The sequence below is a fragment of the Patagioenas fasciata genome, chromosome 4 (assembly GCF_037038585.1).
Source record: "Patagioenas fasciata isolate bPatFas1 chromosome 4, bPatFas1.hap1, whole genome shotgun sequence".
Classification (NCBI taxonomy): domain Eukaryota; kingdom Metazoa; phylum Chordata; class Aves; order Columbiformes; family Columbidae; genus Patagioenas; species Patagioenas fasciata.
Window position 1 is genome coordinate 27736295 of NC_092523.1, and position 72089 is coordinate 27808383.

Sequence of the window (72089 nt, forward strand, 5' to 3'; positions counted from 1 at the left end):
CGACGATCAAAAAAGCTGATCTCTTTATGTAATTGTTTCCTTAAATTGCTGTTTTCAATTTGCATAATGTATCATTTAAGTAAAGGTAAAGAAGCATTTCATCTTGATAATTTCTGCCACAGCTGAGATTGCAAAATTACTTCTTGTTAGAAGGAAATTTTTTAAAAGTGCAATCACTGCAATTTTCCAGATGGCAACTAACGTATTTTTCAGTGTGCTGCAATAGTATGTTATAGATATGCTTTCTGTTCAGTTCAAAGTAGGAAACATTTGCTTTAGCTGAGGTAACTTTTTTGGTCACGCTTTTTCATGTTCTATCACACTACTTGACATTTTGTGATTTTTTATTTTTAGTTCCATGGCTCTAAATTTTGTCTTGTATATAAAAAATTTACAAAAATTTGACTTACCAAGATACTCTTTATCTCCATTACTAATTTCTTTGCTATAAAAGCTGATTAATTCTTTTCTCCAGTCTCATCTAAGAATGCAATTCTCTAGCCACAATACCATCCTACATTTATCAGTCCTAACCTACTCCTAACTTAAATTCTCTTCTAGTCTTAGTAACAGGTATTTGTACCTGCAGTAACCTATATCTTAGATCCATTTATAATGTCAGATTTTAAAAAAGACCAAATTCCTCCTAAAACACATTAGAGGTTCATGCCTGCTAGTTCTGTGAAATTAGTCTTTAATTATGGAGTTGCTGGAAATATCAATGTCATTACATTGAATAGTTTAATGCAGGTCAAAAGTCTGGCAATTGATCTATAAATATGTAGATCAGGAATCACTCTTATTTACCTGAACTCTCCCATGCTCTTTTTGCACTTCAGGGTAAGCAGGGTATGGAGTCTTATTGTCTCTGCAGTACAGGGCCACAGATCTGTGCAAACGGTCAGATGAGTAAAACAAGATTTGTCCTTGATTCAGTGATCTTCTTGTTCTTACATTTTGAATGCTATCCTGCTCTATCACCTTCATCATCACCAGCATGAAAACTGTAATTCTGGAAGATGGTGCAACCCATAACTAGAAAATCTCTGTTAGATCAAGTAATTAAAGTTTATTGAAACAGGGCATGCACATACCTACCCTGTGGCTATTTTATTAATCTGCGTCTTTCTATCAGAACTGGACAAAATTCCAAGTTTTTTCATAGAAAATTTGAAAATCTTGTGTTTGTTGACATGTGAACATAGGCATTTTAGAGAATTATTTTTCAATCATTGTCTTTGTTTTTCAAGCTCAACTTTTTAACACAGACAAAACTTACATGTTATAATTTAATATAAAAATCTGTGACAATTTCATTTTTTTACAACATCTTTCTTGGTCAAAGGAAGCTCCATGAAACATTTGAGCTCCAAACAACTTCTACTATATTTAATGACAGGAACTCAAATGATCTGCATGAAGATCTACAAGAAGGCAGTGAAATCAGCCATCTGCATACATGGCCCAGAAGGATTGTCTGTGCACTGTCAAACCTGAAAGACTACAAGGAATGTAAAGTTTACCTAGAATATGCGCACTTCAGCCATGTGGTTGATGATTCATGGAGTTATCACTGTATCTTAGTCTGGGTGGAACAAGTTGTGGTGTCTCAGGTGATTTATCTGTATGCCATTGCTTGGATGTGATCACAGGCTGTGAAGTTCACATGTGATGTCACCAGCAAGATTATTTACTTGCAGTGTCTAAATGGCTTTATCTCAAATCTAGGGAGTGTGTTAGGTTTATTTCCTAGACAATTAAAAGCATTTGCAAAGGACCAAATTACAATAATACATGTCATTTTATTTTGAAATACAGGCATTAATGGCCTTCTACGCCACTAACAGTAGTTACGCTTGACATTCAGTTAGAATTACCATCATGCTGTGGGGTATTCCTGTGCAACTGCTTTTTAGAAACCTACGTTCAACTGTCATGGTCTAAACCCCGCTTGCAACTAAGTACCATAAGGCCACATGTTCATTCCTTCATCCGTGTACCATGCTGGAATGGGGAGGAGAATTGGAAAAAAAAAAAAAGCAAAACTAGTGAGTGAAAATAAAGACAGTTCAATAGGACAGCAAAGGAAGAGAAAATAACAACAATAGTAATAATAGAACATGCAAGTGACGCACAGCACAATTGCTCACCACCCATTAACTTTTTATGCTAGTTTATATACTGAGCGTGACATCATGTGTGATGGAATATCCCTTTGGCCAGTTTGGGTCAGCTATCCTGGCTGTGCATATCCACCCTTCTCACTGAAAAGTACTTGACTTGCTATAAATGTTGCTTAACAACAACAAAAACATCTTCTCATATTAAATCAAAATCACAGCACTATACCAGCTATTCGGAAGAAAATCAAGTCTATCCCAGGCAAAACAAGGACATAACAAATGCAGTTTGCTGCATCCCTCCATACATTCACAACTCGATTCAAAGAAGCTCTTTAGCAGGTAAAATTACAGTCCTTGAGTTTCAGGAACACAAGGACTCTACCCCACTGCAATGTGGTGTACCTATACTAGTAGGTTAAACCTGCTCAGGATCTTTGCCTGCTACTGAAGCCAGCTGGTACACAACTGAGTAATGCCATCTACTCCTCTTGCCTTTCAGTGAGGATAGTTTTGTATTGAGGAAGGAACTCCAAAATTGTGTCCAGAAACCACCTGGCTAGCTGATGCAAGCCAAAACCACTCCAGAGACTAGTTTAGGTGTTTAACTTCTAGTACAGAGGTAATCAGGAAGGAACAAAAGCAAGAAAAAAATAAAACTATGTCTGTGTTTTACTGTCCGAATGCTGGACTGCAGAGTATAACCACTGCACTGGGGGATGCCAACAAAACTCTTAAATGAATAAGTGAGTGGGGTTATTTCTCTTCCACACCAAGCATCTGAAAGAGGTTTATCTAGCTGCCTGAACAATTTATGAATAAAGTAATTTGTGATACAATGAACATGAACAAGTTGTTCTTGCATTCATTCAAAACTCAGAAAAATCTTCATAAATGTTATTTACTTCACATACCATTTCAGTCCTGATCAACTAGAGCATCCTTATTCAGGAGAGCACTTGAGTATGCTCTCAAGTCCCATTGAATTAAATTATTAGGTTAGTTGAGAGAATTAGTTATCAAGAGAGATCAGGGCAGAACATCAGACAAAGTAAAGAAGGAACTGAAAAGCAGAGGAGAAAATTTTTTTTTTCAGTTAGACTTTCTCCTATATACTGTTTTTCTCCTCTGTTTTTCTCCTTTCTCCTCAGTATATAGGAGAAATTCTAACTGAAAAAAAAAAACCCACACAACAAAACCAAAACAAACAAACAAACAAACAAAACAAACCACACCACAAACAAAACAAACAAACAAAAAACCAAACAAACACGATTTGAGATTAAATATGGTGGCCTTGGGCCACTGTACTTTGGCCACTGTAGGGATCTGTACCTCACTGTGCAGGTTTGACTGAAAATGGATTGATTTCCTCCGTGCAGTTAGAAACTTTTCTTTTTCATAGCTAGCATGCTCATTATTTGGACTTAGTTTGAGAACAAGCAGATAACAGCCCAGAGCTAATGTTTTTAATTGCTCTGGTCTGAGGACCAAGGACACTCTGAGCACTCTGCCCACAGGTGTGAGGCATCGAGGAAGGGGGGCAGAGCTTGACTGATATCGGGATTGATCAATAAGAGTATTCCGTCCAATTAGTGTCATGCTAATTGTTTAAGGAGAGCTGGGAGTTGTGTTCTTCTGCCTTCTCTTCCATTTTTCTCTGGCTTCTTAGGCACTTTCTCTTGCATGTGTTGTTTCTTTTCTTTGTTTGTTTGTTTGTTTTGTTTTGTTTTGTTTTGTCACAGCCAGGGGAGTCAAGAGTTTTAGTTCAACCTTTTGCCATTTTGCAGAGGCCTCTGAGCCTTTCTGCCTTTCTCTTCCCTTCTGGGATCGCTGTGTGGCCAAGTGCTGTTTCCTAGGACTGGTGGCTCAGCATGTTCATGAGGAATTGCCTTGAGTATCTTTTATTTCTGTTTAATACATATATTTACTAGTAGTGGTTTAATGTTTTGTTATTTTATTAAACTGTATTTATCTCAATCCAAGTTTCTCTCTTCCCTTTTGATTCTCTCGCCTATTGGCGGGGGCGGGGGGAGTGTTGGGGAGGTGGGTGAGTGAGCAGCTATCGTGGTTGCATTGCTAGCTCGGGTTAAACCGCGACACTCACTTTTCAGCAGCTTCAGCACAACCACAGTAGAAAATACTTTATGTACTTCTCCCATTTCTTCATGACCCTTGCAAAATGCTTTATCCTATAAAAGATTCACTAGAAAATTCTTTAAACAAATATTTTAATAACACAACACAAAGCTATTTGTAATCTGAATTAGCTACTCATGAGTTCACCTATATTTAAATACATTAATGTAAAATACATAAACCGAATATTGGCAAAAAAAGGGAAATAACGGTTGCAGAGAAATGTAACAGCAATGCATTTGCAAGGATATAACCAATACTCATGAGAAAAATCCATGACAATGAATTAAGCACACGATTAAGTAATGATTTTGTTGATTTGCTCAATTTAGCACACCCTGCTCTTAGGATAATGGAAGTAATAGATGCTCACACTATAGAAGATAGTTTACTCAATGAATTTGACTTTCATGTGAACAAGGTAATGATAAATCAAGCTGCATGAAACAACTCCATTTCACCCAAGAAAAAGCTCAGGATCATTCTCTCAGCTCTTGCCTAAGCACCTGTAAGCTATCACTGACACATGCCATCTCTTCCCATCTGACTGAACAACCAGACCACAATAAGCTCTAGGACAGAGACTGGATACCTAACCAAGGATTTAATCTGGAGTTCAGCATAAGTCTTTACATAAGAAAATTTAAACATTTCAGCAAAACTTGTATTCTAGAATATACTTGCAAGAGGAAAACAAAAATAAAAAAAAAAGACATAAAATCAGTGACCCCAAGACCTTAAAGTATCTTGGAAAACAGTTTTTATTATTCAAATCATGCCAAGATTATCTGAGAATTGACTTACCTCTCCCTCCCATTCACTGCCCACCCTTACTTCCCTGTCAGTCTCTCCCCCTCCTTGCTCCTACAAAAAAATGCTGGAAGAAAGGCCTTTGCAATGGTATCAGTGTGAAACAGCATCTGCTTGGGTTTAAGTATGAACTTTACTATAGGTTTGGATGCTGGATTTCACGGAGGAGAAGCAGCATCTAAAAAGCTGGGATGACTGGTCCTTAGCCCCAGGTTTGCAATCCAGAGCTGCACAGGATAGGCTCTTGTTCCTCCTCCCATGGGACCCCTGGGTCCTTATCCTGTGTTTATCAGCTAACAGGTCTCAGAATGGGATTTAAGAGACTAGGTTGTTAGAGAGATACTGTCATGAGGTGGCTTAAAGGAAAATACTGAGTAGATGGCATATCTTAATCTTTCCTTCATCCCTGCTTTCAGTTTCACTTCGGATTATGGTGGGACATCTCTATAATTTGTTACCTCCAGGCTAAAAACCCTTGACAAGCTGCTGCTAAATGCCATTTTCTTCAGTGAACTGTGCAGGTCTCATGTCTCCAGCGCAGCTTTTGTATTTTTGCCTCTGACAACAGCAATTTTCTTCCCTACTGATAGCATTTATATCCGATGCTTTTGCATTCCAAGCAAGAGCTCCAGTGACCTCAAGGAGCACTCAATGGCTAAGTAATCAAAAGGCACATACAGAACATGAATGAAGTTTTCATATCTAGGTTTTGAGGCATCTAGTTATTAGGCTTTGCCCATAGATGCCTCAGACAGAGAATTGAACAATCCATTAGAGACCAGCTCTTTCCAAACGTTTCTCGCCATACAGACATATATTTTGCACAGATCTCAGAATCTGACAAACCAGCTTTTCTCCCCATGAACACCTGCAATAGCAAGCCAATGGCCATCTATGCTCATGTGATTTTATTCGTCCCAGAGAAGCCTAATTGCTCATATTTTAGAATGCAGTTCATTGACAACAACCTGTGAAAATACACATTATACAATAACTGATTGAAAAAGTTCTGACATATACAGTGATCTACAAGCAGTCACAAGTTTTATATTAATAACAACTAAACATATTCAGAAGCATCAATATTGATATTTTAGCTAATCTAGGTGGATATTAAAAAGATAAAAGCCCAAGGTGCTTATAGGGTTCCAGGCTCTTAGAATCACAGAAAAAGAGACTTCCACTTAGAGAAATTGAGCAGACATGGACAATTTCCTTACTTATGTAGCTACATTCACAAACAGTTATAATCTTTTCTCAAATTTGGAGAGAAAGTTTATCACAGGTATTCTCCAAACATGATATTCATTGCAATCTTATATGCTGAAGTTAAAACATACTGAAAAGAGGTTCTAGGGTAATGCCACCCACGGCAACTCACAGACAGTAGAGCTGCTTGAATATGTTCACTCCACATAAAATGTTACCTGGTGCTTAGTCTCCACAGTCATATAGGTTCCTCAAACTAAGGATCCAGAAACACTAAAAAAATTGTCTCCTGAAACAGCAACTGAATCACACACCTTTGCCCACTCCAGATCCTGGACAGACTCCTAATAAAAACACCTTCTAGCATGCTTCAAGGGATCCTGTGGGGCTTCTCCTTTTCTATAATGACCCATTGGTTATGGTTACTTCATGTTATGGTTATTTTATGTCATCCACAAACTTGCACATATATACAACTTGTAAAATGTGCAAGAGTCTTTGAATGCCTTTTATGGGCAAGTGCTCTGTTAGCCCAGTAAAAAAGAAAAAAAAAAAAAAAGGACATTAGTACTTTTGTCTGTAATCAGTTTTAAAAAAAAATCAGTAGATACAACACTGGAAGCCCAGAGTTTGTGTTGTTTTGGCATGCTCTCCTCACGTTGTGAAAAACATTTCAGAGCAGCTCTTTATTCAGCTTCTTTTCATCTGAAAAAGAGAATACTTCAATACATTTTTAATGAATTTTCTGTAATTTAAAATGAAATTTTCCTAGTTCAGAAAGTAAGAATCTCCACAGAGCAGAAAAAGTAATGTAGGCAACATAGCCAAAACTGCAATAAATACCACTAAGTATGCTCAGACACATTTCCCACCCTAAAATGCCTTTGGCATCTTGACCTAACAGCTCCACTCTAGTTCTCCTGTGAGATTCCTTTCACACCATCCCTTGGGGCAGCAACATAGTTCCTGTCCAAAGGCTTTCATCAGGATTAAAGACAGCTCAGCAATACAGATAAGTCTTCTCCCCTTAAAGACTACCCTTCAGTATCACTTTCCAACAAAGCTGAAAAACAATTCTTTGATATTTTATATAATTTCTCTAAATCTTGCTGATTTAATCATGTCATCTCCTGCCTCTATCTTCCCCCACCTAATATAACATCAAGTTGTGACCATTTCTTTCCTGCCCCCACACTGGGACTACCCTTCACCCTGTTCTCTTGAATTTTTACTCCAGCCTCTCCCAGGGTGAAGTCAATACAACTGTCTGTCTCTCTGTGCCTGCACTGCCTGTCATCCTGACACACTTGCTAGCATAAGTTGTGAAAAGCCACGTGGATTACATCCAGCCCATTCCCAGGTGTTGCTTCACTTCTATCTGCAGCTGTCATCTGGTTGGTTTCTTAGACAATTTTACTCTTACAATCTCAGACCGTGTAAAAGGCTGAGCTGGTTTTACCTTTAATACATTCCAGGTCAGAGCCTATCAGTAGATGAACAGCGATATTCAACCTTTGAGATTAGGACTTTTTATTAAAATAATGGCATACTTACCTGTCTCTTCTCCAGGAATGTTCCAACAAAGCATCCCAGAACTCATCTCTGAGACCAAGCCCTGCAGAAACAAAGGAGGAAAAGGGCAGAAGAGAGTGGCAGGCAAAGAGCCAGGACTTGATTTCCTCAACCATATCCTCCTCAGTTGTGATTTTCCTCTTATGAGAAGTACTAAGCGCTACATATAAAAGCAGAACATTTCAATGGGAATTGAGAGCACATATTCCCAGCTCAATCTCAGATTTTTCTTGGCACCACAGTGGGACTACTCACGCAGTAAATCCAGGCTTAATTCCCTTCTCCAACTCGGATCAGAGGTGTACCTGCAACAGAATTCTCATCCTCCTAAATATCAGGAACAGACCCTAGTACTCTCAAGAAACACTAATCACTCTCAAGTCCTGCACATGAAGACTCTCAAGGTATGAAAAATGAATTTAAGAGTCCTTTCCAACAGCCTAGAGTGAAGGTCCTATTTGCTTTCAACCTGCAGACTGGATTCCTCTTGCATCACCAGTAGCCAGAGTTGTGACTTGCACAAAACTTGATCTTAGCATCCACTGAAGTCAACGGCAACTTTCCTTGGATGGTAAACAGGCCTATTCTGCAGCCTAACAGCAGAATTCCCTGCCTAATAATAATAGAACACAGGATGTGGCGTAGCACCATGACATACATCATTAAGTGGCAGCAGCAGCACTGATTTTATTTATATATATATACACACCAAATATGACTAATTTTGTGCATCAGTCTTTAGAAGTACACCCACAGAAGCCAGGAGAAATGGATGTAGAGTCTCCCATATCCAAGAACTAGCTGTGTTTGTCAAACACAGAAGATTTCTTGGTGCCAACATCTGCGCCTGAAGCAAGCAGCAATTACAGCACTTTGCAGCACTATAAGCCATTCTGACAGCTCTCATCTCAGCCTGCAAAAAGATTTGATGGTCGTGGCCACACTTAGCAAAAGAAATTAGGGTGCCCAGCTCCCTGCCTTGCATGGGCCATTGCGCGTACTGAAATGATTTCTACATACATCTCTCTCTACACTTATTTAGTGCTAGGTATTTTTCAATCGTTACTGAAACAGTGTCTGCAAGCCTATGTCTGCCATTAAATACATGGAAGCTTTATGAGGCTCAAGCACATAATATTAGAAAATCACTTTAAGTCATGTAATGAAGAAGAGGCCCTAACAACCTTCCAAGAGGTAAGGCAAGGAACAAGCACAGTTATATTACCTGTTGGAAATTAAAAATAAATAAATAAATTAATTAATTAATTAATTAATTAATTAAAAAAAATAGAGAATAAAGCGGGCACTGCCAGTATCCAGTGTGTGTGTGATTTGTTTCTGGTGTTGTGCGAGTGGTAAGTTAATTTATTTAGCTTTTAGCTTTTTAACAGAGTGAGACATGTCTTGACAATAATACATCAGTAAACTGGTGTGCCATCTTAATAAATTACACAACAGATTATCGTTCATCATACTGCTGATGAAACCCACCCCTTTATCTTTTCATATATAAAGCATCAGGTTCATTGAATCATTTAACTAACATCAGTGTTCCAGCAATAACTGCAGGAGGATCCATATCAAAGTTTACCATATGCCTTCCTGCTTCAGGCCACAATTAGAAAGACAACTGTTTAAGAACTCTCACAATTGTATTTTATTTGACATCAGCAATATACACTGGAGTATAATAGGAACATTTTTTTTGCACAATCTTTCTTGCAAGATGGATTTATTTTCCAAATACATAGATGTTCATAATACAGTAAGGTAACAGTTAAGCTGTACAATAGCAAAACAAGTTGACAGCTATCAAACCACCTTTTAAGTTTGTTAGTATAGTCAGGTGACCAGCATTGAATATATGCATTCAAATAATTTAGTTAACCTCTGATTTTTCTTATCTTCCCAGCCACATTGTTCCATGCAACAAAAATGTGCATGAAGAATAGTGTAAACAAATTCAACTCCAAGGCTTCCCTTGCTTTGATTTCCTTTCAGTTTTTCCCCATGTATGAGCCAATACAGAGGGATAAACATCAGAATTTGGCATGGCACAGAAACTCTTGCAACATGCATATAAGACAGCCACATATTGCAGAAGTAGTAAATTCTTGATGAAGTTAGGGGATTCAGGACTTTCCTAAGAGGGTATTAAAGCAGCATTTCTACTACTCTGCTCTAGTGTGTATTTTCTGCATGCTGCAGTTTTTACAGAAAACAAAGATAAAAATACTCCCAAAAGGCTCAAATTTTTCACTGGTAGCATTTCTTAAAATGCTTAAACTTAAACCCTAATGCATTGGTTGCAATGGGCAGGGCTTCACAGGAAAATAAAATCTCACCGTTAAAATAACAGTAAATACCATTTTCTGGCTTTTTACCTTTCTCAATTTAAAAATTACACACAGCTATATCAGCTGGTGCACATCACATAGAAATCCTCAGTTTTCTTTTGGTTCCTCAGGTGGTACAGCCATTACACTTTGAATTAGCACAGAAGTTAGTATCTCCCAGCCTGCCTCTCTGAGCAGCGTGAGCTAGAGAGCAAGAGAGCGTTCCACATCATTTGTCAGATGGACCAATTGTAACAGCTCACAGGAGTGCTGCAGCAAGTTGGAGTATCAGGACTGGTAGGATTGGCAGAGCGCGAGAATGGTAGGTAAGGGTGAGGAAAAACAGGAACTCAAGACAACTATTAGGTGGCTTATTTCCTTATTACCAGCAAGTAAATGCTGTGTCTGCAGCCAGGCTTTTAACAAACTGTCGCTGTTCTGTATATTTGATAGTGATGAAACACTCTTCACATACACCCAAGTGGAATGGCAGTGCTAGCACTCATCCAGAAAATCTAGAAACCAGAAAATCTCTTGTCTGCCCTACAACTGACTTTTATTTCAAACATCCAAAGTCCTTTATGTCACTGCACTAATGCTGGATCTTGAAACCCACGCAACAATCTACAAAGACCACTGCATCAGTACTCCAACCCTACCCACTCTGCACCTTGTTGCTTGACTGTCAGGTTTTATCTGCCACGATGCTGGGCGTGTTCTCTCTCCCTGCCCAGGCTCTCCTGTCCACTCTGGTGATGCTCAGCACAGAGAGAACCTTCTGCTAGAGGAAGGCGAACAAATTTCCCACCATCCCAGCACCTGCCATGCCCCATCTCAGCCATGAGGCAAGGGAGAAAAGCCACGGACAGGTCCAGAACCAACCAAACTGGTGCAAAAGTAGCAGGATAAGCTAAAGCATGTTTTTAGATTGTACACTTAGGGGTTTTTAAATAGCTAATGAGCTGCTCTTAAGCCAAATTCAACTCTCACATCTTACCTCAGCAAAATGCCTAATGGTCTCCAGATTCAGCTGTTCTTACTCAGAACTGGGATGCCTTCTCCTGCTGAACAGATTCCTCGACCAGAACTAAATTTAGACTTATGAAATCATGTTCCTAGCTCAGCAAGGCCAGCCCTTACGGAGTGCCCTCCTGACTGGACTGATGAACCGAACCCAAAGGTTCCCAGGTTTTGTTTGAAAAGGCATCGCCTTCTACACTTCCTCCATGGCATCACTGAAATAAAATCTGGAAATGTATATGGAAGCTGTTAACTCACATAACTTCATAAAAAATGATTGAGAGCATGAAGATCAAAAAAGGTCTTTTGTTTTATTCACATATTTTCTCTTGCTTGATTTTACTATATTTATGCACATGATATCCAGATAGGAAGTGAAAAGTAGCCTTTCTAAATCTCACTACAAAATTCTCCCACCTTCTGCTAATGTATGGTCTTCACATTCTCCAAATCAAAAAAATGACAATCCATGTATTTATGAAATGGCTACACAATATCACCTGGCTAAGCATCTTTCCAACATGACATATATTAACTAGCTTAACAGAAAACCCATGTGTATTCACTGTGTCTTAGCTTCCTAAGTGAAATGGCTACAAATAATTTTCGGTACAGAGAAAATATTTTTACAAACTACACCTCACTTAAAAAGTTGTAACTAAATACTCTCCAAATGAGAGATTTTATTTGAAAATAAAAGCTATCTTTTTAATAATCACAGAGGTTCTCTAGAAGTTATCCTGGAAGTGTTTGCTAAGTTTGCAAAAGAGCTTGTGATTTCCATGTGTGAAGGTGAGGAAACCTCTATTTTTAAAAAATAAACAAACAAAACTCGAGAAAAATTCAGCTGTTCTTCTTCATGAAATCCCAATGAAATGGAGACATAAGCATCAAAGATAAAACCCCTTTTCCAATATTTAAGCTATGGGAGAAGTGGCAGAGGCATAATAAATTCTTACAGAAAATCAGTGATGCAGATCTTCTTCTGCGAAGGCCCAGAAACTGCTGGCATGAGACTGCAGGTGCTTACCAGGCAGCAGCACTAAGCATGCTGTGTACAGTTACCATGCCTGTAATTGTCACTCCCATCACTCTCCATATCAGAACATGTAGTAGATGTGGAAGAAGGCAAGACTGCAATACACCTTGGTCCAACTTCAGGGTGTTCAGTGCTGTTACAGTGAATAGCAACAGTGCTGAGCTGAAGGAAGAGTTTTCTTCAGCTTCAGTCTGCCCTATTTTGTACTCCAAGAAAGTGTTTTCCATCCCACCCACAGTGCTCCAAGGACCCTGATTCCCCAGAGTACAGCTTGGACGCACAGCAATGTGGATGTATCCCAGCTGGCAGCAGCTGCTGGCTCACGTCTTTCCAGTCTTCTACTCATAGCATCAGAAACCTCAGGACAGATTAACTGTGCTGATCCTTGTGCTGGATTAGCAGTTGGTGTTGAATTCCGCACTGCGCTCAGCTGACGCATAAGCTGCCTACTTGGAAGGGAGTTTAGGGAGCATTTTCATAAGTGGTTTAATCCAATATAGCAGGGGTGTCAAACTCATTTTCATGGGGGGCCACATCAGCCTTGTGGTTGCCTTCAAAGGTCCAAATGCAATTTTAGGACTGCATAAATGTAACTACTCCTAAATTTATACAGTCCTAAAATTGCATTTGGTCTTTTGAAGGCAACAGCAAGGTTGATGTGGCCCCTGTTGAAAATGAGTTTGACACCCCTGCAATGTAAAATCTGCATAATCTCATTTTTCTTCCTCCCCTTTATTTCTGACCATAGATTCCTACCTTCTCCCACATCAGCAATGTAACAGCTCTCATGCAGCCCTACGATGGGTTACAAATGCATCTTTGCCTTTCACAGGATCCACGCTGTGCAAGCGTCGAGGTTGCAGATGTACATTTTCAGACATTTCAACTTTAAACGCAGCCACGACCCACAAACTATTGTACTGACCAGATTATCAGAAATACTCAGCACTAAAAAGCTCCCACAAACTTAGGTACAGGTATTAAGTCTCCTGATTTAGTAAGAAGGCATGATACTTCCAAAAATTGTCTGCTACTGTAAGGAAAGATTTTTTTCTTTTTTTTTTTTTCCTTTCCTTTTATAACTGGATTAAATCAGAGGCAGCAATCTCTGTACTCAGTCTCTTAAACATAAAGTAAGTCAAATGTTAAAAGTCTGAAAGTGCTTCATTACTGAAAATGAAATATATGGAGGCCCAGAAAGATTTTAAAAAATATGTTGCTGTTTACATTTTTGGTTGAGAAATGCTCTAAAACAGGCAATCAGCAATACTTAATAAAACTCAATCTTTTTCCCTTACCATTCTGTCTCTTAATTCTTCTTGGCTGTTATGAAAATACCCCTTTTTAATGAAAACAACTTCTATGAAACACAAATGTTTCTGAGAGGACATTAGCAACTTACTTCTTTTATTACTTTCTCATTATACTTATAATGAAGAAATAATTATTTCTAGGCGGTTTCCTGCCAGATGCTGTTCTAGTACCTCTAATAGGACATATCTTAAAATAACCGCTTGGTAGCAAGAAACTAAATTTTTCATCCTTACTCATGTTTTCTCTTCTCTTCCTTTTCTTTCTCTTCAAGTAACTTTGGGTTCTTCTACAAATTCTAGCTTGCTCATATTTTTCCCTCCATTATTTGTCTCTGATTTAATTTGCAAAATCACCTTTGTGGAGGAAAAACTACTACAGATGACACCTGAGGTTCAAAAAAGCCTGAGAGAGCCTCTATTTTAATATCAGCGGAGGCAGAATAAGAATCCCCAGGCTGTGGTTTCACACCAGTTTAATACAGCTCAAAACATCTATCCCAGCCTCCTCACCACCTCCTTTGTACCAACACTAAGCCAGGGAGCCAGATCAGAGAACTGATCCCTCTGGCTATTAATCAGGCAAAAGACAACATGACAAGCTTGGGTTTTAGCTAGACAAGTTATTTCAGCCAGCTCATAGCGACCACAAAAATACTTCTCCCCACACAAAGCAAGACATCAAAGACGAAGGTGGGAGTACTACATTCAGTAATAATACAGTTTTATGGTGGAGTAGTCATGGTCTTAAAACAAACAAACAAAACCCCATAGATTCTGCTCATGGTCTGGCTGGTGCAGACTGCTTCAGAGGATTGCAGGACATAAGCCAGCTCCAATCCAGAAGCCTCTTACAGCAAACATGCCCTGAGTCCTGCCCTGCCCAATGTGCTTCATGAGCCCTTCAAATATGGGTTAAATACTCAAGACCAGGATTTTGCACAAGTGGATTCATTTCCACCATGAATGTGCTGCTGGTATGGATTCAGAAAGGCATGCATCTATGAAATCAAATTATATTTTCAAGTAGTTCTGCAAAGACTTCTTGTTACCTGAAACTCCTCAAAACTCCACCACTGGTCTGGTGCCAGAGAATGTTGCCACAAATTAACAAAACAAAAAAGAAATGCATGTACATACAGAATCATCTATTTATAAAAAGTATGTTTTTATTCATTTGACGACCTGGTACATTCCAGCAGAAGAGATTTTTCAAGCTTGCAAATGCAAAGCAGACTGTGAAGTTACTGTTAGTAAAAAGGCTAACTATCTCATACTTTGAAAGCACTTTGAAGAAATACTTGTACATGTTCTTGACTTCTGAGTCCTCCATCCTTGTGCATCTTTACTTACCATGGAGATGAGCCATCAGCACAAGACGATGAGGCAAGACAAAGCAGTACGCAACTAAATTTTGTAATGCATCGAGCTCAAGTCCAGCTGAGTGCTTCATAGTGTCACCTGCTTCTTCTACCAACCTACAGTTGAGGTTTTCCAAGGATGAAAACATATTCACAAATAACAATTACTTCTTCAAATGCTGCTTTATGCCATCAAAACATCCATAGAGTGTTACGTCAGTTAACAGCAACGTGGCTACAACTTCCACAAAAACACAGAGCAAACGTTGAAGGAGATTAACAGCAGCAAGATCACCAGCAGGAAATAACTTAAATCTCTACGATAGCTAAGGGTTAATTCAGTAGTACTGTATTTTTCCTCAGGAACATTTTCTTGAAAACAGAGATATGAATTTAAAAAAAAAAAATAACCACCATCCACCTCACACAGTGCCTTCCATCCAGAAAGAGCCTCCTGAGCCTGCCTCCCTTACAATTGAGGGAACTGATATTATTTGAATGGATACATATGTGTATCCAGGCTGGGATCACATTAGTATTTTTCAATGCTAAAACTATGCTATTATTTAAAAAGAGCATTCGATAAATTATGGGAGTTTGGATGGTTTTCTAAAAAGGGAATCTCCAAGGCTTTTTATTTTTGCTGCTGTTATTTTTGTTTTAAAGAAGTCATCATGTTCTCAGTTTTTCTTGACCAAGAAAATGAAAATACAATTATGACCAAAAATGTACTGAACTGCAGTGGATAGTAGCTGGTTTCCTTCGAAGTCCTTCTAGTCAAATAATATAAAAAGCATAAGAAAGTCTAAGAGATATTTGTAGAAGTTATGGACTAGAGGGCAATGCTAGTATATTCTGAAATACTTGCTGCATTTTCTAACTAATGTGAAACCAAAGTATGTTTATAAATTCTACCAATTCTAAAACAATTGCATTTTTCATTTCCTGCAGCTAGGAACATGGTGTATAACATTCCAGAATGCTCTGTACTTCACATAAATGTCACTTGCTTGGGATGTAGCAAAAACTTACTTTCAGAGTCTGATTTACTCAGAACATGCTGAAACTGCTCACCACACTCATTCTCCAAAAAAAGCTACATCTTGACTCTGAGGAGAGATCTACAAATGAAAACTGTACAAATTAATGCATAACAGACTCTTTCAAAATGGTGCATTTTTCCTTGCAGTAAACTTCCTGTTTACAGTGCATTGAAGTCAATAAAAAATACATATTGATTTCAGTGGATACCAGTACAGGTCATTACAACAATATAAATAGAAGTAACTTACCTTGGAATCATGCAGTAAAAGAAATAGAAGGTCTTGAAAAAAATAAAAGGGAAGAAAAGATGGTATTGTCACTTAACTGGTTTCTTTTTTCCTGGTTTTCTCCCAGATTTTTGGGGTGTGGCGGGGGGCCATGGAGGTGGTTAATACTGACTTCCATAAGGCTATTTGCACTTTGGATTTTCACTAAGAAATTTGATTTATAGAGTTTTGCTCCTCCAACGTCATGCTGTATTGCTTTATGCTTGTCAGACCATGAAGAGAAGCAACTCCTATTCTCCCCACTTCCCACCAACCTGCCACAAACTTACTGCCCTGTAGTTTTGCAGTTCTGTAATACTTCTACAACTTTGATCATCCTTGGCTTTATCCATGTCATCAGTAAACCATACAATTCACCTAGGTTTCTCAACACTACAGTTGCCCTTTTCCTAATCTGTTATTCAGCATTTGGATTAAACAAAACCAATGGCAATTTTTTGTCAGCTGTCAATATTGCAGTCCAGAACAGTGCTCGCCACACAACGCCTGTCTATTTAGTGCAGCCAAGCTCTACTGGCAAGTCCCAAGAAGTCAAGAAAAAACTCACCAAATTTTTTTTCCTCCTAAATCATTTAGGTCAAGCAAAAGTTCTGAGGCCCAGTACACAAAGTCCATGACCTACTTTGCTTTCTAAATAGATCTCTTGGAAGCTTTGTCTTGAGGGGAGAACGTGCTACAGCAGAAACTGTGCTCCAGCTTCTCACACTGTGAAAGATTCTCCTACAAAATCTCCTGTAGCATCTATGGGAAAATGTCCCAGGCAGCCAACGTGTCTCTTATACATCCTGTGTGGTCACTTCTCCCATTCTGGCCTTCCCTCCTTTTCCGATAGAGCAAGGGAGATGGGAATGTTAGGCTTCAGATACAATGGATAAATACACGCTGTATACTCTGATGTTCTCAGATGGCACAGACACTGTATTACAGCATAAGGTGCACTGTGGCCAAATGACTTACAGGAGGTACGCGAGAAAGTGTAAGGAGAGAGGATTCTGTGCATATTGAAAAGCTGAATTCATTCACTTTTCTGCAGAAATACTAATTAAATCCTAATAAATACAGTTCTTTGATTTCCCCATTTTTTCGTAAGGTCCATCCTGAATGACGAAAACGTGATGCCAAAAGCCGCACTTGAACACTCTAATCAAAAACTTTTAGCTCCTGTTAACAGAAAAGTTCTAATCACATTCCTTATTAAATTATCTACCTATTTCATTCAAGTACCATATGGTCTACTTGCCTGATCACAGGGTAGAGTGGACAACAAAACAGTTTATAAAGTCTACGTTTATTTCCCTTAAAAGACACATGGAAGAAGAAACATGCCACCAACATCCAGTTGATGGAGACAAGTCCATTTTACAGGAGGAGAAACAGACTCCAGTTCTGCTGGTGAGCTCTAAGAGCTCACCATGGAGGGCTGGGGTCTAGGTTTGCCACTTTGCTTGGCTTCACTTTTTTCACAATTGCAGTGAAACCTGTTGACAGTGAGCTGGTAGAAATCTGACCTTGTTCAGAATGGACTACAAAATTCAATTCTGTTCCTGTGAAGGCAATCTTCCTGAACTGAGTTTTTAACTGTTTTTCTCAAATGACTACATTAGTGGTTGGGGCTGCATCACTGCAATCTGTGGGAGTTCTGCTGTTCATAACAACGTCTCCGAGGAAACAGCAGTCAGTGGAGATCTATCTCTGTTTCTGGTAAGGTTTTTTGGCTTTCTATCCAGTTTCCTTTACTGTTGAGAAAGATGAAATATCTAAAGTGTTTGTTCAGTTCTAAATCACTATGGTACCATCAAAAGAAGATTGCTTGACAAAGCCAATGAAAAAAAAATAGCTCCTGCAGAGTTCATCTCACTCAAACCAATCCCTAATAAGTCATTTGGTCACTGAAATGACACCTGCAACTTCCTCCCTTAGGACTTCAGGTAGCAGTGTTGAACATTTGGGGCACTATATTTAGCATATTCCTGCTTTTGTTTGTGCTTCTGAATTATACAGCATTCAGAACCTGCCAGTGTATACTGCAGTGTATATACTGCAGGCTCTTTACTGTTTCTGATCACTCTACAAGGAGATTAAATATAATGAAGAACCATTGTTAACAATAAATTCCTATTCACATTGTTGATTTGGAAAGCTAGTTATGGTAATTTCTTCATATGCTGTAACACAAAAATGTAGCATAGTACAATAAACTAGCCCTAGACTCATAATGAGGGGGTTTTTTATGTTTAATTTTGAATGTAGGCATGCAAGTGTTGGAAGTGATTTCATAAATATACTGACAGATTAAAAATAGATTTTTTTTCTGTGGTATCACTACAAATTTCTTCCAAAATGTAAGCATAGAAATAAATCTTTGGAATCTACTAACTTTTGCAATCCTTTTTTCCTCCTTAGAAGTCTTTAAAGTGAAACAGGAATTACAAATGAATCCAAGTAGCACATTTAGATTAATCTCGGTGAAATAGCCTGAACCAGTGTTGATCCTACTGAACAATGCACTGAAAATGCTGATTATACAATCAGTATACAGGGATGGGTGGAAGGAAGAGACAGCTGTTTCTAGTGAATTGTTCAAAGCTCTGCCTGAGAGAAAATATCCTTGGTTTTCATCACAGAGGAAAGCAGAGTAATTTCAATAACTTCTGGCACAAACACAAGGTTCTTAACACAGAAGGCCATTGTTCTTCATACTAGAAGTATTTTATCATTTCTGCAATTATGATCAATAATTGCCAAAGGACTAGCATTGTTTCTCTTGGTTTAACAAAATAAACAAACAATGTCTTGTATATTATCTTCTATTCTGATAAACTGCAATAATGTGACCAAATTAGGGAAGAAACAGCTACAGTAACCAGAGATACATCCCAAGATGTAAACTACTGCAGTGAGACATCTTGCATTGGTGCTCCATTTCCAGTTCTGTCCTATGGCACGTGTAACGGTTTTCTAAGGAGTGGTGTGATCTCAGACTTCTTCTAGATGTAGAATACAGAAAGGAAAGGACCACATGTGGCCTTGTGAGGGCACTGCTTAAGTTAAAAAAATACTATGGTAACTGTTTATATCAGCAGATCATAGTCAAGTCATGTAAGACATTCCCACATTCTAGCATTGACAGTCCAATGTTGCATGTGAGATCACAGTTTGCTTGTGGTCTCCATCAGTCACTTAATCACTATCCGGGCACAGAACCACTCAACACTTACCTGATCTCTCCCCCAGCATAAAACTTTGACAAGAGGATACTGATCTGGTATTCCAATCAACTGAAGCTAAGGATTAGTCCACACCCTTCAAAGGCACAGCCAGATCACAGCTGAGAATTTGGCCTTTGATTTTTACTTGTCACCTGCACAGAAATGCTAACCATTTGCCTAGCCAGATGGATCTGCACAAACATTTTTAGATTTATTACCAGCATATCTTCCACCCATTTTGGTGAAAAAAAAAAAAAAAACCAAAACAAAACATTTCTGATCAAGATTTCTGTCAGGTTTAAACTATTAATAAAGTTGCCTCCTTGCATATTGCAATTTGAGCCGCTAAGAAAAGCACCTATCTGTGACATAGTTCAAGAGAAACAAATGGATCATAAAAAAACATTTTTTCCCCCCGGGCTCCACCTAGAAACTTTCTTTTCTTGTTTATGTCACAACATTCTTCCACAAAAGGGTGTCTCTCATTCAGTCAAATATGTGCCATAGCCATGCTCATCAAAGCGCAGGAAAATTTGTTTTGCTTAATTTTGAAGCCACTTTTAAAACTATGTCGAAAATTTAACTTGACTCAAATATTATATAAAGGTGGGGGAGGAATATGTGTTCAAAGGAAATCAGAGGAGTGTGACTGAAAAATATGGAGAAAAAAAGGGGGGAGGAAAGGGGAAAGGAGATCCCAAAGCATCCAAATAAAGAACAAAGAATTCAAGTAAGCTGAACAACTTGGGCCTGGTCCTCATCTATCACAATGGATGCAATTTAGGAAAAAATCCACTCAAGCTGGTCAGCAAGGTCAAAGAAGAATCACACACTTAAGATCACCTTACCAAATAAAAAACTCCAATTTTGAGAATTACATCAGATTTCAGATTTTACAAGGTTCACTCATTCTTATTTTGGAGTGAGAATTTCCCAGGTTGCAACACAAAATAAAGCTTAGTAAAAATATACGGAGCTCTACAACTCCTTTGCATAACTTTTCTGGAGTTGCACTTTCCCAGGCTGGACTCTCTTTTCTTTTTCCACTGTTCATTTTCTTCCCCCCATTCTGCCAATTTTAACACAGCAAGTCAAGTCCTTTCCTAGCAAGCACTGTCAAAATATCCAGGACATTGACCTTACACTCCGAGTATGCAATGCTGTGCCCAGACAGCAGTGCCGAGTGCCTCAGGATTTGTCATAACCAACATGCATATTCCTAGCAGTCAAGATGTGTTCCACTGCACAGCTGTGCACCTCTGCCTTTGATTTGTTTCGGGTGCATGTTCCTCCCAAAGGTAAGTTCTGTGTGGCCAGAGTACTCTGAAGAGAGTGATGGTTCACTGCTAGCTGAAGGGAGGAAGACAAACCTGTTACCCACGACTCTGGTAGGAGTTGACTAATTATCCCCAATAACTCCAGCCTTTTCAACGGGAAAGTAGCACACAGCTTTTATAAATAAGAATTATTGACTTTTTTAAATAGTTTCAAAAGAAGAAACTCTGCATCAAATATGAGTATAATTTAGGAACTACTACATAGCAGCAAAACTACATTAGACTTTCCGATTTTTCCATGGTATCCTTGGATAGATACACCACCCAGTAGACCATGTTAAATGCTCCGAAGGTAACAGGAAATAAAATGCGTGCATATTTGTCTATCTTACTCGTGCCAGAGTGGGAGGCAGGGGGAGCAGGTGGTGTGACAGCAGATGGCTTTGCAGATGCTCCTAATGTATTAGGTGTGGTGGTCTGAATCTGCTCCAGTCTAGATCCAAGCAAGTGCTGAATGGAAGGGGATCCAGCTGTGGCATGCTGGGATACAAATCCAGTCAGAATTGGGGTAGAAGGAGGAGCTGGAGGGGTAGCTCTTGCAGAAGATAAAGTCTCTGATGCATTGATGCGTGTGAAAGGGTTGGGACTTGACGCAGAAAGGGAGTGGTGTGTAATGTCAGAAGACCCCTGAGCTACAGAGGGAGGGTGGATGGAGCTGTGCCTTGTGTCAATTCGGCCCCCACCATCAGCTTCGGACTGTACTGTGGCATTTGTTCTTTTCCTCACGTTTGAATTGGCATCTGTACTCTGCAAAGTTAAAATAAAATACTTGTAATTCCGAAAATAAAGACTTAAACAAAAGCAACGGAAAACTTATAACCAAGCGCTATCAAAATAATACTCACAAATATAACCAGTAGCTTGATCCTGAAGCACAAAGATATCACATGGTCATGAAAATAGATTTAATAGCATATAAAGTGATAAGTAAGAGTTCCTTTTACCTGTGGCTGGAATACCAGGTTGAACACATTGGATGCATCACACTCCACTTGATGTCACACCTATATAAACTTAATACCATGAAGCTAAGGATTCTTTGGTTACAGTTGTTTTTTTTTACCAGGCTCATGCTCAAAACAAAATTCTCTGATGTTTACCTATGTCTCTGATGATATCAAAACATTCTAGATACGATTCATCAGCCGTGATGGTTTACTTCTGCTTTATATCTCCAGAAAAGTAACTACCATATATTAGGAACTCTAATCTGTCTTCCAGAGCAGATGTTATTAAAATGCAAGTATTTACAAAACCAGGTTACCACATTACCACTCTTTCAGGAAAAAAGGCAGTGCTTTTTCACATCCACCAGAGGCAGTAAATTCTCCAGCTGCAAATGAACCAGTGAATAAATCAGCCTTTCATCAACTACTTCTTTCCATTAATTAACTAAGACAAGTGGTGAATTCTCCATCACTTGATGTCCTCAGGCAGGTCAGGATGTCTTTCTGAAAGATACACTTCAGCCAAATAGTACTTACTAGGCTGGATTAGAAACTGAGACACAGATAAGGAAGGTAATCCTTAAGGATGGGTAATCCAGCAAAGTTTAATATTTTACTGATTTCTGGGAGTGAGACTTGGGCTCTGCCTTTCTTGTCTACATTTAGGAAGAAGCCTAACATCTCCTGAATTTCCTTCTAGAAGAATTCCTAAAGAACAGACTTTTGAACTTTCAGCCCTGCACCTAAAATATAAAGTGTATTATATTTTAAATACTGTATGTGAATATATTTTTTGCAAAGATTCACTGCTTTCCAAAAGACAAAGATTTAGTAACAGATGGGGTTATATATGCTCAACAGTAGCAATAGAGGTCTAAACACAGGCAGGACCAAACAATCACTTGTTATATATCAAAAATCACATTTCATACCTGTCTGATGATATCATTCCCAAACACTGCCCTGCACCACACCTACTATGCTTTGGCTCCCCTTCCCTTCACCCCTACCAGAGAACCCTGCTAAAGGTCACAGCACAAGGAAGTGGAAGACAAAGTGGGCAGCAATTTCTGTTCTCTCCTTTATCCAACAGCAATTCTCTCCATCTAAGTGCCAGAAAAGTAATAGAAAAGAACTCAGGTGTTATTCAAGGTACTAGTACCTTGAGTAGTGAGAAGAGTGACAACCATGTCTGTTTGCTGCATCAGTTGTGCTTAGCTCTTTGGCTCAATAAAACAGAAACGGGAACTGAAAAAAAAATCTGAAAAAAACAATTTAAAACAACAAGAAAAAAAAAAAATCACATCTCCAATACTCCCATCATGGCCAGAATGCTGGTCCCAAATCCTGTGAATTGCAATACAAATCAGTCACTGGCAATACTCCTGGCCCGAATTTATCTGAAGCTATCACAGCCATATGCCAGTTCATGGCTGATGTATTTGCCAGCTCATGGTTGATATATCAAAGAGTCCCTCTTAGGTTTCACAGTTTTCCTTCCTACATAGAAGCATGTCAATCCCCTTTATTTATTTTTTCTGCACCTGCAATCCAAAGAAGCAGAGGACTGGAATAAACACCAGAGGAAGCTGGCATTTCCTGAAAGCAACACTAATTGTACTTTTGAAAGAGAAGCCTCAGTCACTCTTTGGGAAGCACAGAAGTACACACAGGTGTGCAACTTGGATACCTTCACACTAGGGTTGTCAATGACCCAGGAATTCTAAAGTGGCTTTTAAGTCTTCTAAATGGAAATAATAAAGTACAATCAAGACATTTACCAGAGACTTGGTAATACCTGACAGCATATTGCATGTTACTTGAAGGCTTGTGAAGCTAAGCAGATGGAAGCCGTCTGTGTTCACTGTCCAAAACAAGAGTTCCATGCTATGGTGAAGCTGGCACTAGTCATTGAGAGGAGGCAAGTTTTACCTTCTATGTGCAGATTCTTGGACAACCTGGCTTTGCTCCACTGAGATTCTCCCATCATAAAGCTCTCAAGTAGTGCCTGGGGAACAAAAGCTCATGGACTGGGTCAGGTTGCAAACTAGATCTGCACTGGAACTAAGACATGTCTGTCTTCCTGCTCTCTGACTACATCAGACTAGTAGCTTAGAGGTGGTGGTGCTAGAGAACTGAAGTACCACATCTTCAATCATGCCAAGCACAGCCATAAAAAGAATGGTCCCATGAGTAGTACAGAGAATTAAGTGCAATACACAGCTTTTAATGCTCCTGCTCACTTGTACTGTCACCTGTTTTCAATGGTCACCTCAGTGTCCTTCCCTTCTGTGCATCATGAATCACAGACACTGATAAGACAAACGGGTAACAGTCAGGCTCCTTCTCGCATTCCAGTCATCTACATTTCTTTTGTGGGAACTTGTTTCCATTGATATGTTTGCATAATGCCTCCTCTTTCCCCCACTTCAGCTGTCATCTAAGTGACCAAATAAGACCTATTGCTATTTGATCCACTATTCATGTTCCATTACAGTATTTATTCTAGAATAAAATTATTTATGCTATTTCACATGGTCAATATGTTTAAAAGTCTACACGGCATTCTCTTTCTTGCCACTGATACACAAAGACTTCCAATACTTCAGGAACCTCAAGTTGAGAGAGAAACACAATTTACTAGTATTACAATGCACACATAAAGCCCAAATAGATAACATTTTAGGATATCACAACATTGCACTGCATAACAAGTACCAAAAATATGGATACCTTTTTTGTTAATCCTCCAGAAACCACCTTCCAAGCATTCAGAGCATGGAAATTAGACATGGTATTTCTAACGTGCTCTACAGACAACATATCACTGAAAACTGGTTGTTCCTGCATAATGACGTTGTAATGGTCTGGATTTGTGTTCTCGAATTGAACCTTATCCTTGAAATGTACTGAAACAAGTAGGTTCCACAGAGAGAGATGTTACTTCACACACAGAAAGGGAGAGGCTTTGGCCACAGTTAGAGCCACCTGTTGACCATTAATACTCACCCTAACAGCACTGGGAACAACTTAGCTATTAGAGACAGAAAATCTCCTGAGTCAGTGCTTAGCTCCAATACCAGAAGCCTTATCTAAGGGGAACACACTCCCACTCCTGTCCCAAGCATGTTTCGCCAAATCAGTGTGCAGCAGTGAAACAAGAGGTGAGCAGCGTGTGCCTACCTGCTCCCATGTTTAACAAGCCAGGTGAGCACCCAGTTCTAGGCCTCTCAAAGCTGACCGGAATGCATATTCACTGCCAGGGCAGCCTCGCCAGCATGTTGCCCACCACCTCCACTCATATATCCTTTTCTTGCATTTGCCTTAGTCAAGACTGTATCAAGACACTAGGTCATTCTCCTCCTTCAAAGCACTTGTGTGTCTCTCCTGTTTGGTTTCTTCAGTTGAAAAGTTTCTAGCATTAATTCTTGTTATTGTTTGTATATATGTGACTCCTATATACTCCTCTATCTAAGATTATAACTTATCTCTTCCTATGTTAGTCCATATCTCGTCTGTACTGATACTATCTCAAAACTCTACATCATTGAAGATTAGTGCCAAGGTCACTAATAAAAATATTAAACAAGGCTGATACCACAGCCAAGCCTTAATGAACTGAATTCTGTTGACATCAGCAAAAGACAGGTTAACCACTACATTACAAAACATAATAAAATGCGGCATTCAGTTTGTACTAAGCAAAACATTCCACAGACATTTCAGCTAGGTTGCATACCCCTAGTAAAAGGAGATCGTGACAATGCCAGTCTGACTAACGAAATTAGATACATATGTAAAGCACATGCTGCCTTCCAAAATTATTTTACTTAGTCTTTTTAAAAACAACAGCAAGAAACACAAACCTGCTGCCTATCAGCAGCTTTTAGTCTGAAAGCATGACAACAAGAAATAAAACATGAAAAACCAAATGGAAGGCAAACTAAAATGCAACCCAAGAAACGAAGGGATTATCCAAGTAAAGATTCCTTTCCAAGGACAAGTCAGGAAATCATTCAACTATCCTGCGCCAACAGAGAGCTGCTGTGCTAGTCCAGATGGGGCTCCACAGGAAATACTGAGTCCACATTTTTTACATTCTCACTCTAGATTGAGAAAGGAACTTTCTGGACGCATTTCAGTGAGATTTTTAGGAGATATTTAAAATGTTGTTGGAATACAAAATGGGAGCCTAGAAGCTACCATACAATGTATGGTTACAGCATGCAATGCTAGTCTTAATAAGTTTGATACAGATTTACTTTCTATAAACACAACAACTTTCTGCTTATGTAAATGACAGCTCACCCTTCCTTTGAAATAGCCTATCATTTTTATTTGGTCCAACCAACTTCACACTTCACAACCACCACCAAACCAGAAGCTTTTTGCTTTGCTGTATCCTCCATATTGATCCTGTCAGGAGAAATCAACCTCTGATCTCCAACTGGCATAAACACTATGGATGAGAGTTTCACACATCCTGCATAATCTGAGAGCATGATTCCTCTCCATGCACAGCCAAAGTTCTCAAGATCTCTGATAATAATCTAAGAATATATATTTTGTTATAATTGTAGAACGTATTCATTGGATAAGGCTCTGTGGTTGGCTGGGATACGTTAATGCCAAGAATCTATAGCACCAATTTCCTGTTTGATCTTTAACAGCCAATACTGGCAACAGTGAAAGGTAAGTTTCAGCCCCCATGGGACTTCAAACATGTATCACCAAGACTTTGATTTAGGGGCACTGAAAGGTACAATATGCCATATGTAGACAGGTGACTGCACTGACACAGCCAAGGAATTGACCAAACACAGGGAAATGCAGACTCCAGTCTTTTTCAGAACAGATTGATAATCACTCCTCCTTTAGATCCAAATGATTATTTCATTAGTCTATACAACTTTTTTTAAAAAAAAAGGCAAGCTTGATACAAGAAATTTAGAAACTTCCAATCCCATGCATAAGGATACTTTACTGGGGAGGTGGGGGCCACAGGATAGGAGGTTCAAATTCTGCCAAATTCTGTCATACAACATGCAGTATGCAGAAAGCTTTTAAAATATTTACTGTATTAAAAAGTATAGAGATCTTGCTTTACTTTTAAGCATCACATGCTATTTTGCATGGCTCTAATATTTAAAAAATTGAAGTGGAGAAAGATACATTCAGTACAAATTCTTCCCACGTTAAAAGTCCTGAGGTAAGAAGCCCTTTTGCTTGTCCCAGAGTATGAAGATAGGAAAACTACATCAATCTCCTTGCAGGCGTGTGTAAAATGTTGTAATTAATGCTGTATCCTTCCCTTGACAAGTGGACTCACATGCAATTGACCATGAATAACACAATGAATGATGTTGTTAGCATACTTCAAGATAAATCTATGCAATATATTGCTAAATACTGTGGCAGATGTGTGGGGCAAGTTTGATGGTCACCTTCTGTGACAGAATGAATAGAACCAACAGCCCCCTACAAGTCCATCTCCAAAAAATCAATTTGTACATAATTTGCTTTTCATTTAAACTCAACTTTGATGGATATTGCTGTTTACTACCACACTAAAATGATGCACAAATATGAGTCAATCTAAACTTTTCAACATTTAACAAGGTTTGCACACCATAAACAGCTGCTCATATAATGTGGAAATTCTGAAACTTTCTCTAAGTCTACATGAGCCTCAACTTGAACCAAAAAAAGAGAAAGTACTGGATTGTTTTGTATGTATTACCAGGTTTTGACAAGCAAGCCAATTTTGCACTTCACTGAAGTCAAGATTGCAAATTTAGCATGAACTGAAGTAGCGTGCAGCAGCTGAGCTGAGATTCATGGGAACAGGATTATCAGCACAGCAATATACAATACGGAACTGACAAACTTGGTCATCTTGTTACAGAACAAAGAGAGTTGGCAACAGCCACAGTGCTTATTCCTTATGATAAGGCCAACCTAGAATATGTAAAACAAACAAGAACATTATTTAAAAGTCACATGCCAAGTCCTGAAGAGAATGCAGCAATCATAAAAGTAATCACCAGGGCATCAGGCAACTTTATCCTTAGGACTGTATTTAATAATGTAAGCACTCAGCACACTGCAAGCTGTGAGAAATTCTTGTTTTGGTGCAGCACTGTACAGTTAGCTCCTTCATACAACTCAAGAGCAGAGTCCAATAGCCTGTTAGTGCTTTACAATAGCAGCTTTAAATCAGTCTCTGCAATTTTAAATTGCTTCATAATTGTATCTGTATGATGGATGCATCCTGTTGGGATGTAAATCCAAAATAAGCAGTTTCTACTGCCTGAGCTAACAGAGAATAAGTAGTACTCGGCACCAAAAATCACCTTCACAGGCCCTCCGGCCACTAGGAAGCACAGCCATCATTAGCTGCTGATAAACAGGTACACATGAAAACTAGGGCCACATATTTGCAGTATAATTCAGAGGTATTCTTCTAGTCTGCCTCAGCACTCTTTGGAAAATAGCTCAGCAGTCCTGGGGCTGGATATATAGGCACTTCAGAAGATGTGTGTCATCCTCATCCTATGACAGACTTTAACAGCAACATCGCGCAAAGTCCCAGGGGTGCTTTTTCACCATTTGTTTGCTCACACAGAGAGTTCGTTGCTCCAGCTCAATACTTTTTCTAGATCCTTATCATATCTTTGACACAGGATATTCACAAAAGTGGTATCTCTCTCTGGGACAGAGGTAGTACAATATTTAAAGCAGTAGCTTCTATTTGCTCAGGGATAAATTCACAGAACTTAGAAGCTACAACACCGCCATCTGGTACCAGTCCTAGAGGGAGAGAGCTTATGCTTCAACATCCAGCAAGCAGCTGTCAAAGCTGAAGAGAAATGCCCTGGGTAGGATTCACAGCCTAAATTACATGCCTTTGCAGATGCAGCCATCCAACTGTACCCGGCACTTTCAGCTCTGAGCTCTTTCCTCAAGTTAGATAGCTAAGACACACTGTAAACAAAGACACAAAAAGAATCTGTCCTCCTCTAGGAAACCATTGGCCAGGATGGGAACATAGGTTTGGTGACTGGAGACCTCCTATCTGCCTCAGCTGTCACAGGTTTATCAACACAGGCTTCCCACATCTCAAGTGCTTCCCAACCATTCTACTAGATATTCTAGGGCAGGTGATTCTCATTCCTTGCTATAGATGTTGCATCCTGCACACTTCAGTCTCACTGCAAAACAGGCTCAGACAAGCTAGCTCCAGAATCGATTCCTCTCCTTCTCCCTGGCCCCATATGAATTATTTAACATAAGAAGAGTAGCTTCAATAGGAACTTAACATCCCGCGGACTACCTAGCAGTCTGTTTACTAACACATTCCTCCAAGACACAGTCCCATGTGGGATTTGTGGGAGACTGTATCTAACAGACCTGCTGGCCACTCAGATGAAATGGAGTAGGTAGTTTTCCACCTAAGATGCATGGCAAAAACATTGGAAGGAGCAAGTCAGTTCTGTACATGCCTACCTAGGGAAATTTAGTAATTAAGCCTTTTCTAATAAGTGTCTGATCACCATTTTAGATACTTAATCACTCTTTAAAAAAATGTGAAAAAGGTACCACAATCAAAGCAGTTCTAAAATTGCACAGAATTTTGTTTATTAGAATAATCAATTATAACAAAGAGGATTTACTATAATGAAGTGAAAAATGAACAGTAAATAAACATCTTTATTCCTCACTGTTTATTTTGCAAGACTAAGATTAGAGCCTTCTGTGACAGCACTATTAAACCTTTAATAAGATGCAGGTAAATTAATATGTAGGAAGGTCAGTGATGTGCTATATGAAAGCATAAGTTTCCCAAATTGGGAGATCTCAATTAATTCAAACAAAAACCCATGCAAAAACTGGAAGGCTTAAAGCAAAGACAAGTTTGGCATTAGTTACTGTTTAGCTGCAACATGAAGATTGTTTGTGTGGTAATTTAGTAATATTTTCCTATTAAAATCTACCATAGTGTTTTTAATTCTTACCATTCCTTCCTAAGAAAACAGCCTGTTCTTCTGGGAGGACATTACATAGCCTGCCAAATTCACACCATTTGACATTTACCAGGGAAGTAGCATGTTGTCATCAGTGTAAATAATGCTGCTTGTCCCAAATCCCACTGAGTCACCATATTGCCATGCTGCTAGCAAATGCACAACTTGGAGGAGAAATCTACCATGTTTTACTATTATGTTGTGGAGCCAGTCAATCAAAAATTTACTGGAATAGTACTAGAGATTTTGGTTTGCCTTACAGAGCCCTGGAATATGACCAAAAAACCTCCACCTGCCACAAAATGCAATAAATTCTACTTCACATCTTTAGCAGTGCAAAGAGCAATGGAGATTACTTGGAGAAGAAAAAGTGAGGGGAGATAGCTATAAGAGCCAGTCCACCATCCATGCTGCTCATTTTGCAATCTGAATCATGCGATGTGAAGCGGTGGAAGAGGTAAAAAGAGCACTCTGTCCTATGTTCCACCATTAGGCCTAAAGTGCACAACAGGGAAGAAAAGTGAATTCAAGATTGTTAAAGAGACATAAATTAGAAGAACCTTTTTCCAAAAACTGGATGCCAAATAAGGCCATCTACCCATGTGGTGCTTAAGAGCTATATACATGCATACATATATGTATGTATGTATGTCTATGTAAATATGCATGTATACGGTTCTTAAGAACTTGTGTTTATAATTCTTAAATATTCAATTTATATCATGACAAAAATGGAACAACAAAAACATAATTATGGCAAGAAATAATAAATCTATTAGGATAGGTCATGTGCTAACCAACTGTGGAGATGCTCTGTATAACATCTATGGAAGGAAGAACAGTTGATTAGGGACAAAAGACTTTCATTATTTTCTGTATCTTTCAATTTTCAGTGACCTTAAAACTGTAGTTAAATTTGCTTCAGTAGTTTGCTGAAAATGTCTTGAACACTCATTGCCTTGTAGATTCTCCCAAGACTCTCAACATTCATTTCTTCTGACTGCAATTTTCTCAGTGTAAGAATGAAGTCAGCTAGCAACCTCACACACAGCTGTGAAACTCAATTGCAATTTGCTGTCATTGGGTTCACCAGTATCAAACACTCTTTGTGGAGGGGGAACAAAACTGAAATTTAAATATAAATACAGAGAAAGGTTTAAGGAGAAAATATGAAAAGACTTGTGCTCAAAGGTTTCATTTCACCTAATCATCATAGGGAAAACTATAACTCCCTGATAACTTGAATTATAAGGGATACTGAACAATCTGAAAATCTTATACCTTTCACCATACAGATTTGTTCTGACTTGGTGTTTCTGAAAGGCTACTTAACATTTGCCTCTGCAAGAAAAAAAAAAAAAAAAAAAAAAAACACAAACAAACAAAGAAAAAACCAGGAAATTGCAATTAGATTAATACAAAACCTGTTTTAATGTCTGTAACTTATATTAGCATGCAAATATCTTTTAATATTAAACAGAAACATGTATTTTTTTATTCTAATAATGTAACCATAAGGAATAAGTATTTCAGAGCATGGTAGGGGTTTTTTTCCAGCAGATCAGCACAATGACAGAGCAAGGCTTTTCAGAACATTTTTTAGAATTTAAATCAATGGGGTTTAGTATTTTCTAGAATAACACTGCAAAGACTAATATTACTGAGTTATGCTTTGGTTTCCAAAATAAAAGCCTTATTCTAATACCATTTAAATTAAGTCTTCTATTAACCACAGTAAATTCTGTCATGTATTTGAGCAACAGATGAATAACAGCCAAGCATATCCCTCATTCTCTTCCCCACTATTGTGGTAGTTCTTTATAATACTTGTAGAAATTGAAAAGTGAGCAACTATTGCATTTCCTAGTAAGGGCTGGAGGAGACAGTATTCCAGCAGGATTTTTTGTTTACTTATAAATCAAGTGTTGAAACTAAACTCCTGGGTTTTTTTGTGTGTGTATATTACATAGTTGTTTTCTCTAAATAAATAAATAAATAAATAAATAAATAAATAAATAAATAGAAATAAACACACCACAAAACCAAACCACCACAACACACACCTCCACTACCAATAAGAAAATAAGTCATTCCTCAGCTCTGAATTCCAACACTTTTGTTCATTTTATCAACACCCAACCATTTTTTACCCTCATTATAACTGAACTCTGGAATTCAATAGAGTTTACATCACCGTTAAGTTGGGTCAGAACCTAGCCTCAAACTTAGTACTACGTTGAGTACATCCAGTAGTTACTCTGCTCACTTTGCAACAGACAAATGTTTCTACTTCCACTGCAAATTTATTCCACTACTCAAGCATGGTAAAAGCAGAGCAATATCAGGTTCTTGGAAAGAAACCAACTTTTTTCATATAGCACTTTAATTTGTGCTATTTAGAAAGACACACTGTGAAATATTAAGAAAGCCATTTTAAATTGTACACCACACATTTATGTCCCAATCGTATTGTTTAAGCACATGCTTAGCTTTTACATCGTAAGTAATGCCAGTTGTTGGGCAGGGCTATCCAAGTCTAGAAACCCAAGTAAAAACCAAAACCAAAGAAAAACAGCAACAACAACAATAAAGCCAAACACACAAAGCATCCTGTCTGAGCATCACAGCTAATAAAATATTTTAAGAACCATTTTAGATCGATCTTCAGATATCCAAACATTCAAAGTTCCCACTAAGTCACTGCAGCCTTACCTGAGATAGGCATTCACTCCTATCTCTTAAAGAGCATTCAGTCTGAAATGTGCCAGTTGTTTATGACCTGCATCCACTCTCATCCTACTTAAACTTGATGCTGGCATATTATGACTGTAAATCATTGACAGCAAAAATGTTGACTAATGAAACTAGACAGAAAACTGTTGACATGTCAAAGAAATTACTCACATGGCACCACAGGCTCCCTTTGTATGGTCCTGTCCTTATATTTGCATGAACTCTACACATTTCTTAAACGTGAAGTCCTTCATTAAGATCCCAGTTTTAAATGCCACTGCCCTAAAAAACCCTACACCATAACACCCTAGGCTGTGGAATAAGAGTGAAGGAGTAAAAAACTGAAATGGTCTTCTAACTGAAGGACTATTCAAGTCATACAGAGGAGGTAGGCTACACATGCACTTTGGGAGTTCAGTAAGCAGACCATCACCTTTGTGGTCCAAGTACAGCCATTAAGATCTAGCTGCTCTTTGGATAACTCCCTTCGCCTGAGGGAAGCAGGTTTAGCTCCACTTCTTTATTTGCTGGGACAGAAGAAGCTATTATTCTAGCAGCCCAAGGAAGAAGCAAAGAAATTAAGTGGAAATACTCTAGATCTGGTACATTTTGTGCACTTCTCTTCACTACAGAATTGTCTACATGTTCAAATGAAGTTTGGGTTCAAAGGCTAAAATTTCCACTTCTACTTACAGTCTAGGCCTTAGACACAAGAGCGTATCTACTGTAGTTTCAGCACTAATCAACTTCAGAGATTAGAACAAAAAAATAGCACAAACATGCACTAAAAAAATAAGTATCCTCCCTATGGCCTCTGGATTGCACCCAGCCCATCAGAACAATTTATCCAGCCCAATCCTTGTTCTGGAAGTCATGAGATGGGGCACAGTATTGGGCACGAGGCAAATCAATTGCTCTAGACAAACTGCTCTAGGCATCTCTTCACCAAAAGCTGCCACCCCCGCACAATGTAACTCAAGCTGTGTCCATCATAGGACTAAAAGGCAAGTACTTCATATCACAGAAAATACATCTTAATCACATGAAAGCACATATGCAGGTTGCCCACATGACAATGTTTCTTGTAAACTTCTCAGATACATGCCAGTCACTTATCACCCCAGCATGGAAGGTCCTGTTAAGAAGAGGAGTGTGCACCAACATGGCAGTAAAGTGTTTGACCCTTGATTTACTCAATTAGATGCTATGGGGCTTACTCAAGACAACGTGAGAGTTAACTGCCTTCAGAACATAGGAAGAAAGTTCGAGAGTTACAGTCTACTTGTGACTGACTTTGAAGAAATTATTCCATTCAAAAGGTTCATTTGAGTCCGACCTGTTTTTTTCCAAGTTTCACACTCTTTTAACAAACAGCTGAGGTTGAAGCTCATGCTAACAGTGTTTAGGAGCCTATTCTTTGAAGACATTTTCAGTAGCATTCTTCATTTCCAAAACTGGGTAGTCTTTAAAAATAAACTTCATACAAATACAGTGAAAAAGAAATAGTGCAAAAGCATAAAAATAGACTCAAGAGTCCAATAATAAACTATAAATCATTCATTGTCATCACACTGACTTGCAACAACACTTCTACTTTTAGTAAAGAAAGAAGTTTGGAACATTTAGGGACAGGTTCTTTCCTTCTATCCTCAAAGCATTTTAACTTGCTCCCAAGACAAGGAAATCACAGGAGACCACCATGTAAGTCATCTGTCTTGGCTTAGACAGACTCCAGTACTATCTCACTGTGCCTGACAGAAGGGATTAGTGAGGCTGTTCAAGTCCCTTGTGAACTCGAGGCAGATCTCAAACAAGCTTGGGTCCGGCTCATGGGATATCTACTGCAGAACTGCACTCGTCCTTACCGAAAGACATTAAGTTTGTATCAGAAAGCTATAGGCAACAGAATAAAAAGTTGAAATGGAGTAGGGGGGCGAGGGGTGGTGTGTAAAAAGAGGTTGCATAATACCATGGTTAAAACTAAATCAATTAATAGAGGAGCACGGACTGCATCTGCAGGCGCTATAGGCTTGCTCCTACCACCCCCAGCCCAGTAAATTAGCTTGACACCAGGATTTTTTGTTGGAATTAACACAGCACAGATTACTTAGCTAGCCTCTGAAACTCATTTAATGCTTATTGTAATCAATATATTGATCAGTCACACCCATCAAGTGGCTCAAAGAAGTAAACTTAATTTCAAAGAGAATAACTTGGAAAAGCATATAGCCCACGTTTGCTACACTAAAGGCATAATGGTTATGATGAAGAAATATATAGCATGAATGCAGACATCCCAAATCATTTGATCATGACAGGAGTTGCCTTTGATCCAAGACAACTGGAAAGGTGTTTTTGACTGAAAAGAAAAAAACAACCCATCACCAAGAATTCTGATTAGCATGAGTAATATATGAGTTGATTCAATATACAAAACCCACTTTGATTCTACAGTTGGAAATTGGTCAGTCACATGCATGTCAAAAAATGGCTTCCAATTACATGCAATTTATCTTTATGTTACCACAATTTACTATTAATATGCCTAATTTCTAGTACTATTAGAGAGTAAAATCCCTATGTTCTATAGCAAATCCAGTTTCACAGCCCAACTTGCTCACTCCTAGAACCCCTCTAGGATAAACTCACCATGTTACTGGAAAGAAAAAAAAAAAAATTAAATCCATCTAACCGTACAGTGAATAATGCAGAATCAACAGCCCATTAAATGACCCTGCCCCCTCTTGTTTGTTTTTGTTAATAACCTCAACTGCTCTGTATTCTTCATGTTTTCAAGACGTCTATACAGATGAGACCTCAACTATGAAAAGCCAAGGCAACTACCTTTATGCCATTTCAAGGCAGGCAAAAGTACAGAGCTAACAGGCATAAGATTTGGATTTCCCCCTCCAAGTAATAAAAGATCCAAAGCAGGCTGCAAATAATGAGATATGCACCAGAAAGAACTGTAGGGTTTAGGTATTTTGGCACCTTCTTTCCCAATTCACACACACTTCCTCCCTGGCCTAAGTGAAGATTTTTAATTTTGGAAGACCGGCAAATTTACCAGATTAGGCAAAGTCTGTTTGAAAAGTTTCAAGTTCAAAATAAAACTTTTCCTTCAGCTCTGGCAATTGTATTGCTAACAACAGAAACTCTAGCACAACAGCGGCAACATAGTACAGACCTCTTTTAAACACTAACTAGGTTAAGAAATCAAAGCCTGTCATTTAGCTATGGACATAAACTGTACAGTCTTTATGTTAAGAAACCAAGCTTACTGATTACATGCTACAGTCAGTCTATTGTCCTGCATCCTTTCTGCACCACACTCTCACAGGGAAGTTGAGATTCTGTTATCTCTGGTAAATCAGCACTGACTAGACAGTACACATGCAGAAAAAAAACCAGATTAATAATATGGCATAAGAAAATTCTAGATTAGTCTCCTATAAGCAAAACTAAACATTTTAGGGAAAGGACTATATTACATGTGATGTTGGAAAGCAAAGTCTAACAGGCATATTAACTTCTAATGAATTAGAACAGCCATATTCACTTCTGTTCTATACAGCAGGAGACCAGAACAGAAGTCATGCTCTAGTCACAGAAAGGACTGCACAACAGGTAAGCCTTCATAACAGTACCTGCAGGTTCACCCTGTACCCCTGTACTGGAAGACGAAAGGCTCAAGTTTTAGCATAGGCATAATTGGAGAAAAATTCATTAAAAAAATAACAGTTCAAAGTACAATCAACATTATAACTCACATACTCATAACATTAATGCATAACCCTCCAAAAAAGTAGATTGCTCCTTTGAGTGATTTCAAAATTCCCAAACTTGTAAGCACATTACCACATTTGTCACTGAGGTATTAAGTAGTGGAATAGAATTGTTCACGTCCCATTCTATCTAGCTTTCAAGTCGGGTGAAGCTGTGCCTGTTCTGTTGTTGCTGTTGTTAAAAAAGAGAGAGAAAGAGAAGTTTCTCCTAAATGTGTACAAATGGCTAAGCCATGACACAAGACTGATTTACAGCAATTCTGACCATGAATCAAAACAGTTTGGTTAAGCCTCCATCATTGCTACCTGAAAAAAACTACTATTTTTTCCTTTCGTTTTAATCGACTCTTATAAATAAACCTAGGGTGAAACTGTTCTCATGTAATTTATTTTCCTATGCACCCAAGTAAAAGCTATCACCAGAAGTAATATTTATTAACGCCACTCAGGAGTGCCCGAGATACTAAACTGCATGCTGTACAATCAAGCTTAGCATAAGCTAATGGCACCAATACCTCTAGTGACATTGCAAACTACACACTACTATAAAAATACTTTTTCTTGTTCCCATCTCTTACTAGCAGCCAGCAGAGTGACGAGTAACAAACTCTTCAGGAGCACATCTATCCTTTTAAGCAGAAATGGGAGCTAACAGAACAACACAGCCAGGAGATTGAAAACAGTAATAATTTACGGTAGGAGAGCAAAGAAGAGGAAGAAAAATGGAAGTGGGTGGACAGCAGCTGAGCAGCGATAGCAAATGGAGGGGGTGGAAAGGCAGAAGAGAGATGAATAGGGAAGAAGACAAATGAGATGCGAAAAGAGACAGAAGACAAAATTACCAAGAATTAGTCTAAAACAGCGGTTCTTAAATCATGGGTCAGACAAAGGAAATTACAAAGTCAGCCTGACAGGAAGAGTAAATTACAACGCTGCTGTCAGCATCTTACTTCTTGAGTGCTGTTGCCAAAAGTCAGCCATGGTTGGGAATTACTGGCCTGCTCCATGGTCGGTGCAAGTGCTGTCATGACTTTGTTAGCCAGGTGTCTCGTAAATAGGAGGAGTGATGCAACAAAGATTAAGCATATGGGAATGGGAAAGGGAGGACAGAAGAATCACCCATGAGCTCAAGTGGAAATGAGATCGAGCCTTTATTAACTGGTCCACACACTAAGATACCACACAAGTCACAATTCGCCTGAAGCACTACGAAAGCTGGAAAGCATTTTGTGAAACAGAGCCCCAAAACCCTTTCAGGAGTTGAGGTGAGCTCCTGCGCAAAGATACACAAACTACATAAAAATGAAATCAGTGGTGAACACAAAGGTTTCATCCAGTATTCTTCAAGAATTCCTGAAACTGTAACTGATTAAGAAAGAAAACTCTAGATAGGCAATACATGGAATGAAAGGAGAACTGTGATGCCTAGGGAAGTGCTTCAAGATACAACTGCAACACTTTAGCTTATTTTAATTCATTAAAGACATTAGTGACGTGAGTTAACATGTTGCCCTTATAATCTGTAATATCTTTGTCTGTATAATCAGTCCAATCAGAATCAACACGCAAAGGGAAAAATTCCTAAAGATACCTATTCTAACCAACCCTCACCAAAACATAACTAAATATAGAAGAGGCTCCAGGTACGGATGGACACAACCTCCTCCTCTCCCCTGAGTTAACCCAATAATGCAAGAAAGAATTCAATCATGTTTTATAGGTTTTTATCATTGAATGTAGTGTAGCAGCTGCCTTCCACTAGGCTGACTTACACTGCGTCATTAGCTCAGAGGGAAGCTGCAAGGAAGTTAGAGGCTACCAAAAAGAGAGAAGATGTTCGTATAAGCTGAAAACATACCATGAGTGTCTCTTCTGTACTTCTTTCTCTTTGTACTGGAGCAACTGGAAATTCAAGAAGGGATTTTACCGTCTTCCTTTTGGCTTTTTCCATTTGAATATTAGTAAAATAGTTGACAGCAGCAAACTCAATAAGAGCAGAGAACACAAAGGCGAAGCAGACCGCTATGAACCAGTCCATGGCAGTAGCATAGGATACTTTTGGTAGTGAATGTCTTGCACTGATGCTCAGTGTCGTCATTGTCAACACTGTCGTTATTCCTTCAAAGAAATAAAGCAAAAAGCACTGTTGAATCTGAGTAAAACGAAGTGAAAATAGATAAGCATCTTCAAACAAAGACTTGAAATCACTTTGGAGTCTTTCTCTGCTGCTTGTGAATAGTGCATTAGATTTAAGTCATGGCAACCATCGTATATCTGTGCGTAGCTATGCACACAAAATAGCTAAACAGGTTTTTGAAGGAGATATGAAAAACCATGACTTCAGCATATTATCTACAGTTCACATGAAGAAAATGTGGAAACCTTCATTCCATATTTTTTTATGTCAAGTTCTGTAGAATTTCTCATAGCAAGTTATTTTCTAAACATTTGAAAACAAGTTTGGTTGTTAAATAGGGGAGGGCTCCTCAGACTGCAGAAAAAACATGATTTTTCCTGTAATGGATTCCGAATACCACCTATTAGTCTGTGTCTGTTCCTCTGATCCTACTCATGATCCAGGTACTGTTAAGTCATGGCAAATTATTTCAGTGCTAAGGAAAACTAGAATATTATGTTAACAACTCTGTTAATTAAGAAACCATCACCTTATTTTTTAGACCCTTCTGCTACCAGTCAACTGATGAAATTTAATTAGAGTTTCATCTACTGAAAGAACAACTTTTTAATTAAAGTGTATAAGCATGAACACTGAACTCAAAATATGACCACTTCACGGTAATGCTTCAAATGCAAATACGTGCTGTATAAAACCAAGGTATGGGGTCTTTTTCCCCCCTTTTTTCATCCAAAATATCCCATACCATACAAATGTAAAATACAGAGTATACAGTGAACCTTGCATAAATCCTACCACAATAACTTCAAGGAAGACTGACTACATATGGAGAGGTCTTTACTCTTATGAAAAGAACACTGTACTCATTTTAATTCAAGATTAAATGAATATATGCAGAAGAATTCAAAATAATTAAGAGCATGTTTTCCAGCAGGACCCTTACATCCTCTATTCCCTAACTGGTGCTATTCCATCTGGGTAATCTGATACAAAAAAGCTTCACCTAGACACTGTCACACAGAGAACTGGATACAATGAAAACAGTCCTTCCTACTGAAGAAGGAAAAAAGAAAAGAGAATAACAGCCAGTTCATGAAAGCACAAAGAATATCTCAGCAAAAACTCAGCAGCATAAAAACACAGATGCAACCCCACAAAACCTTCAGTGGGAAGGTGTTGAAAAACACACCACTGAAAATGTTTAATATTGAGGAAAAAAAAAAAAAAAAAAGGAAAGTTGGTTTTGGGGCTTTTTTGGGTTTGTTTGTTTGTTTTCCTGGAAAAGAACCACCCATGCTTATCCCTGTCCTTCCCAATTCTGCCTTTGTCCACTTCAAGTAAATAGTTTGTCTGAATTACCTTTCTAAAGATATTTGTTTAACAGATGTAAAACTGGAGTGAAGTGACTTGAATGATCAACCATTCCCCAAACACAAGGAGGACAGAAGAGGCCATGATAGTATTATAGTTCACTGCCATAGTCTTCATCAAATTTCCCTCTATTAAATCATTCTGCTGGGAGACCTGCACTTGCCACTGCAACTGGCCTTGGACACGTGACATAAGGATTTACAGGGTAGGGAATTAAGTTCTGGTAAAAAAAATTATATGTAGACATGACTTGCATAATAATTATCCAGAGCAAAATACTCACATGCTTCTGATTAGAAATGCATGTAACCATATAAAAATATATATAAAGAGTATTTTAATATAAAAATTAATGTTAAAAAAACTGTTTTGAAATTACGGTTGTCTTTCCTCTAACACCACCAATGTCCCACAATCACCAGATTCAGGTGTCTGAAGCTCTGACTGTGGAAATCACAACCTGATGTACCTTAGTTCCTTGTGTATCCTTCCTCTGTTACCTTTGCCAAGTTCTCCCTAATCATGCAGTGTCTAATGGAAAGACTTTTTGGTTAGCCTCTTCTGACAGTTCCTCTAGAAACCCGGTACCATAGTACGTATTCTGGCTTCATCCCTATCACTTGCAACACTTCTATCTTCTTTTAAGAAAACAGAGTCCCTGTCGGAATTTGTCAGAAAATTAAAAAGATACTTCTAGCCATACTTTAAGCCAGTTGCTTTCGAAGGCATATTAGAGACTTACATGTAATTTAGTGCATGTCCAAACTTCATTATTATTATTTGGTTTTAGTTTCACATATGGGTATAATGACACATATTACATGTATTGCTCTATAATTTGTACATTTTCAATTATCATGTTTTGTCTGTAAATATACATTCTACCTTTTGAGTTCATGGCAATACTCCCTTCAAAAAAAGTACCCTTATTCAACATCACTGCAAAGGCACGTGAAGTGATATACCAGTTTGCCTAATGTAATGCTGGAGTTGAGAGCTTCTCATTAGGGTTCATATTAGGCTTACAGGTTGTTTCTCCTATAACTAATCATCAACCTTGTCTAATTTGTGATACGGAACAGTGTTCTGACTCCACTTACATGTCTGAATGGGCCATCACGCAGAAACATTAATTCCTATCAGACCTGCCATCCTCTATCTATCTATAGAAAGGTTTTTTGCAGAATATTCTCTTCCTGATTAGTCCTGTTTTTGACTACAGTACATTATAAAAATCAAGATATTGCTCTATAAAGACTGCTTTTAAAAATGTTTTTATCCTACTTCTTTGTTAGGAATCATATTTCCATTTCATTTCTTATGCTTTCCCTTTCATAGAAGCTTTTTCGGGTTTTATTTTCAGAGTTCACCGCAGCATCTCATTCAACCTGTATTTTGATGAGGGCAATTTCAATATCCTGTAATAATTTTGCTTTTTGAATTAATTTTCATAATGACGATGGCAGAAAGAAAAGCGCTAAACATTAAATTACAGTAACAGAATCTAAGCCTTACTCATAACAACCTTCCACTGATGACACAGATATCTCATAAGAAGACATTTGTATATCTCACAAAATCCCAATAAAATTGGTTGTGAAGTATTTTAGAAAGTGTAAGTTCAAGTAATTACACTACTGTCCACTGGAGAATAAAACTGCTGTGGATGCAGATGAAGGACATGACTCTGTTACTCAGGGCTAGGTCTTCCCACTTTGCTTCCTCAAACAGACAGAATCCCGAGATGTACACCCATTTATCACAGGCAACAGTGTCACCCTTCTGGTTAAATATTCCAAATTTCTTTTGAGATTCCAAGGATTCACATACCAACATTCTTCATACATTGATAGCAAAAATTCCTCTGAATTTACATTATCCCCTTGTTCCTGCGCTAGTACAGAAGCAGTACACTCCAATGCACTAGAAAGGCCAATTCTAGTGAAAGTCATTAAAAGAGAAAGTACAAGAAATAAAATAAATAATTACCAAACACAGTTCTAGCTGGCACAGATTCCTTATTTATCCAAAATGAAACTTGAGAAAGGATCACGGTCATAATGCATGGGATATAGGTCTGAATCATAAAATAACCCATTTTCCGTCTGAGGTGGAAGTAAACTGTCATAACAATATATTCACCTAAAAAAAAAAATATATATATATTTTTTCTGATCGTGCATAAAATTTGTATTGCAAAATAACTGAGATTGTTTAAGATTATGCTATTCATACCACTTAACGTGCATAGAAGGATACGTTCCTTAGAGACAAGAATGAATGAAAGTTTTAAACAAAAAATCCTGGAAGTAGTAGGTCCTTACAGTGCCATTCTGAGGCTGCTATCAAAAATATTATAGAAGTACAGCTAATACTGGATTATGTTTTACAGTATAAGCACGATTTTTAAAATTCTTTTGGCACCTGCTGAAGAAAAGAGTCCCAAGGTACAAGCTATCTACTTACCATAGTATCTAGACTACTGTGGTATCTACGTGCCAAATAAAACAACAATAACAATAATGCACATTAAATTATATGGAGGCATCTCATCTTTCTACTATGTTTATACATCAGCACTACCGTGACAATGAAACAAATGCAAAAATCATTAACAAGAATTAAAAATACTACAAGTTTACCTAAAATATCATTCATATTAAACAAAGCAATTGCAGTTTTACCATAAACTGAAAAAAAATCTGTTTAAGTAAAGCACTACAGAATGAGCATTGTGGAGACAGTAAGGAAATTCTGTTGTTAACTCACAGTAACCAATATGGTAAGAAATAAATTTCTCGTCTATTGCAAAAATGCTGCTTTATCTTTGACAAAACCATCTGTAGAGAAATACAAATATATTTGCTTTATCTGTTTCATTTTGACCATCTCACAACACACAAACTTGCTGATGCCTAGAAAATTATTCCAAATTTTAAAAATATTTTATGCTTGTTTATCACCACACTGCTCATCAGTGATACTTCACTCATTTCGGATGCCTGTAGTTGCCATTTGCTTCTTTCTCACAGCACAAATCATCAGAAGTATCTATTGTGACTAATGCATTTGTGCCTATCCTTATCTGACTAGAGGGTTTTTATGGCTTTAATAACCCATTCTGTATGCTGCACTTCTATCTCGAGCTGTTTGCACCACCAAACAAAGGAAGTCTTTTGCACATAATGTGGATACAGTGCTGAGAAATTACTTCCTCACCCAGGCATCCTCTTGACTCTTCAAACTGCATTTTAAGTAGTGATTAAATGCTCATTTTGTCCCTCGGAGTAATGATCTCATTCTAGCTTTCTGAAACTGTCGCAATCTACGGTAATGAATCTGCAAATGTAAATCTGAAGGACAGAAATCTAATTCAGATTTATTCTCTCAGCCCTTAATATATACCCTATGACATTCAGTAGAATACAGGAAGGAAAGAAAAAAGCCTCAGGGGATGTTACAGGGTTAGTTTTACCTCAAGTTGGTTTTTACTGATTAGATTCCTACCTGTAATAGATTTAATGGTTTCAGTGGATACTGTATGTCCTAGCAGGTCATACTGAACTAAACTGGAAGACTCCTCAGGAACTTCCACTGACTTCTCAGGTCCTTTTGTCCAGGTATAAATCATTTCACTCTTTGGATAGGCATCTACAACACAGCATTAGTTTGCATAAATAGGAAAAAACTTCTCACACCTTACTAAGAACCCAATTCAAACCTACTGAAATCAAACAGCAAGACTCACACTGACAATTTTAGAAGACACTCTTCATGCTAAGTTACCCCCAAAAGTCACCCTCAGAGAAGAATAAATAGGAGCTAAGGTCATACATCAAGTGGCACATAGAAATTCACTTCACATTTGAATGTGATGTCTAAACTCAAGTTCTTTCTGCATGAGCCCTTATTGGACACGTAAAATTTATCTTTAAATTAGTTTAGAAATTTCTATCTAAAATTGTATCATTAAAATGTACTACTATATGAAAAAAGGCATGTATAAGAAGGATTTATTTTGGAGACCAAGTGCACATTTCTTTACAGAAAAGAGTGAGTATACAAAAAGCTATATTATACTAAAAGCTATATTTTAAACTTGTGTTTAAAATATTTGCCAGAACCCAGAGGTCAGCAAAAAAATCACAATAGCCCAAAAATAAGCACACCCAAAGAAACAGTTTACATTTAATACAAAAGATACAACTTAGGGCTAGCATTCAATCCTTACACAGCCCAAACTCCTGTTAAAATTAAATTAAATCAGTCTTGCATTTGAAATCGATACATCTTATTTCAAGTTTCACTGAGGAAGATATCAGATTAGTGTCAAGCGTACTTTCTGCTGGCTGGTGATTCTGTCTAAAGAAATATGCCTGTAGAGAAGCTCCCACTATTGAGGTTCCCCTATCATACAGCTGACACCAAAACCAATTCTAGCAGCACCTGGTCTCCAGCCTCACCAAAACAGGGATGAAAAGCTTTATCACAGCAGTGTCTTTAATATGCCCTTTTGGTTTACTGCCTAGCCATATAAGCTGAATTTATGCGAAGGAAAGACTACAAGTAATGTCAGGGCTATGGAGTCAAGGAAAACAGATTAATGTCCAGCCACAGACTACAACTGAGCATAAAGCAGAGAAGTCAGCAACTGAGGAGGCTTAGAAAAGTGACAAGATAGATAATGGCGTGTACCAATCATTTCCACGTGGTCTCAGTGGTCTCTGCTGCAGATTCAAACCAGGGAAGTATAAGTGCCTCCCTTGGTTGTTATGTAGTATGTCCCAAAATGTTTCTGCTAGCCAAAATTTGCAGATTATCTAAAAATCTACATCTGATTTCAAAGCAGAAAAGGAAAGTCACCTGCGCTAAGATTCCTCGCTCTGGTCTAAAATTATTTATCTAGACTAAACTTGTCACGCAGAATCCCATTATAGGCCAAGACAAATACAACTAAAGATCAAATCTGTACTTGTAACCTAGACATCTAACTTAGGACATCAACCTGCCTCCACTAACTATAAAGAAAGCCAGCCTGTTTTCCTAGGTGCCTTTTACCTGGTTGTTGGAAGGCAAGACAGATCCCACCCTCTTGTGTCTTCTCCAGAGAATCTCTCACTTTACTGAGTATCCAATTCCTTCCTAAGAACCAAGAAAAACTACATATTTCACACAACTGTATAGCCAGAATAGTGGGGTTTAACATAACAGTTGAATCACTGCCTGCTTTTCAATTCTCTGCCTAGTTTTAAGTTTTTAAGCCCTAATTAAAATTTCCAAGGAACTTAACAGGAGTTTGGCTGCACAAGGATTGTGTATCAAGACTAATATTCAGAAAGTTCAGTAATTGTTCAAAATCTACTTCTACTATTCAAATTCTGTAGTTACAAGAAATTTCATAATTGCAACTTACAACTCCCAAATTTGAGAGGACAAGCATGACCATCCATGGGAAAGTCCACTAATCTCATGGGACACTCTGCACTTATTGTAAGCCTATAATGGAACAAATTAAATAGTCTCTGGTTGCCATTTTGTCTAGGCATTATAACTTTTTGCATACAGTAATTGTAAGAAGCTGAACAAACAAGTTAGATACCTCATTGTGTACAGGATAGTGCCATTCCTCATTATTCTGAAGAGTTTATTTGGGGCTGTCATATTATGTGCGACAGACTTTTTCCCATTCCTGAAGAAAGTGTCAGGAGTCCACACCTTCGAAACCATCAAGTTGTTAAGTCTTAAAATTTCAATAGGGCCATCATATTTTAATCTTTTGTCTACCCATGTCTGACGGAAGAAGACATCCATTGTATACTCCTGTATTGAATTGCAGAAAAACAAAGATCACATTTGCATGTGTGTTGCCTGTAGAAAACAAAAAATCCCTCAGGAGCAAAGAAGTCAATAGTAAAGAAAATGCTAAGTCCACTACACAACTGTATTTCCACCAATTAAAGTGTGTTGTGTAGTTCTTAATAGCTTAATTTCCCACATTAGTCATATCAATAAATTGCTACACATATTTAATCATTAAGGAATAATTAATCTAATTAGGTTGCAGGAAGCAGGCAATTGAGTTTGTAGTCAAGCATATAAAAGGAAACAAATTATCTCCAACAATAAGTGTCAACAGAGTTTTAAAGAAAATAAATCCATGGATTTTCTGCTCCAGGCTAAATTAAAAATACCAGGACAAAAAATTACTTCCACTTTAAAGTCAGGAAAGAAAAATTAAGTTCAACTGATGTACAGCAAGCTTTTAAATGAAGAAAGCTAAGTATTTCATTTGCCACGCCCAGAAAGCATGGATAAATGTGCATATACACACATTTGGTTTTAACTATCCCATTAACTTTCTCAGAAAATCCATACAGGTGCCCCAAAGAAAACAAGTGCAGAACTGCAGACACAGGCACATCATGAGAAACCATATGTGAATGAAAGAACAAAGGAATGCATTTCTCATCTTGAGAAGCTAAAGTATTTCACAAAAAAGCATCATGTAGCATTTAAAAAGGTAACACAGAAAGCTTTAAGTCCTTTACAACTTACAGTTGTGATTTTTTTTAAGCCATACAATGTTTTCTGACTTTATTTCAAACTTCCTGCATAATGTTACCATTGAAACTACTTGTATGGTGATACCTATTTGCGTGGGCAAGGAGGCATGTCTACTACTGTAATGTAATGTAGAACTATATCTGTCTTCTTTTCCATGGCTGCATCCTCCACTGTGGTTTATAGGTCATCTGTGAAGAGTCTCCTTTCTAGCGTAATTTCTTGCTGGTGACGTCATAGCTCATAAGTAGCAGTTTCTGTTATTAGCTTCTACGTGACAGATTTTGCAACATCAGATTTCAACTCTTTTCATTACACCGGGTACCAAAGTAACCGCACTCTAAAAAGACATTCTGATCATCCCCTGTACTAAGGCTATATCACACTTTGGTGTTTCAGCCAGTTTTATGAATGCAGCCACATTCAGATTCCATCGGGTCTCTAATGGATGCATCAACTAAAAATTAATTAAAAAACAATTCCTGGATCCCTGAATAGCCTTCTAACTAATCCGTAATGATGAAAGGGTAAACATTTCCTGTAAACTCTCCTTTTGCCAGTTTTTTACCTACCTTGAGTGCACGTTCTCACTCCGGCCTTCTCCAATATAACTAATAACTTCTATGTGGCAGCATGTCAAATGCTTCAGTAAAACCTGAGAGGTGCCACGCAGCCCTCATTTCAGATTTGAGGCACATATTACTAGATTTCCTTGGGACCAGATTCTTGTACCTCTTGTCACACAGAACAGCATTGTACGGCACATGGGAATCACTTGAAGGGGTAAGATGCATTTCAGTATGAGACTACTGTCACAAATCTAGCCCTTGAAAAAATATCTTCCTATCACATTCTTTTCCACATGATAGAACCATATCAGGTGCACTACAAAGGGCACGACAGCACTGTATGGGAAGAAAGTCACTCTTCTGAAATGGCCTTTCCCTTAAAGAAGTTCAGTTTAGCACATACAGGTGTGTTACATCCATGTGACTTCTTGGATATTTTACAAAAAGAGAAACAATTGTGTAACTTAAAGGTGTACCACTAGATTATAGAAAGTGATGAGAGTTATGCTGGATTTGACCACAAATGAATGCAGATGCCACTCAGGCACAAATAACAGTACATACAAATATAATGTTTCTCTTCTGTAACTACTTCATGCACATCACTTTGACATTCACTTTCTGGAGACACCTATGAAAACTCTATCAGGTAAACATTTGCTGAGAGTGATGCTAAAAGGGGCACAAATATCAGCAAAAAGCATTCATCTGAAATGAAAACATTGACAAGTATTTGTGAAATTATGTAATCATTATTCACCTGAGAATAACACAAGTTTCAGGAAGGGAAGGCAATTTCAAAGATATTACAGATTTTCCCCACAGCAGACTGACTTAGTCACTCCCCACAAGGCTTGATTCTGCCTCTACCCCATGGAAGTGTGTTTTAAATCCTATGACTTGAATTTCTTAAGCCAGCCAAAAACCAGTGAAAGGGTGAGCAGAATCAGGCCTGATATATCTAATTATAACCTGTAAATTAAGCTGTTACTAATCTTGCCTACTTTGTGTGATTGACAGGATAGTACAGATGAAGCATCCACTCCCTACTGCAGTTAATGGTTTCTCAGAACCAGGAAATGGCATTTTAATCCCAAAGATACATACCATTTCTACATCAGAAACAGGTCCAAAACTGGTGACATATATATCCGTTTTCACTTCAGTAACAGGACCTAATGTATGAAAAGGAAATGAGCAAGAAAATATCAATTTTGCAGGTCAACAATTCCCACAAATGATCCTGGCGTGTGAGGTTATCACTTTGAGGGTTCTGTGGATGAGCAAGAGCACAATGCAAACACAGGTCATTTCAGATAAGTCTCTAATAACAAGCACTGCTCCATTACCTTTACCAAATACGTAAATCAAAAGCAGCATTTCCACGTAAATCCCCATTCAGAAAACCAATGTTGACTCAACGGATAGGAAAACAGATGCCAAAAAATTAAAAGGCTCACTGAAAACACCACACTAATTAACAACAAGCACTGAATTCAGGAAATTCACATTCCCCAAGGCATTTATTACTAACATTCTGTCCTACTAGTAATAACTGGACTACAGATATGAGCATGCCATGCACTGGGCAATTAGTACTGCAGGATCAAGAACTGCATCCACATCCTTAGGTATACTTAAGTGCTTTAATACTAACTGTCAAAAGACAAGTTGGATATCTAAGCATTTTTGAAGGTCTGAACCAAGATCCACATGCTACTATTATAGAAAGCCCACCCTGAAAGAACCAGCAATACTTAGGACATGGTTATGACCAGTGCCCTGAGCAGAGGTCTTGCACTCTCACAGCTGGGTACTGCACAGCAGCCCTCGGGGGAAGCAGCTTCATTTTAACATGTCATTTCTTTATTACAGGACAAAACACCCTGAAATTTCAGATGGGCTTTCACACTACAGTACACTCTGTAGTTCCCCTTAAACCAAAGAAGACATGTACTAACTAATTTCACTGGGATTTTGGTCTGTTCCCAATTTAAAAAGCCAGAAAGCTACTAATCATTACCAGTTATTATGATGATTCTGTGATCAAAGCATTAGCTAATGGTTTAATTCAGGTAATTAACTCACATCACAAATTAAAAAACAAAACAAAACACAAAAACCAAAACTACTGATGATCTTACCAAACAGTATCTATTTGAAAAAAAAAAAAGTATGATCTACAAATTCACAACCACAGTTTCTAACCCCCTACAACTCAAATTTCTGAAGAGAACAAGTGGCTCGAGTCTGTTAATACAGGCTTCATCATAGCATTTGTAATCTAAAAACTAAAGAAGGAAAGACTTAAGAATAATAGCAGCAGAAGAATATGTCCCTCTTGGAAAGAAAACAACAAAAAAAGAAAATCACTTCACAGATGTCACTTTGAATGAAATGTTAAAAGGAGAAAAAGAAATAAGAAACTAGAAAATAGGGAACCTATACTTTTTGCACCTAGAACGAGTGTCAAACTGTGAACAAAATGTAAAATAAAGTGATGTAAAATGTTTTCACTAAAAGTTCACAAGTTATATAAAGAACAGCTAAGAATTTTTCAGCTAAATGTCAAAAACACAACTTCGCCGGAAGTTAACAGTTTCACGGAAGGACTTTTATTTGAGATAAAATCTAAAGAAAATTCACCCTAGAATGTTTGATAGCTCAACGGTCTCTGGAAAGTTGGATAGTTTGGCATGTTTGTTTTGAATAGGCTTTAAGCAGAAACTCTCTAGTTCCAGATAACACACTTCCTTATTATGCTGTTCATGTTTTGCAATGGGTTGCTCTCTAAATGTGTCAAATGGAAGCTGATCCCCTTTCTACAAATAACGAAGTGTTCATCAGGTCAGGGAAATCCACGAGTGATTAAAACACTTATTTTGCTGACAACATAGTCCAATAAGATTTCGTGAATATAAATATTTCTGCAGAGCAGGAGAGCTCCAAAAGATTGGAAAAACTCCCATTAGAGCTGTCAAGATACTGGAAGTGAGGATATTCATCTTAAGTATTAGACACAGCGAAGAAAAGCCCAATCATATTTGTACCCAGAAATAGAAGAGATCCAATTATATCTGACATCCCATAATCACAAGACAATAATTATCTACAGTTGGTTTAAATATATAAATATATATCTCACCTGAACTTTATATGTTGCTAAATTCAAAGTTCTACAAAAAAAAAAGAGTCATTTTCCCATGTAGCTCTAAGAGGAAAACGCAGGAATTAGGCTCAATAATAAAAGAATACTGAATACTGCACTCAGTTCCTGAATCTCTTTCAGGAACTGCTTTATTTGTTAGTTCTAAGAAACTAAATAGGAATATTCCTAAAACAAAACAAAACAAAAAACAAACAACAAACAAACACCACACACACACACAAAAAAAAAAAAACCTAAATCTTTAACTCTTTTCTTTTGGTGATATCTTCTTTTCTTTAGCTCACAGAACACCATAATTTTATAATCATATCGAACTAAGCAAAGGGACAGATTTTTTTTTTTCCACAGGCATGAGATGATGCTTCTCTGGCATTGATTTCTTTTGTTTTATTAAATGATTATGGCTTCAGGGACAATAAGTGCTGAAAGGCTTCTTGCATATTTATTTTTTGGAGTTTCTCAGAAAGAAGGGGAGAGCTAAGACCAAGAAGCTAATCTCCAAATCAGCAAGCCTACGACTTAATGCTCTTAGAAATCCTACAGCAGCAACACAGGACTAAAACTATGCTTTAATAACTGCTATTCTGCTCTCAAACCTTTATTTATTAGTAGGTAGGAATGAGGAACTCACAGACAAGAACAAAGCCACAAAATAAGGTTGAAATTAAAGTTTACTTTCAGTTGCTTGCCTCACATGATGGCAGCGCAGTGACAAAACAAATGTTAAAAGGCCATGATAAGATGGCAGGTGAATGAGGATCTAGAAATATTTTAGGCATCATAACAGTTATCCAGCTAGTATTGACATGCAAATCCTCGCTTTGCATCCAAAACCTTGGTCAAACAGGAAAACGCCTGGCAGAAGTGAAGACAGCAGCAAGGGACAGTGAAGGTGATTATCTCCCTAATGCTTTTTCTCCAGTCGCAGCCCTGTTGTGCTCCACATCTTCCACCTACATTGTCAGTTCACAATTGTTAAGGCAAAATCTTGGATTTTCTAACACATCCCAGTACTGAATGCCAACCAAGGAGTATCTATGGCGACACCAAAACCTATCCCTTATTCTTCTCATTCTAGAAGAAAACGTAACTCCAGTTGCTAACAATAGCTGGGGTACAAATAGTGAGTCATGCTTCTTCAAAAAAAAAAAAAAAAAAATCAACTATTATTAATCATGGGAATTCCTGTCAACAAGGAGGTGATCTGTAGTCACCTAACCTACTTTTACTGGTGATTTAAGCAGCCCTCCAAAATGAATGTGTTGCACCAATTAATCAAATCAGGCTCTGCAAGCAGAAGATCCTATTAGAATCTTTAACACACTATTACTGGCAATAAAATGCAGGGAGTTCTAAGAAGGCCAATTAACTTTAAATATGACCATTTGGTCTTATCCTTCAATGGATGTTCAGAAAGCATATATCCACCATAAATCTTTAGAAATGCTGAAGAACTATTTATAACACACTGGTGTGTATTTTTATGTCAATGAAATAGGAGGAGAATCCTACACACTGCAGTGGGAACAGTTAAGTCTGAATCACTGCTTGCAAGATAATATACTTTAAAGCTCAGGCAGGATTAAAAGCAACCCCTGCAAAAAAGCCAGAATAGTTCAGTGTTAGATAAAGATGTTACATGTGGGCTGAAGAAGCGATGTCAGGCCCTAACCCTGTGAAGAGGAACATAAGATAGCTCTCCCATGTGTTTTATGCCAACATATGGGCTGAACTGCAGCACAGCTCCCAGTGAAAGACTTTGGGCTCCATTATCCTCACGTCTCCATAGGCAACTGTCACTGCAGAGATCTCCACTGTATGTAAACAGTCAAATCCTGCACAGGCTTTCTGTATGTTGCAAATTTTGCCATCAAGAGTCATGCAACCAATCGGGAACATTAGCAAACAAGTCTGTACAAAGGTTTCAGTGTGTAAATTATAATTTAAGTGCAGTTATTGCTGTTATTATGAGATCAGTCCCAGGAACTTCATGAAATTATATTACATCAATTCCTTAAAAAAAAAAAAAAAAAAAGTAGATACAGATTTTTTTCTTTTAGTAACTACATGTGAAAGATTTGGTGCTTTCTTTTTCAAAATTCTTGCTGCCTGAATAGGGTTGATATCTGTTAAGTGACGAAAAAAAAGCCATCATATGAAGCACATTTTCTTGTTTCATTTTATCAGGAAGAACAGCTGAGGACACCTGCTACACTTCAGATTTCTGTTAGGAAACAACTAGGTAGGGTATTTTTTAAAAATTGATGTGGAATTCAAACATGTGGGCTACGTTCTCCACCGAAAGACAAATACAACAAACACAGCAGCACACAATAACCTTTGTCTCTACATACATTCATCCATCCATCCATGTCTGAACCCTGAAAAGAGAAAAACATACCTCCAGAAATGAGGAGATTACTGTTTCTTTGCCTGTTCATAGCAGATAGTCTCTGCTGAGACAGCCAACAAGCTTGGTACTGGTGCCAGTTTTCATGATGTGGACACCTGTCTGCTAAGGACTGGACTAAGAATATCAGCTAATTTTATACAGGTCACTGAACAACAGACAGATGGTAATGACTTCAAGCATTACTAACCTGGGCCAAATTCAAATCAGTCAACTACAGGTATCTAACACCATATCCTGTTAAGCCTTTGAGTCATCTACTCTCACCAGCTGAGGAAGAATGGACAATTGCCTGGAAAAAAAAGATCAGCTTCACTTCATAATGCTCACTTCAAGTCCATTTGCAATCTAAAATATAAAAATAAATTACAATATCTATTATGCTGAGCAATGGAACCTTGAAGATACATGAGTTCGTATTAAGAGCAGATAATCATGTAGATATTTTTCTTTTCTCTAAAAACAGAAAATGGTCTTTGCTCTTCAAATTTATTCTGGGTTTATTTTCTGACTAAAGTCATCCTGACTAAAGTCATCCTGCATTGAGAGGAAATGAAACTCTCCAGAAATCCTGCTCATCAGCTGAGTATCATATAGCCTACAAGGGGCAGAGAAGCCCTCTCCTACCCTTCTGAGGGTAGACAGACAGCCTATTTAATTCCACCAAGTACTCAGCTGCACTTTCACAGGTACAAGATCACAAGAAAGAATATGAAAAGAGGAAGAAAAAGGAAAATGCATGAACACAGCCCTGTTCCTTCTACTCACGAGCCACTGTACATGGCACCTTCCAAACAGAAAGGCACAGAGCTATCACCATTTCGCTGGCTGATGGTGAGACTTTCAGCTCATGCCAGACTCTACCTCACACAAGTAAACAGAACCCATGAGGACAGAGAGCTCCAGCTTTCACCAACTCTAACACACCATGGATGATACTGTCAGCTTGTTTAGAGCTAACAACAGCAGGTTTTGCCATCAGACTCACAGCCTTGGGCAGGAGGCAAGCCATATACCACCTTTTTTCTTCGGTCTGGCCATACAATTGGCTATCAAGAGCAAGACGGTAGAGATAAGATGTACTCTAAAAGGCACAATTCATTAAAATTAGCAGATAGATGGCAGCGCACAATGATGTTGCCTTTACCAGCTTCAGTCCCTCCATTTCTTCCTACTTCCCCAAGTGCAGGCTAAAGTGTGGTAAGTCAGTGTACCACGAAAGTTTCAAAGACACCATTACATTTTTTAAAGTTACAATCCAATACATGTTTAAACTGAATCTCACAGGCTCTTGTTTATGTCAAGAGTTGCTCAAGTGTAGTCTGAAACCATGCAAGTGTTTAAAATGGCAAATCAGACCCAAGCCTTTTACTTCAAGTCAATAATACACCTTTAAAAAAGTATCTGGACTTCTAGTGTCACTTTGAAACTAATCACCAGGAGAAAGGTAACAAGGAAATCTTCAGAAAAAAAATCCAGCTTTTGCAACTTTCTATAGTTTTGCTTTGTGTCATACACAAAATTTTTAAAAGCAAATGAAAACTGGAGTCAGGGCATAACTAGAAATGCTTTTGCTTCGAAGTTTTACAGCTGAATCAAAATAGCACTGTGGTAGCGCTCTTGAAGTTTTCCAGCAGATAAGGCTTTTAATTAATCACACTCTAAGTGGCTTCTGTAAACACCATGTTCTTATGGAGTGGTTTTGACCAGGAAACTCACATGCATTACAAATTGCATTCTGAGGATAATGATATAATGGAGCACAGAGTGTAGAAAAGGGAATTGCCTTCATTTCTACCACACTCTTTTCAAACATCATACAGCATTGCCCTATTCATTAGTCCCTAATATCTTCCCTCTACTGAATTCAGAACTCTTACGCATTTAAAGTCTTCCTGACAGCACCTAGAGGTTTTTTCTTTTCTATGCAGAACTGCCCATTCTGCTTTGTTTCATTAAATTTCTAGGTGAAATGTCTTTGCTTTCCTCCCGCTTCTTTAGATTCCCTCCTCCCTCAAAGTTAATAGGAACTTTCACTTAAATGGTCTTTAATAACCTTTTTCATAAACCCTTCTGGTTTGGTTTATTATACTATTTATCACACTACCAAAACTCACAGTGCCTAGTAAATGACAGCAACATTTTCGTTTTTTTTTAATCTATTTAATAAAGTGAGAGTTTGTAACGCAAGATGTCAATCCAGCGACATGGGCAACTTCATTCTTCTGTTAATCCTCAATATATGCCACGCTCCTGCATAAGTACCAAGACAAGCTTCCATATACTCCACTGAGGTTCAAAACCCTCCTGAGAGACCATTTCCAGACTGTAAGCATGCTCAAGCGATTTAACTTCTCGTTCATAACTAGCAAAAATTTGGCTAATTAGTGACAGTGGGGAGAACTTGGATCCAGTTTTAGGAAATCTCCAAAATGTACCATTTTTTACTTCGCTCTGCATGCAAAAAAATCTTCATGGATCATTATTTGTGGCAACTCTGGAAGATGCCAGCAACATTCAGAATTTGGCTATCTCCCCAAGTCTGATTTTAAACATAATTTGCACCAAAATTAGAAATGTTTTCATTAATTTAAGTTTAAAATCAGCAGTCAGACCTCTATGAGGTCTTTTGTTCTTAAAATAAAACCTTCAATTTGAGTCACGTGAAAATTAGATGGTGAATCAGCTTCAAGAATAAAGCAAAAATAAATATTCTGCTGTTCATCAGAAAGTGACGTAGTTTTTACATTACCAAAACACACTATACTTTCTATTTCTAAATATTCCCATCCCCTCTGACTTTGTTTTCTATGCTATAAACTAGTGAATGACCCACTTTTAAGATGGAAGTCCCATTTGTCATAAAGATTTATGATCAAAAAAAAAAGAAAGTTTTATTTGGATAGTTTATATTTTAATAACTAATTCACAGTTATTACTCTGGGTTATAACAAAAAGCCAAATATGACCAATCACAGAAAATTATTTGTTTGTTTTGATTTTTTGTGGGCATTTTTGTTTGGGGTTTTTGTTTTGTTTTGTTTTTTAAACTGTTCTTGTCAAATCAGATGAAGATAACTTTTGCTGCAAGAGCTAGGGAGGCAGGCATCATTTTCAAAAATAAAGCATTTTTCCCTATGTTTTACTTAGAAGTTAAAAACGCAAAGATGAGTGGTTTAGATGTTAGAAGGAAGAAGCGAGGAGCAATATAATATCCATTTTGTGAAATATTCACCCAGAAGTGTTTTCCCCAGGCTGAAATCTGATAGCATTTTCCTCCCTCTATCATTTACTTCAATATTGCTGTTATGAAAGTTCAAGGAGATACAATGAACTTTTTCTCCTTGACAGCATTTTGCTGAAAGCCTGTAACACTTAGTGGGGGAAAAAGATCTACTTTTGCAAAATACCCTACAGAGGACAGTTTTATTAAAATAAAAATCAACATAACTGTATGTCATATTTCATATTTAGTAGTTGTCTAATTTTGGAAATCTGATAACACTCATAAAGCACCTTTGTTAGATGACTGATTAGTTGGCATTCCACCTAAAACGATGCCAAACATAGTACATCTCTTGCACACGTGCAGAAGTGCCTGTAACCTCTCTGCAGAGACTAAATTGCAAAAGGCTACCAGTTCCCAATGATTCCTCTGGGTGCTAATATATTTAGCTTCCTTCTCACTTAATGTGTAAGCTAACTTACAGAAGGCCTCATTTATTCCATACACTCAAAATAATAAAGGAGTGATCAACGATGTCAGGTGTTGTCCTTTAACAATCACGATCATGCGTGTGAGCACTGTATATGACATATGGGGAACGTGTTGGCATACGTGTTGGTGCAGATGGAGCACCTGTACGAAGAAGGTACTTTCAGAGGAGGAAGAAAGTATTTTGCAATATAAACCTACACAGGGATCTCATTCAATCCTATATAGGAAGCAGTCTATAAAATGCTCATTATAGCTTTGTGCATCATAAGAAGAGCTGTAGGATTTCTTTTTAAGTCTTTCTATTTAACTTGCAAATCTATGTTTTTAATATCTGCATTCTAGATTACAAAATAAACTTTTATTTCAGCTGGATCCTAACGTTTTTTGGTTCCAAGTTCCTACACAGTAACATCAAAACCAACAAAGAACATCAAGTCTGGCTGCTTCTTCACCAGCACAAAACTGCATCTTAGCAGTCTGGGGCACAAAAGGGGGTACAAAACTCCCACAGGCAAAGCACAAGTGAACGCAAATCCGAGACTCCTCCACTTCTAATTCCTATACAGCAATTAAGTCTACTACTTCTAAAGCAAAGCTGGAATTCAAGCAACTGTGGTAAAGAACTGGTGTGCTCAGGCACCTGAGCTCTGCTTTTCCCTAACTAGTGGAAAAGCACCCATTACACATCTGACCTCTTAGGCTGGTGAAAATACACTTCTTTCTATTAGGACCCGACCCGTGGCATTTAGGGGCCAAAAACTGCCAAGAACCAGAAGAATCTGGATGTTAGACAGGTCTCTCCATGCTCATCAAGCCAACGCACACCGGCTTCAAGGCTTTTTCTTTTTTCCTCCAGCGCAACAGCAGCAGCCCGAGCCCAGAGTGTGGGCAGAGCAGCAAGCGGGGGCTGAGCCCGGGGCCGTGCCAGCAGAGTCCCCATGGTCGGGGACCCTCAACCCCCCCCAGAGCTTTCGGGGCCAGGCGCTGCCTCGCTGCCAGCCCTTCCCGCCCCGGAGGGCTCGGACCCCGGGATGGGGAGGGGGAAGGTCACACACACGTTTTCGGTCGCTAACGGCGAGCGCTGCGCCCCGCGCCCCTGCCCCGTTTCCCCCCTAACACCGGCACCGCACCGCCACCGTACCCCCGAATCCCGGTCGCAGGCGGTTGTCATAGCCATCCAGGAGGCTGTTCAGGATGCTGGTGAAATTCTCCGGCCACAATTTCTCCTCTTTTTTGCTCTGCCCTGGCGGCCCGGTGAGACTACGAGGCAAAGAGGGAGCGGGTGAGCAGAGCCCCCGGGAGCCTAGGACCGGCCGCCCCGGCGCCCCCGCCGTCTCCGGGGGTACTCACCACGTCGCCAGGCACAGGCAGTGCAGGAGGGCGATGGAAAGACCCGAGGACATGGCGATGGCTGGCTCCTTGGCAGAAACCATCTTTGCATGCCATACTTCACGCCTGGGCACGCTAAACGCCTTGTCCGGGGCGGGGAAGGGGACGCGGGGCCTGGCGCGGGGCGGGGGGGGCGACGGCGGCGGCAGCCCCCGGCGGCCCTACATGCGCGGACGCGCCGGTTGCCAGGCGCCCGGCATGGGCGCAGGAGAGGCGAGTTTCCCCGCACCGTTAACTCTCTCGGGGCAACAGGCGCCGGTCCCCGCCGCTCCCCCACTCCCTCCTCCGCCCCGCCCCGCCCGCGGCCCCGCGCTCCGCCCCGCTCTCCCCTCCCGGCTGCCCCGGGGCAGAGAGCGGCCGCCACCGCACCTTCCTCCGGGCGGCCGCCGGAGCGTGAAACCCGCCCGCCCGGTGCCTGCCCGGGGGTGCGGCGAGATGTGGGAAGGGCGGCTGGGGAGGTTGTGCTGATGACCGCGGCAGCGAAGTGTTCGTTCGTCCCAGTCGAACCAAGGGCCGGGGAGGGGAAGCGATTAATTCCCCAGGGAGGAAGGTATGGGAGCAAGAGGGTGCCTCCGCTCCACTGTAAAATAAGCTGGGGAGAGAGGAAAAGAGAGCTCGGACTTCAAGGTTAAAACACAGTGCACCAAAAACGGATGGGAGCAAGTGGGTGGCCCTGGGTTTCTAAAAACAAAACTCCCAAAATAAGGGAATGGTTTCACATTATATCTTTCTTTCTTTTCATTCCTATAATTAGGAAACAAGATTTGCTGACCCAAATAATTTCCATTATGCAAGGTCCAAGGGATTCTGCAAGAATTACAGTAAAATCCACTCAGTGTTGCTAGCCTATCATGGGCTGTTGGGATGGTTGGGCAGAGAGGGGAAGAGAGGGGGAAAAGAGGAGACGCATGGTGGAGTGTCCTCCACACAATAAGTATTGACAATAAACAACTTGTTCTTTTGATCAAGTGTGCTGCAGGGACAATAGTTTAGGTTTGGAAATCAGCGTGCATGTCAATTTTAATGAGGAGTTCATCTGCAGGAGCACATAGAGCAGGTATTGTAATTGACTACAAGACCACAGTACTGTCAATGCTGACATAGAAAGGCTTTATTCATTACTTGCTACAGTATCTCCAAGCACTGAAATGCCTGATTATCTTCAACTGTACACTTGAAATCTTCCTGATTGTACTTCAGAGCTTATTCCAGCTAGGGTGCCCTTTGCTGATTCCTTCGAAAAACAATTAAAGCTGTGCTTGAAATCCATTTAGCTTGCTGATGCTGTTCATCTTTCAAAAAACTCTGTCTAGGCAGTCAGTTTTGCTTCCAATTTTAAAAGCCCTGTTTAGGCCTCTGCAGATTACTAGTCTGCTTCTTGAGCTTTTGACAGGATCCTCATCTTCTGACTGCCTTACAGGATCATGATCTGACTGCCTTACTGGAATGATGAATGCTCTGCTGAAAGCTCACAGACCGGGCAGCCTGGCTACAGATAGCATGTGTGCTCCGCGCAGTATTTACAAGCCTGGACAGTGCAGATGGTAGGATGCCACACCAAGGTCACTTCAGCTCCTGTGATGAAGCTCTGGGAGCAGCCTGTTTAACTCTATGCACAGGTGAAAACCAGCATGCCAGCAAGAGTCCACTGCCCTGGCTCCATTAACAGTCTGATCACGAATGACAGAAGGATGGATCAGCAGCTCTTCAGGAGACTAATTTCACCACATCAGATAAATTTACCTAGGTTAATCAAACACTTTTGATCTTCTATGAAGTGATGTAATTTGTGTTTCTGACCAGCCGTCTGCTACAGCATGGACTATGCCAAGGGAATACTTAGAATTAGCCTACAGTAAAGAGAGTCTCTAGTTTTTCTATCCCTTGCAAGAAAAAGTAATCCCTTCTTGCAGAACATTGAAAATATTTCTAAGTGAGGTTATTGGATCTAGGGATTCCTCAGAAAAATTTTGCTGTTGGAAGACAGGCTCACAAAACTAAAGCAAGAGCTTTAGATGGTAATTGAGACTTGGGAAGAAGCCTGCTGCATAGTCACAGAGCAAACCATGGTGACAGCACTGTCACTTCCAGCAGCTGCCATGGGGGAAAACCAACACCACCAGCAGATCTGGGGACACCCTTGGGTTTGATTGTTTTATTGCCTTCTGCAGGTGTATAGACACCTGCATAAACTGAAACAGAAAAGTTGAGTGTAATTCACCAGTAATGATCTCCTGACATTAATGTCATGAGAAATGTTAGTATTCAACTCTCTCTCAAATCCAGGGATGCCGTAGTAGTTCTGCTACAGGTAAACATCAAGAAACTCAGTTATCCCTCTTCCAGCAATTTGAGTAACTGAGCTGGTCTTTGAATGGTTCCCAGGTTCATTAGAATGAAGAATAATATTATTGATAACTTTTGTCTCTTCAGTACAGGTACTTCAGTAAAAGTAACGTCAGGTTGAAAGATTTGTGGACGTGCCATGCCAGAGCACCAGGCAAGAAGTACTCATGGCTTCTACGAAGATGGTCATGTGGGTTTTTTTTCTTAAAAAAAGGTAGATACAATACCCTTCTGTCACACCCTCCGTGCCGCAGGTTGTATTGATATAGGATCCAGGTGCCATTTGAATGCATTTACTCCCCACAAGTGCTAAAACTAAATGAGAAATCACTTTCTCTACATCTAGAAAATGAACTCTAATACTTCTCAAATTTATCAGTGGTTAATATCTCCCTAATGTCCAGCAACAACTGTCAAGAATTCAGTAAGATTAATGCCAAAACCAGAGATTGTTGTCTTTGATATCTGGAAAACTGTCATTTGCATATTGCTGAAACTTTTACAAAACTAGGCTTGAAAGAAATATAAACCAGTTCAAAATAACAGTAAACAGCCTTGTAAGCCAGATATAACACCTCTGAGTACCTGTTTATACCTTCTGATATATGCCTTGCCCTGGCTAATTTCAACATTTTTTGAATTACATTTTAAGAGGTATTCTAGATTATTTTGTAATGCATTTGTAGCATAGACACATATAGAAAGTCCCAGGGTGCCTCTTTGTCACCAGCAGATGAATGCTAATTTTAAAAATACTTTGATCACTTCAAAAAAATTCTGGGTTACATCATCTCTCTATAAGAACTTGATGACCCTGAAAAGGATTTAGTGGTCACAGTCTGGATTGATGGTCCCTGAAAATGTTTGCTGAATTCAGCATTTTCTCAGCTTCTACAGTTTTTACCACCAATTCTTCCAAGATTTCTCTGAAGAAATCTCACCCATCATGGACTATTGTAAGAAGGGGACTATTTTTGCCTGGCTCCATATGCTCAGAAAGCACTTGAATATCTTAAATAGATTTTTTTTCTTTTTTTTACTGCCCCTATGCCGATGTAATCTCCTAATGATTTTTGATGAAGCAGACATTCTGGCCATGCCTCAAGAGCAGTTTTAGCCAAAGCTATGGATCTTCAAGTATAGCTTGATCATTTTTTATTTATCACAACTCACTGAGAAGCAGAAAAGTTTTTCATCACTCTTCCCATTTCTACTTTACCGTCAGATTGAGTGGAAAGTAAAAGAAAGTGGGTACTTTTCTTGTGGAAGGCATTACTTAATCTTTCCAGATTTTGTTGTTGTTGGTTGGCTGGGTTGCGTTTGGGTTTTTTTCATGTTGTTGTTGTTGTTGTTTTTGGTTGGTTGGTTGGGTTTAGGGTTTTTTGTGTGGTTTTTTTCTTTAGGATTTTTTTTTTTTGTGAACTATAGGCTCTACCAACATTACAGGTTATATAGGTAAATTATAGGTTACATCCTTTTCCCAAGCAGATTTCATTATTCAGCCAATTTTAACCTGATTTAGTCCTGGCACCAAATCCATGAAGACAGCCAAGCTTCTATGGAAAAGACTGGGAAAACCTTTAATGCCCAAGTATATATTGCATAGTTAAAAGCCTCTAACACTTAGAAAAGAGGACATAAAACTGGAGTCACTGCCAAGCACCTGAATGTTTCTTTATCTGAACAACTAAGTCATTGATTTCTAGGACTTTTTACAGTTTATGCCCCTATCAGTAGAATTTCTTACAGCCTTGATCCAATGGCTTGTCTTCACATAACATTGTTTTGAAAGGTCAGGGGTTGAATATCCATTCTTTGGAAAATGCATACCCCAATACCATTTTTGATAGATGGCCAAGAAAAGATACGGATACCTTTTCTACACAGTCAACTAGAGGGTCTTTCACTCCCCCGTCCTTGCACTTCCTCAGGGCTTCAAGGAGTCTTCACTCCCCTCCTCTACTGCATCCACACACATTAAAGAGAGCATGGGAACCTACAAAAAACCCACCTGTCCTTGACTTTATCAATACTTTGATCTGGAGCTCAGAAACCTGAACTATGTGTTCAGGGAAGAGTTTTCCATCAGTGGGAACACCAGGATACTGTAGGCTTTGATTGCACCTCTAGTGATGTGCTTATGGTTAAAGAGCCTCGATTTTGGATCTACTGATTGCAAGTTCTGCTCTGGGAGCAATAAGATAGACGCTTATGCTCTTTCTGGCCCTTCTTCCAGTCCAGCTTCTCTCTCTCTCTGCTGTAGCTCTAGTAGTTTTCTTTCCAGCTTTTTATTTCAGTATTTGACCACAAAGTTGTTACCTCCAGTTTTAAAAGGATCCCATTGCACTCACTGTAGAACACATTACCAGATGCATTTCCTTTTCTCAAGAACTTACAGTCTAGACACATAAGACTAACTAGGGAGCGAACACAAGGAAGTACTATTATTTCTGATTTGCTGGGAACAGAGATGCAAAAACCTTAAGCGGCAATCCAACACCATAACACCATGTGCAACATTTGCAGCAAAACAGGAGCTTAATTCCAGTCTGCTGCGTCCCAGGTCAGTTCTCTGATCACCACCTCAGCTATCCTTTCAAAGCACAATATAAGCGTTGTGTAAAACTGAACCTTCAGCTGGCCCAGCTTTGCTTCACTTCCATGGCCAGAACTCCTACGAAACTGCAGGAACTGATGCCGACTTGCATTTAGCTGGGTATTTTTTCCTCTGACATATGGTATTTACAAGTCTGTTCTACAGTACCATGGTTATTTTAACACATATGCCCTTGATTGCTTGGAATAAGGCTAGAAAATCCTTTGAGTACCAAATATATATATATACATACACATATATTTTTCTATTACCGATTGCAATAGGATTTATGTGGATTCTTCTAGTGATTGACACACGGATATTTAAGGAGGTAAACTGTGAGCTTCGTATTTAAGGGGACCTCTACAAACTGCAATAGAAATATGTTTGTAAAGCACTTACCACAGAAACTGCCAATTTGGGGCAAAAAGTGTTCTCAGCAAGAAAGAATCAGAGAATTCCTGTACCTCCACCTCTCATTTCTCATCTAACCCTTCTGCTTCCCCAGCACACACACACTCATAATCAGGCACATCACTGGCCCATGTCGCATCTGCATCAGGAGCTTAGAGATGCAGGGGCCACTGGGGCAGGTTGCAGGCACCTTCTCAGTGGTAGAGTGGGGAATAAAGCAGATCTACCCATTTCTGTCTCTAAAATGAGCATCCCCAGGAAATATCCTAAGAAAGTCTCTTCATGCAGGGTGAACAGGGACTTTTCTAAAAGCAGTACAAGGCTGTGTGTTGAAGGCAGCCAGGGTTGTGGGGAGGGATCTGGGAAGCCAGTGCCCTATACCCCACCTTCCTCTGTCAGGGCTGCCAAGTTTCATTCAAAATGAGTCAAAATTTTTGGTTGCCCCAAACAACATTAGCAAACCTTCTGCAGCTTTCAGGGGCAGCAGGCAGAGCAGAGAGAGGGGCAAGGGCCTGAGGCACGGGGCAGACTCACAAGGCTGCCATGGCTCAGAAGGAGAGGGGAGGAAGGCTGGGTGTTCACAACTGCAGTCTCCTTCAGGCTTCTGTTTTTGGCCAGAGCCTCTCGCTCTGACACCTGATTTTAAGGCAGCTGCATCCTGCTGCTGGCCCCTGCTCCCAGAGAGAATGAGAGCAGAAGCACCAATAAACTGCCTCCCTGGAGGGCTTCATGTTCCCAGTCATTACATGTCTATTAATCCCAGAAGTATATGAGTCATTGGCAGATGCCAGGGGAATGAGTTAAAGAATGCTACGGGAGCCATAGGTCTGGCTCCTGACTCACACTGAAGCTATTGGCATCAGCTCTCATTATTTTCTCCCTGCCTTCATGGTGCTTGGCTTGCCCAGGTCTCCCAAAGGCAGTAGGAACCTTATTTTTCATTAAAAGAGAGAATAGAAGAGTTGTAAAGTCTCTGGATTGTACAAGCGGGGAGAAAAACCTGAAAAATTGACCTAGGTGTTTTGCAAGGTACTACATAAAGAACCCAAAATCCTGCAGGCAGATAAGTAAACTGAGACTTTGGAATCTCGTGACCCCTGTGGGACTGACTTCTGCTTCCCAAGTCTGGGGTTAGCAATACTGATGAGGCTTTGTTTATGCTGCTCTTCCCTTGTGTTGTCCTGCTGGGGGGTTGGCAGGCTGTGGTCAGCATCACCTCTGCATTGAAAACAGTGTTTGGTTAAGAAGAAACACTTTGTTTTGGTTCACTTCCCACCACTGCTCTCTTTGCTGATGTCAAGCACACACATTAACAGAGACACCTTCCATTCTACCTTAGAAGAGATATATCCTTCATGTCGTGTAATTTTAATATTATGGCTCCAGAAGGAATAAGGCATACAGTCACCTAAAGGTGTTTTGCATCTAACTTCCTACAAGGGATAGCTTGTATAGTTGTATACTAACTATAGTCAAAACTCTGTACTAAATAATAATATCAGCATTCATGTGTTAGATAGACAGTATTTTCTTTTAAATGTTTTAGTATAAAACCTAACAGAACAATTTTTCATGCAAATAGAGCTACCAAGCAGACTTTCACAGTGGCCCAGGGGTCTGTAAACAGCTGAGCAAACTGGCATTAAGAGCTACACTTGTAAACTCTGCTTGCAAAGGCAAAATTTGCTATTGTGGTAATACACTTCATCTACAGAAGATGCACAACCAATCTGCTCTTCAATACCATCTGGTGGTTGTTGCATGGAGTGGCATTACTCACGTCTCAAAAAGTTACTGAGGGGAATTGTCATGTCATCACCAGAAAGCAAAGGGTGCTGTAGCAGCAGTGGGCAGCGCAAGGGGGCTGGTTTTATTGGCATTGATGCAGAGGCATCAGGCCCAGAAAACACTGACAAAATGAGCGGGTGGAAAAGAGAAAATTACAAAGCATCATCAGCATTTCATCAAGTAATTTAAGGCGTACCTGAATATTGTTTGCAAGGAGCTGAGAACTGCTTGGAAAGCACAGTGCACTGCTCCCTCCCACTGACAGCAATGGTCAGATAAGGTATCTTGTTAACCACTTTAAGTAACTAGTTCCCAGTTCTCCTTCACTACTTACCCAGAGAGATATCTTACACGTGGTATCCTAACAGGGGCCCTATGTCCTCAGTGGTGAGCAAGAGGAAGATAATCCCATTGTACAGCTATACGAGGAGCTAGCTCTCCTCTCACACAGTGCATGCTCTCCGCTGTACAGTCTCTTCCCCTTCCCACCCAACACATTGTGATTCAGCTTGGAAGGGACTTTTGGAAGGCATTGGTCCAATCTCCTGCTCAAAGCACAGCCAACCTCAAAGTTAGATCAAGTAGCTCAGGGCCTCTGAGGAGATTCTCACGCTTTTCAGTCTTCTTGGAGTATTTATTATCCTTGGAGTATCTCTTACGAAGGAATACCGAGTAAAAGAATTATAACTGATGAAGTACAGTATCCTTTTGCATTTACCTAAGCATATAGATCAATAGATAATTAATATACAGCAACAAGTCCACACTAAGTATGTTGCAACAGTAGAAATATAACCTCTTGGCCACAGTCAGAGAGGGTGCAAGTCTGAATACACCATGGGGTTGATTCAGTGCAGCTGCAACATCCCTTGTATTATGAACTAGATTGAATTTTTCAAGAATAGCATGAAATTAAATAAATTCATTATTGTAATTATTAAATTCACAAAGCATAATACACTTAAAAATGGAAGTAGTTTTATGGCTCAGTCGCTTTTTACCTTTAAAGACTATACACTCTTCAGTTCCTTTCCTGGCTCTGCCACTGATTTCTTTGATCTTGGATAAGTCATTTAGGCCAAATCTTCTCAACCAGTGTAGCTAATACTAAGTGCATGAATGTATATGAAGGCTTTTATAAAGAAGAGTGACCCAGATCTTGTGGAGTCCAAATACCCAAGTCTGCATTTAAATTTTTTATCCTCAGACCTCTGTGTCTGAATTTCCTGTTCTGTAAAGTTTAGAGAAGACTTATATATATTGCACGGATATTTGAAGGTATTAATTAGTTAAAATGCACACAATGGCTTAAAATGTTAAGTATGTAATACTAAGTATTGTTATGAAATATGTCAGTATTTAACCAATATTTATGTTCCTTATTAGTTTAGACATTTTGTTGACTTTGTGTCTCATTTTGGGCATTTAATATGTAATCAGCTTTTAAATATTTTTCTGCTGGACAAAGGCATCAGAGATTAACACTACTTGAGAAATACATACTCTTTAGCCAACATGCTGTCTACATGAATGGGCCTCCACGGCCACCTCTCTGACCTCTTAGCCCATTTAGACATAAGAAATGAAGGACTTCCATTGCTGATGGGGAAAATGGGTAGGTAGAAAGCCTAGGGGACAAAAGGGAAGCTGAGTATCTTACAAACACACAATTCCAGGAGGCAGACTTCACAAGATGAATGTTTTTAACAGGGTGGATGAGGTCTGCACTCACAAGTGCTCTTTCTTATCTCATGGAAAACAATCTGTGTCTTCCCTGTCTTATTACTCCAGAGCAATATATGCTGTTTCTCTGCTCTACGGTTCAGCTCACAGTGCAAAAAGATGAAGTACAATCTACCCTGACTTAGGTATGATTTAGACACCAGGATCATTTAAGTCCTGTTCCAAAACTGACTGAAGTAAACTAAAAACCTGCCACTCACCCTGGGGATTCTGGATCAGAACCAGAAAGCATTTTTCACCGTGAGTTCCTGATTTACTATGGTGTTGGGGTTTTCTCTATATTTATACTACTTTGTTTTATTATAGCTTCATTGTTGTTTTTATCATATTATACAAATGTTCTAATTCCTCAGTTCCCCACCTGACAGACAGGTGATATTTTTCCCTCATCAGAGGGCACCAGAGAGGAATTGGACTTGGCTGCTACTCCTGTGGCTGGCCCCTCAGACTGGTCTAACACAGAGACAATACTGAAACACATTTTGCAAATTTTCTGAAACGAAAACCTTTGTAAGATCCAGAAGCTGAAGTAAAATTTCAGTCTTAATGTGCTAGGTGAAGGAAGAGACACTTAAGGAGACACTTGGCAAGACAAAGGAAGACATAACACAGAGGTTAGGAATATGAGAAGTTGACTCATGAGAAGGATCCAAAAATCATCCCTTACAATAGGAAGAGATAACAAGGAAATGCTTCCAAATTATATATATTAAAAAAGCATATTCTTGATATTTCTTCTTTTGATCTCTTCTGGCCATGAAATGAAGTCTTCTTTCAAGCTCTTTCACTTTTGCCCAGAGATGGTATTAGAAAATATCTGAACCTATTATTGTTGACACTACAGAAATGCTTGCTGCTGCTCAGGGGAACAAGGGGATGCTTCCCCACTACTTATCTGAGCCTTTAGTGCTTCTCGAGCATTCAAATTCTGCTGATTGTCCTAAAATAGGACTCAGGATGGCTTTGCCATATGAGATGGGTTTGAAGGCAGCCCCACAACCAGTTCAGTCTTTTCTAAAATGCATGAACAGTGAATAAACCAATACCCCCTCTTGTCCAGCCATTCCTCCTGCAGGCCTCTTCCAGGAGCACTTATCCCCACCAGAGCCTCTCTGCCCCTGTGCCCATCACTGCAGTGGGAACAGATACCAACAGGGGCCAGAAAACTAGTAGCATCTCAGTTTTGCAATCTGGCTGAGGAACCTCTATCTCACACCAGTTCTTTTTCTTTGTGTTCAATTTCTTTCTTCCAATTCTTATCTTTGCACTTATTTTAGCCTTTATTTTAGAGTTCTTTTTCAACTAGCTAAAAACAGCACAAATGACAGGGCGTAATCTATTTCTCAGTTTATGGACCGTTTCCAGTGACTGCTGCCAGCCCACACGACATAGATAAATCATGGATTTTAGACCTGCACCCCTGCATCAGTTACAGAGATAAGTAAAATTACTTGTTGTCTTACACCTCCCTGTTGACAAAGTGACTCCCAGCTGAAGAGATTCACATGTGCTTTTTACTTCAGCAAGCAAGAAGCATCTATCTCGCTCATCAAATGTGCTCCTGAGACAAGAAGGGAGTGTGCACGCAGCTGTTGTGTAGGACTATTGCATTTGTTAAAATCATGCCCACTTTGTTTTCTCCCAGCGTAGGTATGACTATACATGGCAATACATATCTAATGCTGTCATTTTCATGGCTGTAAATCTACTCAACAGAATTCCAGAGGAATTTACCATTAGCAAGGAAATTAGCCTGTCAGTTTTCGGTCTGGCAGCTTTTATTGTTATATTTTGCTGTTCTTCTAATACTCACTTTAAAATGCGAGAGGTGGAATATTTTGTAAACATATTATTGAAATATAATGCAAATTTTCCTTCTTGTCAGCTTTGTCCTTGGAGGCAGCAAACAAGCTTGATAATAAATGGAAATGCAAAATGCCTGCTTTTCATGAGTCAGATGCAACGGCAAGAGGATAAAGAACAGTTTATATTTGCAGTGACCATTCCTGGATTTGTTCTAGCTTTTACTCTTTATGGTCTTACCTCTTAAAAGGTACTATACAATCTCAACCAAAATGTCTGTTTCTTTTCTTACTGAACTTGGCTGTTTGAGGAGTATGTGATTTGGAGGCTGGATCTCCAATGCACTAAGGATACTTCCAGGTAGATCTAATTTTAAAACTGAAGTGCCAACCAATGGAAAAAGTCCATGTTCAGCACCAGTTTTCATGCCAAAACAGGAGTATCTTTCAATTCTAAATGTATTGAGAGTAAATAATGCAGGAATCTATCTTTTTACACAGAAAACTTAATTTTGATTGTTTTCTTTCTTCTTCCTGACTAAGGAATGTTTTGATCGACATGCTTATGTGAAAATATCCCCAGAAAAGTTACTTGTGTGACTGAATTCAGCCATTCTGTCTCTTTATTGCTAGAAGCAAGCAACCTAAGCCTTTATTTATGTGACTCACAGATTCACAAGTGTATGTAGCAAGCGCATCATGTTACTGAAATGGGACAAAGAGACACATTGCATTCTAGTGGCTCAGTGTGGTAAAATACTTTCAGAATATGAGATTAATCATATATCTCTACTCACGACTGGAAAAGGACTTATTTAATCTGACAATTTAAATAGAGTTTTGCAGTGAGCTGCTTCAGAAAACAATTAAAAAGCAAAGCTGGAGAAAATTAACTCAATTTATCAGAAAAATAATTTCTGGGCCATTCCAGTAACCACAAAACCCATACAAATAAACACAGGATCAGGCCTAAAAAGCATAGCAGCAGAGGTATCAATCCTACAAATATATACACAACTTTCCATGGTATGCATCAGCCTGTTAAAATCAAGGGAACTGCTTGCAATAGAAATGTATGCGTGCACTCAGTTTCTGCAGAATAGTACACCAGGTAGTAACTCCTTCTTTCCTGATTCTGACATCCCCCCAGCACTGACAAACCTTGGCTATTAGGAACTGTATAAAAGGAAGTACCTGAAATACCTTTTAACAGGAATCATAACAATATCACACTTTTATGTCTCTGTTCTTTAAATACCTCCTTAAAACCAGCCTCTGCAGCACTGTCTACACAGCCTTTTTTTAAGCAACACCTAAGACTACTGGCTCCTTGTAGAGCCACTGAGGCCACTAAACCATACAAATGCATACAAACTCCTGCCTTCATTTTCTTCATGTCTGTCTCAACACTTGTTGAATGTCTTCCTAACTTACCCTGGCTGGTCTGTTCTCCAAAGCTTGATTGTTTTTTTTCATCTCCTCTATAGTATCTGGCACAAAGACCTTATTCTTTAGCCTCTACTACTTCTCTTGAGCTAAAATGAGAGGGAGGAGGAGCTTGTGAGTCTCCTGCACCTGGTTTGAAGGACTCAAAAGGTCAGCAGAGTTGCTTCCCACAGGTAGCGAGGAGGAGGGCAAGGGATATGTACTGTGAGGGGAGCAGGGTTGGTCATTATGCACGCAGCACGGGACTCATGCGCCTCAAGAGGAAGCAAATTTTCTAATGTTAAGAAAGAGTGTTGGATGAGTGGTGCAGACACAAGGCTGAGACATCTTAAAAGGGATTTCAAATGAGTGTTACAGGTGTTTATCTGACATGACTAGAGACTCACAAAATTATTCTGGCTGTAGATATTATAGGACAAAAAGAATCCTATAGTTCTTATTACATATTATGTTCTCACTTTGATTATTAAAGGTGAATAACTTAAATTCATAGTTTCCATATTTACTACTATTCCTTTAAAAGCACCGTACTAAGTGTTTTACAGGCTCTTAAAATAAAGTAGAACCTGCACTAGGAAGATTTTAATTGACCTTTACAGCATATTAAAAAGAGATAAAAATTGGACACAAAGAAGGCATGACCTTTGAACTGTACCTTTTTTATTTCCTGAGGGAAGGGCAAAGGTGTGGAGGCTTTACTGAGCGACCTGAAGGGAAACAGTTGGGAGGGTGAGGTGTCCTCCTCGGTGCAGGGCAGCATCACCCCGTCTACAGATCCCAGGACCAAGCAGAGGTTCATTGTGTCACTCTGCAGCTTTTCTCCATCACTTGTGCAGCTTTCCCGCTGCACTGAAATCCTCAAAGCACAATAAAAGTATCTTCGGCTTGCTGTTTTCTGCCATCCAAGAAGACTACTCACAAGCTGCATTTGACTCAAGGGATTACTGTAGGTATAAAATGACAATGGCATTATAGGTAAGAAGCTGAAATATGTGACCTATTTTGTTACCTGCCTCCTTTCTCTAAGTATAAATATTAGCAGGGTTTGCTTTTCACTGCAAAGGTAGTCATTTCACAGTTCCTAGGTTTAATTTACTAGTTTTTGAAACCCAAACATTTAGCTTATTTTTTACAAATTTGAAAAATTTACTTAGAATTTTGATTATGTCTTATCAGTAGAGTTACTACAAAATGTTACCTGCTCAGTGCCAAGTAAGAAAAAACTAATGCCCAACCTAATTCATGTTTTTCTTTTAGCTGTCATGTTTGCAGTATGAAAAGCCACACAGCCAAGCAACCAGTGGGGCAGAAATGTTTGGCAATGCATAATCCAAAGATCCTGAGCTTGGTTTCCCATTGTTTTCTGGGCACACTGTTACACTGTAATGAAATTTTGCTAATTAATAATGCTGCTTTCACACTTAACACCAGTCCTGCTTCTGGCCTGTGACTGGAGTATTCGCACAATAGATCTCTCCACTGACTGGAAAACTGCAAGTCCAGTTGGACACTGAGATGACGACTACCCTGGTTCTGCAAGTCCTCATTCCAGCTTACTCAAGCCAGTCAGTATTATGAGTATTAGCATTTTCAGTCGTCACCTCCACATACAAAGTGCACAGTGTGAAGCACACAGCTATAATTTGAATCAAGTTTATTTACCACAGAAGAAGTTGCAGTTTGAACCACATGTATAAATCAGACCACCAGATGTTTTGTCACCTGTAAAAGCTTTTAGAAAATGTCTGTGGACAATAGTGATAATATCTGGGCTTTGCATGTTAACTTCTTTGTCATGGTCACTCAATTTGGATGTCACCTGTTCTTTGTAAAAGCGGTTTTTATAGAGCTGCTGAAAGCAAGAATTATGTTGCAAGGAATATTTCTACCAAAATTATGACAAGATTCTTCCAAACTGGTGGCCTGGAAAAGCATGCTATACTTTCCTAGAAGAAGATCTGCTGCAAAGAAAGCAGAACTGCAAGTTCTTAAATTTCAGATAAAACTATTGAGCATTTCACTTGCTAATGTGGGAGCGTGGAAGTCCTGCTTTTAATAACTTATCTTTTTCAGTCCTGGAAGCAATGGAATACAGGTCCCAGACATGTTCCCATCATCCACCCTACAGGGCAAAAAGAATCCTTCTCACCACCCATGCTATGGCACTGTAATGCCATGGGGTTCCTCCTTTGTGTGGTTATTAAAAGTACCATATCAACCTTTGTTCCTAAGCCTCAACTACTGAGGGATCTTTTCAGTATTGTCTCCCCACAGTGGGATATTTGCAGTTTCAAGATCCCAATTTAGAGTCCAGATGTCCCCACTGATGAAGCTGAACAAAATGGAGT

At 39.0% G+C, this 72089-nt stretch overlaps 1 protein-coding gene across 1 annotated transcript; it reads right to left on the reverse strand.

Annotated features, from left to right (window-relative positions):
• Positions 1–12888: 12888 nt before the first annotated feature.
• Positions 12889–57879, reverse strand: GABRA4 (gamma-aminobutyric acid type A receptor subunit alpha4). Its single transcript, XM_065837453.2, has 9 exons — positions 57568–57879; positions 57359–57477; positions 48028–48095; positions 45390–45610; positions 45204–45286; positions 43298–43441; positions 41780–41932; positions 38141–38400; positions 12889–21540 (listed from the first exon to the last, which is right to left on the reverse strand). Exons 1-9 carry the CDS (start codon positions 57648–57650, stop codon positions 21007–21009), a joined length of 1665 nt encoding a protein of 554 aa, XP_065693525.1. The 5' UTR covers positions 57651–57879; the 3' UTR covers positions 12889–21006.
• Between the last annotated feature and the right edge of the window lie 14210 nt (positions 57880–72089).

What these genes read in the sequence shown, in the direction of transcription:
- GABRA4 (XM_065837453.2), bottom strand. Translation starts at nt 57,650, where the DNA reads ATGGTTTCTGCCAAGGAGCCAGCCATCGCCATGTCCTCGGGTCTTTCC. An exon ending in CTGTTTCTGATGTAGAAATG is followed by an intron (nt 45,611 to 48,027) that starts GTATGTATCTTT and finishes AATTCAATACAG; the next exon opens with GAGTATACAATGGATGTCTT. An exon ending in ACTATCCTGTACACAATGAG is followed by an intron (nt 45,287 to 45,389) that starts GTATCTAACTTG and finishes GTTCCATTATAG; the next exon opens with GCTTACAATAAGTGCAGAGT.